Genomic DNA, 72,089 nt, shown 5'->3' on the forward strand with positions numbered 1-72,089 from the left:
AAACTTAAATTTCGATGTTCCGGACTCGTTTGGAGTCGGAAAAATACAAACCATATATGGAATCTGATTGAAAATGATATTTCGGACTCAACAGTGAAGGCGGAATTTCCATTTGGAGGTCGCTTCGATGAAAAGTGGGTCCCACACCCAGTATCGTCTTCCAAGAAGGTTGACCAAAGTCAACTTTTCAAGTTATAAAATCTCCAAAACAGGGAAACGGGCCTAAAACCCAAACGAACGACCAGGCGACCGAACAGTCAGTGCCAGCAAGTCATAAATGACTTGGGGTCGCTACAGGAATGCTCTATACGAGGAAAAGAATTCTTTAATTTAAAAATGACCTGGAGGGTCATTAGACGAAGTTACAATTATATTGTTATAGTTTTCAAATTTGAAGTTAACAATTTACTTTGTAAATATTTCGTTTTGTATTCAGTTTGACTGTATCCTTTAATCTTATTAATTTAACATAATGAACGTTGATATTTCAAAAATATATATTTTGTACTCATGTGAATTTTACCGTCTTTACGAAAATTTCTATTCATTTAATGTTTCTTAAGTTTTGCTTATCACACAGATAGGTGAAAATATATTTGATCTCTTTTTCAAACACCGTTAAGTTGTAAAAAACCAAAAAAAGCCGAAAGAACCAACTAAAATCGAAACCGAAAAAACCGACTTTGCGTGGTTTGATTTGGTATTTAGATTTAATAAACCGACATAATTGGTTTAGGTTTTTTTTTAATGAAAAACCAAACCAAACCGACCTATGTACACCCCTACTTCTAAGTCATCAAGAATCGTGGTTGAGTTCAAAGGTTAGTTTTTTCTTGATTTTATTTTGTTAGCTTTTCGAAGAAAGGAGCAATTTAACTTATGATAATGGACGTTTTTTTTTTCCAAACATGAAGAACAATAATAAAGAAGAAGACAATTAAGTTAATATTTATTTTTTTCAAGTTTATTTTAACACATGGCCAATTTTTATTGGTCAGTGCTGTCTAAAAACTGCACTCACGCGCCTAACATAGGTGAAGTCACGGACTCAGCCACGTAGGCCGAAAAGTGGTAAAAAATTAACTAAAAAATAAGTTCGGGGGGGCAATAGGACCTTAGTAAAGGTTAGGTGTGTCTCAGGGATTTTGGGCATAGGCTGGGGGGTACTTATGCATTTTCCCAATATAATTTAATGATTAATTTCCTTTAGAGCACTACTTAACTTATTTCATGTGTCGGATTCATAAATCCACTTGTAAGGTTTGACACGATGAAAACTTATAAGTTTCTCGAAAAGGCATATCAATCAATCTCTATAACGAGACATGGAATCCATCAACTAACTTATTATTTCACCAATATATATTATTATCATCCAATCTACCAGGCATATTGACCCATCTCAGAATCTCACCTTTTAATAAATCAAAAAGATAATTAATATATACAGATCATAATAGTAATATCAGGATTAAGAATATAAGTACATTTAATAGTTTAGAGAATATGTTTTTGTCAACCAGTCTAAAACAACTATCTCTACTCGGTCTCGTTCAATACATACAAAATGCACTAGCACAAGAAGTTGGAACTATACCCTTCCCATAATCAAGATAAATTACATATAATCTTGTGCTACAATCGTACCGATGGCATGTCCAATTTCCATCCTAGATTGTGAACCAAAAATTTTATACTTATAAGAACCGATGATTTAATCATGTGTATAAGCTAAAATTCTACACACTAAATCATCTATTATATAAGTAAACAGACACCATAAACGAATATATGATCTATTAAAATTGAGCAAATATTTATTCTATAATAAATATTATTTCTTAACATATGGTTAATAGTATATATCCCAACAATTACAAATGTTAAACAATAGTTTAATATTTTGTTATAAGATTAAAAAAATATGTAAACAGATATTAAAACTGAATCTAACATTATCCGAAAGAATAATTTATCAAGTATTATATTTATGCACTTTTTTAAAATAAAGATAAAATTTATATGGTAACTTTATATACAGATATTTGCATAAATCAACCTATAGTAATCTTAAAAGGGACTACTTCAAACAAAGATCACCTAATAAATAAAATAAGAGCAAAATAATTTTACTTCCATTGACTACTTCAAAAAACTTTATATTTACAAAATCTTCAAATGCTTATAAAATGTATGGATTTTGAATTAAAAGTACAAAAATCCAAACTCATCACTAACTAGATCTCCTCAATCATACTTATCCAAAAATTTCAAGAACATATAGAAGAAGAAAATAAAATGGATTTTTGGAAGTTTTTTGGTTTTGTGAGAATTTTAAAAGAATCCATTCAACTTATTCCAAAAAATTGAAAAAATCTTGGGATTAATAACCATTTTTTACCTTCTTTTCACCTCAATATTCTTTTTATTTTTCAAATTCACCTCTGATTCTTTGTTAAGAGACATGTTTATTAAAGAATCCATCATTCCTATTTCTAGTATACATGATTCTTCACTAGGTAATCTACTTTTAGGATTAAACAAAATTTTAAACTTGTTTTAGCCATTGATTTTTCATTCTTTTTTTTCTATTTATTCATCTCAATTTTCTCCACCAACACAATAATTTTAATTTCTTCTATATCATATTATAATAAAACTTTAAATTTCAAAGATTTAGGTAGCAAGATTTTTAGATCATGCAAAAGGCTTGTTTTCACAATGTTTTATACCACAATTATTGTTATTGGATATTTTTACTTTTGTTTATCCATAGCAACTCCTTTTTTAGCTACTTCTAACTTATATAATTTTTCAATGGTTATTATTTTCAAGATTTTCGCGTATATTATTTATCTATATTTATCGATCGTTTGGGTGATGGCCTTAGTGGTTTCAATTGTTGAAGAAGGTAATTATGGTGTTATGGCTCTTAGAAAAGCTGGAAAAATAATTAAGGGAAATGAGATGAAAGGGTTTATTTTAAATATTATGTTCAATTTATTGGCTTTAATTATTTATTTGGGTACTCAAATTATTATTAAGAAATGAACTTTTAACAAGAATAATTCAATGTTGATTTTGGTTAATGGTTCTTGTTTATTGAAGGTGTTTGAGCTAGTAAATTATACGGTTTTATATTTCCATTTCAAGAAAGAAAAAGGGGAAGAAGAGATTATTCAATTGCAAGAAAGTATTGAATATAGCAAGATCTATGATTTACCATTAATAATTGGTGGTACAAATTAGTTGAGATCGATCGTTGCAATCAGTTTGTGTCGATTATGACTATGTACTTTTCAATAAGAGAGTTATCAACTCAACGTCTCTATCGTTTGTAGACAAAAGAAAAGTAAAACAAATGTGAGTCTAGTTCAACATGATTATGTAATTTGTAATAGGTCAATGTTTGGGCCTATTTTATTCTCCTTCCCCCCCCCCCCCCCCTTTATATATTGTACCTCCTAGTGCCTACTTGTGGAAAACTACTCAAAGAAATAATACAAAACAATATTTATTGCAAAAGAGTAAGCTTCGAATTTTGGACCTCAAGAACATGTTGCTTATGATATTTCAAGAAATAAATGTAAACGCAATAGAACGATTATATTACTCCAACCGTGTTCAAATTTGAACAAGTCAACAAATGATTTTAGAAACATAATTAGGTTAGCCAGTATCTCTTAAGTCGTGCTTTGTAACACCTCACAGTTCTACTCTTAGAATCTGAATCTTCTGTTGTAAGTATAAACATCGCACAGGTCTGCATTAGTTGATTGAGTTGACTGGTTAGCTTTGTTGTAACGTTGTTGATAATATTTATTGCATATGTTATCTATTTCACGAAGTTATGTGCTTACATGTTCATACTTCATATATATGGAGTTGGTTGATGATCTCTACAGTGTATTGATATTGCATTTGCTCTTTCTTTGTTAAGTACATGGCATATTTCGACAGCTGCTTCGTGACCTCAATTATGAGTCCAACGTTTCTTGAATCCAAAGGTGAGCTGCTTCTTCCGAGCTGCTATGGGTTCATCTTTTCCCTCTGGTCCTTTTTTCAGACTTAGACTGATTTTATTTTGGGGTTGCATCCCCATATTCTAGAATTTATAGATATTGAGGTACACGACTTTCAGGTTCTTGAGAGAGTGGGGGTTTCTGCGAATGTTTTGATAGTGGTTGATATGAAGACTTGTTTTGCTTATTAAAAATGTTGTTTTAAGTGATTAATTGCTTGTGTATTAGCAAATTATTGGTTCTCCTATCAGAGATTTAATGTGGAGGCCTCTCATGACGGTCGGACGGTCGGTTGGATCGTGACACTTGGAGATGCAATCTGAATATAAGAGAATTTTTCTGGCTCAGCCGCCTCAAAACCCTTGTTGGTGATTGATATATACAACAATAAACAAACAACATTATTCATTCAAAAAGAGAGAGCTAGCAAGTCTTTTCAAGAACTCAAGCATCAAAGAACACACTGCAAGGGATCTGGTCCTGGAAAGACTGCATACATGAAAAAGTCAAAAGACAGTTGTCTAAAAGCTGTCATGCCTGACATGGTTTGTGCACAGCTTTTCAGAGTAGCAGGCTCTCAGCCAATGACCATGTCCCAAGGGGTTTGTGTCCATTTGATATAGTCTCTTCTCACAAGAAACAAACCCAAGATTTGGTAAACAAAGTTTTGAATTTCTGAAATTCATAAGCTCAAAAAGAAAAGGTCATCTTTAAGGAAGAACACTGCTCATACTCAACAAGGGACCTGATGGAATGTTGAAGCGCCTTGTTATATTTGAGTTTTGTATCTTATGTGCTTATGTTGTAAATCTACTCCTAAGTTATAAAGGATAGTACATCGGTTGCTTGTCTAAGTCTTTAGTTTGAGTCGTATTAACTAGAGTTAGTTAGTCGAATCATCTATATTTTAGTCAAGCCTTTTTACATCATTATTTTGATGTTGGTGGCTAGAGTTAGCCTTGGTGGGTTCTTGAAGTCTAGATCTACTAGAACTAGTTGGTTTAGTGGGCAATATAGTTATTGCTTTGTTTTCCTTTGTAGTAGAGTTGCTACAGTAAGGGGGGAGGAATTAAGAGTGTAATTCCTAGGTTGCAAGAGTTTGTAATTTGAAACTTTGCTCCGTTTGGATTGAAATCTTGTGAGTACATGTCGTGGTTTTCGCCGCCCTTGAGCAAGGGGGTTTCCATGTAAAATCCTTGTGCTTTATTTACTCTGAGCTATTTATTTTCCGCACTATTATTCTATCTGGGACCTGGTCCTGTGATCACTAGTGGACGCCTACATTCTAACAATTACAAATATGGTAGTCTTGTGATTTAACTGTCTCGAAAAGCTGTGTTTTTGAAAAAATTGCTCTTTTTTATGTGTTAGAAAGGAAATGGTTCTGGACGGTTGGTTATTGTGGTGAAACCCAAAGAAAAATGTTACCGGGTACTTGCATATGAGGTGGTGCCCAAAGGAAAATGATTCCCAACAGGTATATGGATGGCAACAATCCCCCCTACCTCACAGTAGAGCGGTTGTGGAGGGGGTGTATACCGATAGGATCGTTGGTCATTGCATTGCATTTCATATTGTTACATGTTCATATTGATTCTATTTGTTATATTGATTGAACTAGTTGGACTTTTCTGAGTGCAGGGTTATTAATATTCTTTATTTAACATAGCTACTAGTCTTGTTTGGTCAGCCTATAATGTCTAATGAGTATTCGTGATTTTGTACTCAGCTTGCTGCATCTTTTCTGATGTAGATCCCAGTACTAGCAGCACCCGTTGACTTTAATCATACAGAGAGAGTGCTTGTGACTTGAAGTTTGCATAAGTTGGAAGGAATGCAACTAGAAATTTGGGTCTTAGATACTTCAGATTTGATACAATATTTCCTTCATCAAGCAAGAGAGGACCGGAAAGGCTATTTAATATCAGAGACACGGGAAGAAGTGAGTAGATGTTAAAGAGTACTGCAGGAATAGAACCTGATAATTGATTATCAGTCAAGTACAAAAATGCAACTTTGCTTACATTACCGATATCCTTCGGAGTTTGGCCCTTGATTCTCTTTCCCAGACAAACTGAAGTTCAGCAGCTTTGTGGCATTTCTAACAGAAGGAAGGATTATACCTGTGAGGCTATTGTTACTCAAAGTTCCGGTACATACCATGACTTTTTCCACATTTCACCACAGAGTCTATTGAAAGCCAACGAAAGTACTTGAACTCTCTGATGTTGAAATAGACTTATTGGAATTCTTCCTTGGAGTTGGTTGTTTTGAATATCAATCACTTGCAAGCGAGGAAAGTGGCCAAGGCCATAAGGGATATGCCACTGTAGAAGATGTTGTTGAGCACACTTAGAAAGGACAATTTGACCAAAGACGGGGAAATTGTGCCCTGAAGTTGCAAATTAGGAAGAGCTAAGGCCAAAACTTCTTTGCCCTTTTGAACTACAAGTGACACCAAACCAAGAAGTATTCTCCAATTATTGTCCAAATTATGACTACGTCTTGTAACAAGAAGTAAACGATATAAATAAGAAGCATTTAAACACAGTTGTGGCTACCAAGTACAGACCATTTTGCTCTGAGGTTTCATCTTTATATTTAGCAACAGAGTTATTTGGTGGGATTATGTCTGTTAAATTACTTTCTTATAGACACAGTTTACAGAAAGATTTCGTACGAGTACATGAGCAATAACTACACTATTTCAAATTTATCTATATAATGTAGACTAGGCAATAGTCCGTTCTTATGAAAACTATACCTCATTATGAGGTTAGCAACTCTTCTGAATTCAGAACTAATGTTTTTCTTCTCTTAATTAAACTCCTATTACTATAGGAATTGCAAAATTGTTTACGATACATAGCCTTTGACACCTTCTCAGAATTGTTATCGTTACCTCACAGTGATTGAAGCTGAAAGTTTTCTTGGCTTATGTGATCCTCGCCTTTCTTGACTTTATTTTCTTTTGCTCCCCATTCTGCATGTTTGTCTTCTGTTGATGCTGAAAAAAATGCAAGTGTTTGTACTCGTTGAGATTGTCTGTCGTGAGGCAAGTTCATCATTCACAATGCATTTATATTCTCGATTCATCCTATTTTAGCTTGACCATCTTTGAGTTGAAAATTTTCCTGTCTAGCTAAGTCAGCAGCAGCTTTTGCCTCATTGATAGCCTGCTTTAGGATGTCTCTCAATTTGTAATCTTCTTCCTTTGCTGCTTTACTTCTTTGCTCGGCTTCTTTAAGAGACTCGTTGAGCTTAGTAGCTTCGTGTATAGCAAGATCTCTTTCTTCTTGAACCTCTTTTATACATTCGATGAAGCTCGTTTCTTTCCCATTCCAAGACGAAAGTGACTCATCCGCCTCTAATTTCAATCTCTCTGCTGTGTTCCTATACAATTCTGTTTCCCTTTTCGCTTCATCCAAAAACATTTTATATCTAGCCTTAGTGCTTTCGACAATCTCTTTCAGATTTCTAACCTCCTTTTTCACTAGTCCTAATTCTTGTTGTGTAGCACAAAGCTTCTCTTTCGCCTCAGATGCTTCGTAAGAAACTTCCTTCAACACCAACGCCAAATCATCTAAAGCCTTTCTGCTCTTTTCCTCTGCCTCATTTGCCAATTTCATTTCTCTTTTTAGCAAACTCATCTCATCATTCAAAGCCTTGGCCTTTGATGATGCAATCTTCTGGTTCTCGTTTCTTATTTCCTTTTCAGTTGAATTTTTAGTCTCTCCATTGTAACAAGTGTCGAAAGATTCAATCTTTTCATGAAGAGAAGCTATTTCAAGCATGGATTCTTCAAGTTCAATCTTGATTTCTTCAAACTGTCTTGTCTTAGCTAACCAAGCATCAAATATTTTGGACTCTGATAACTTCTTGTTCTCCAATTCATCTTCTAATTCTTGAACCCTTCTCTTAAAATCGGATAACCAATCCGTTACACGAATCTTGAATGCTTTTACAGGACTAGATACATCTTTTTCTGGTATCTTGAGATCACATTTTATCGCCTTTTCGAGCTCCAACTTCAAACACTTGATATTCTTATCTTTTATCTTTAACTCTTCTTGTTTGTTAGTAAGCAATTCCTTTAAAGTCCTAACTTCTTCATAGAGTTCACTTGATGTTATTCCATCACTTGCCTTGTGGACTACTTGTTTTATCTCACTTAGTTCATTTATTGCTTTCTTCTTTTCTCCTTCAACAAAACATAATTGTTCTCTTGTCTCTCTCAAATCCTCCTCAAGTTTTTCCATTTGTTCTTGCATAACAACACGTCTATCAGTTCGATTCTACACACACAAAAAAACAAATAAATATCTAATTTTTGGACGAATTGATACAAAAATGATTACGCCACAATCCCAAACTAGTTGGAGTCGACTATATCAATTCTAAGTATCCATTTGACATAAAATTTGCATAGTGAGCACCTAGATAGTAAGTAAAGTCACAGCTTTTTATAATACCTTAGATGAATGGTTAAAAGAGGGCTTCATTTCAGGAGAAACAAGGGCATTGGTATCAATTTGTGATCCCAAAGCATCACATCTACAAAGTTTGGATGCAGAAATTGTTTTTGAAATGATTGAAGAATTTCTCCTCTTTCCAGAATCATTATTGGACCCTACTCTGCAAATCCTCCAAAAATATCAAATATTCAATAAACGATACAAAAAAAACGTCAGATCTTTTCATCTGTCTAAGCCTTGATGGTAGATAAAACATGACTAGTAAAATAATTAAGGTGCGTGCAAGTTGTGTTATACCTTGACTTGGAACATAACGTCATGCGTATGTGTCTGGAATCACTATTCATTGATGATTATTCTTGATCTTGGAAAACTCAGAAAATATATCAAAAGTTTTACTTTAATTATGCATACAAAAATTGGTGGTAGAGAAGAGTAAAAGGCCCCTATATACAAAGTTGGAAGTTTGCAGGTTTTACTTGTAACGGCAAAAGTCCATAAATTGCAACATATAAAAAACAGTAAATGTTGAGAGACGATATGTAATTTAATAACATAACTAATTGGGAGGTTTAACAGTTTCAACCTTGTATTTTTAATAATGTGATTTGTTAATTAATAAGTCTAATACATAAATGTGTCATTTAATTTGACTTCATTTCATATTTATGTTCTCCAACTTTGGATGTGCACAAGTAGACACTTAATTAACTTGTTTAAAGTTGAACGAAAAGACATATATATCATACGTGGCATCCTACGTGTCAATTTGTGTCATACATGGTGTTCTATGTGTATTATGTCTACACGTTCAACTTTATACAAGTTCAAGTGACTACTTGTGCATACCCAAAGTTGGAGAGCATAAATATGATATGAGATCAAGTTAAAAAATACATTTATGTATTAGGCCTAATTAATATAATAAAAGTAAATATATGTGATCACACAAATTAAATAATAAGATGCTTCCTGCTTCTTTCAATAAATACTATATTGCTCGTAGTCCATGCCTCCTTTGGCATGAAAGTCAATTAATAGTTTCTTTCCTAGTCCCTAGACTTTTTATTTTTTTCTTTACGAAAATCGACGAATAGAGTCATTTTGAAATGCAAAATTGCAATTGAACGGTACTACAAATAAAAATGATAGAAAATATTTCATCGAAGAGCATGTATAATTGTTGGTAAAATTATCCAAAAGTTATTGAAAATACCTGGGTTTGATTCCACATAGCTAATTTTTCATATATATTTTTGAAAAATTGACAATGTAGCATCTGTCAGTTTAACGTCGATTTTTCTTTTAAAAATCTGATCCTGTCCGTCGATTTTGATCCTTTTTTTAGCAGTGGGCATGTTTAATGCAGCGTCTGAATTCGTCTAGGGATTGGGAAGCATGGTTATTTTTTTTCATTTTTGTTTTGTTTAATCAATGCTATGCCGCTCTAGTTTAATAAACTATAATTCAATGTTATTTTATTCTCTAATAACTACTGCAACAAGTACCTTAATATAGTTTGTTTAGCTCAAGTTACAATTGCCAATTGTCACTAATTAAGTATATCATGTCTCAAATAATAGTTTCAAATACAAGTATGCACATTTTCGGTTTTATCTTCCACTTTAATGTGAGATTCGCTTAAGGTGTGATATGCATTCATGTTTCAAAAGTTTGTTTGCGTAGAATTTTATTAGTCCTTCTACTACTATGGATAAAGGTTTTTTCCACCGAAAATTAGTGAGAATTTGTGCTATAAAACATGATTTTTTTCACTCATTTCTCAACGAATCAACTCACTAGAAAAATACATGACGGGAAATAGATTCTCATTAAAATATTGAGAAACTTTCTAACCATATGAAACAACAACAATAACATACCTAGTATACCCCACAAAGTAGAGTCTTTAGAGGGTAAGTGTACATAGACCTTACCACTACCTTAGAGGTAGAGAGGTTGTTTCCCATAGACCCTTGACTCAAGAGAAAAAATAATTCAAATAAGTATACAAAAAGAAATAGCGAAAAATGAAGACAATCATGACAAAATACCACAGACAACCTCAAAAATCATCATAAACGGTAGTCATAACAAGATACCACATAATCGAAGTGTAAACAAACTACAAATAATAACCAAAGTCAAAGGACAAAGAAAACAACTATTACTACGTCTAATAGTACAGAAGAATAAGCGAGACAACATTCAACTATCTAACTAGCTTCCTACCCTAGTATGTGTCCTACATAACCTCCTATCTAAGGTTATGTCCTCGATAAGCTAAAGTTGTATCATTTAATGTCTAATCACCTACCTCTATACTTATTTGGCCTACTTCTACCCCTCCTCAAGTCATCCATAACTAACCTCTCACACCTCTGCACTAGGGCATCCGTGCATCTCCTTTGTCCATGTCAGAATCATCTTAATCTTGTTTACCACATTTAATTGTCCTCTATCGACGAGGTCACTCCTACCTTGTCTCACCTATTTTCATTTCTAACCTTGTCTCTCCTGGTATGCACACACATCTGTTGGGTTTTAAAAGGTGTGAATGGAAAATGAAGAGTTGCAACTTTTATGAAGAGTTGTGACTTTGATGAAAAGTTGCAACTTTTATGAAGAGTTGTTACTTTTATGAAAAGTTGCGACTTTTATGAAAAGTTGCGACTTTTATGAAAAGTTGTGACTTTTATGAAAGGTGGTGACCTTTCCGAAAGATTGTGACTTTTCCAAAGGTTTGTGACCTTTCCGGTAAGGCACAATAAGAACCTTTTCACACTACCCTTGTTTTCTATAAATTGGAATATGTCCTCTCAGGATAGAATGATCTCAATCACCAGTGTATTGATACCCAAAACGCTGGTGTCAGCGAGCCACTCAACGGCAGTAAAATACACTTAGAATACTAGATTTAGTAGTAGAAGAAGTCTAGAAAAATTCTATTTTTAAAATGAGAGGAAATTCCTCAATTTATAGAAAACAAAGGGTAGTGTGAAAAGGTTCTTATTGTGCCTTACCGGAAAGGTTCCAAACCTTTGAAAAAGTCACAATCTTTTGGAAAGGTCACCACCTTTCATAAAAGTCGCAACTTTTCATAAAAGTCACAACTTTTCATAAAAGTCACAACTTTTCATAAAAGTCGCAACTCTTCATAAAAGTTGCAACTTTTCATCAAAGTCACAACTCTTCATAAAAGTTGCAACTCTTCATTTTCCATTCACACCTTTTAAAACCCAACAATTCAAACACCAGCGTTTTGGGTATCAATACACTGGTGATTGAATTGTTGGGTTTTAAAAGGTGTGAATGGAAAATGAAGAGTTGCAACTTTTATGAAGAGTTGTGACTTTGATGAAAAGTTGCAACTTTTATGAAGAGTTGTTACTTTTATGAAAAGTTGCGACTTTTATGAAAAGTTGCGACTTTTATGAAAGGTGGTGACTTTTCCAAAGGTTTGTGACCTTTCCGGTAAGGCACAATAAGAACCTTTTCACACTACCCTTTGTTTTCTATAAATTGAGGAATTTCCTCTCATTTTAAAAATAGAATTTTTCTAGACTTCTTCTACTACTAAATCTAGTATTCTAAGTGTATTTTACTGCCGTTGAGTGGCTCGCTGACACCAGCGTTTTGGGTATCAATACACTGGTGATTGAGATCATTCTATCCTGAGAGGACTTATTCCAAATCAAACCTCGGATACTAGAGGGGAATAATTTCCTTAAGGGGACACTGTGCATTCAGTGGGCTTGATCTTCTTTCTGTTTTTCCAGATTCTGGTATGTGTTACAGATTTTAAATTTGTGAATTAATTTATGTTCTTCTGTTCTTCACTGGTTCATTAAACTTTGGTAACTTCGTGTTTCTGCAAAGTTTGTTGGAATTAGTAAGATTCTTTAAAGGCATAATACATATATTGACCCCTAAACTTGGCTTCAAATTTTAACTTTGACCTTTAACTTTGTAAGTGCACAAATAGGCACTTTAACTATCCAAAACTTAAACAAAAAAACACTCGGATCCTACCTGGCAAAATGCGTGAAATACACTCAAATTAGACGCGTCAGATGGAAAAATTCAGGGGGTCAACAGTAAAAAAAGCATTGAAAGGACAATTAAACCCTTTTTATATTTTTTTCAACAATTTTCCCCTCTTTTTTGCATTATTTGTTGTTTACTGCAAAATGCAAGTGACATTTAATAAAAAATTTTGTTATTACGAAAAAAAATTATAATGAAGTTTTTTTTTGGCAAGAAGGAAAAAGGAACACGTGTAGTACTAATTTTTTTTTTTGAGATTCAATCAATTTTTTTTGTCTTTGAAATATTTCTAGCTGTTAATTACTGTAATTTATAGTACTTTCTAAGAAATTTTCAAATAATTTATATTATTTCATTTGTCCGAATTTATGCGTCACCGGTAAAATTTGAAGAGTCAATCAGATCTTTTATATATTTTTATATCTTTTAAATATTTAAGTAATTAATTATCGTGATTTATAATATTTTATACAATTATTTAGTATGGTAAAAGAAATTTAAAAGAAACACGTATCCTTCAATAGTAAAATATGGGTCCCCCTTTTTTTTTACAGGTTGACCTCTTGTCTGTATAGTCTTTTTTTGTCCAGAAGGAAAAAGGAACACGTGTCGACCCCAAGGTCCCCTCTATTCCCGCTTATTATATTATATACTAGTGATGAAGAGCCCGTGCTAATAATTAATTTAAAAGTTAATTTTTAATTGACGTTAAATAAATAGTTTTAAATTTTAAATTTGAATAAATTATATATATTTATATGGTAGTAAATGTTCATGTTAACTCTAAAATGAATACATCACTATTAATAAAGCTTGAAGTTTAAAGAAAAATCCTTAAATGACCAAAATAACCCTTAAACTCAATTTTAATCACAAAAAACATACATGTCCACGGTGTGGTGGCTGATTCATCAACTAATTTTTTGTATGTTTTTTCAAAAATATTTTAGTTGCTAATTTGTTATAATTTATAAAAATCATTAACGTCATTTTCGAATAACTTATAGTATTTGTTAACTTTCAATATATATTGTTCCATCTATTCAAATTCATGTGTCACCAATAGAATTTCAAGAGTCAACAAAAAATTTTCTAAAAAAAATATATTTTAATTATGATTTATAGTACTTTTAAATATAATGTATAGTGTGTTTGTAGGCTCTTATTAGATTGAAAAAATATTTTAAATTAGTAATTATTGTAATTAATAGTGTATATTACGTAATTTTCAAATTTGTAATAATTTTTTTAAAATAGTAAGTCTAATAATTTATAGTATCTTAAATGTAATCTTTGAATACACATAAATTAAAAAAAGAAATAAGACAAATAAATTATAAATTGAATAATTGACATTTTCAAATATTAATTTACCACAAAATGAAAGTGAAGGAAGAAGTTGTGAGGCAAAAATAAAGAGAAATTATTTGAAAAGGTGTCAAATAGACAGGAAAACGGGCCCATATGCATTGAATAGTTGGCAGCCATTGAGTGGGTCACTAACACACGTGGCAGCGTGTGCATTTCACGCTTTTGACTCCAAAAATCGCGTGTTTATTTATTTAAAGGTAGGATAGTTAAAGTGCCTATTTGTGCATTATGAAAGTTGGAGGTCAAAGTTAAAATTTGAAGCCAAGTTTAGGGGCCAATATATGTATTATGCCTTCTTTAAACACAGATTGACAACAATTCTTCTTTAAGGAAAAATATTTCGTATATTTTTTCTAATCTGTTTCTGATTCTAGTTTTAATTTTCTAGTTGTGAAAATGTTCTTAAACTTTATTGTGTCTTACCAAGTTCTTCAAAGTTTTGTTCTAAGTATCTTGGAAATACAAGACGAACAACAACATCTCGTTATCCTCATCTTCAAAACTTTCATCTTGTGAATGTGGAAGTTCTTGACTCAGTACACTCACTCTATACATGTAAAGGATAAGAGACTAATAAAATCAACAGTCCTCTTCTTCGTGTATCTTTTCTTCTATAATTTATGTACGTGTTTATTAGTTTACTGATTTCACTAAGAACCTTCAAGTTTATCAAGTAATTAATTAAGAACACAAACGTACGGTAAACTAAATATGTTTGTTGAGAATTTAGATAAAACATACATTCCAGAGTTACAGGTCAATTTATCCAATCTAGTTGCATGTCCACTTTAGTTAGTGTAGATAATAAAATTCGCGTCGAGAAAATAGTAATCAAGAACGGAGAAATATCACAACAATCGTATTTATTATTTTAAAGTGCGAGTGTTACAATCTCTATGATTCCTCTGAATTCGCTTTTTCAAATATAAATTCAAGGGCTCTTGAGCTTAATCTTGAATTTGTCTTGAACTTGATCTTGGATTCAAGGGCTTTAAAGCTTGTTCTTGAATCTTTGATTAACTTGAACTTTATCTTGACTTTTACTTGAATTTAAGGGCTTTGAGCTTGTTCTCATATAGAATTTTATGGCGTTTGTACCACGGACTTTCTCTAGCTTCTTGTTTAGAATTTTCGGTCCATTTTCTGAATTATGAGGACCCCAATTTATAGTTTTAGAGTAGAGGAGTTATGATTGGAACATGATTTCATTCGCCAATCAAATTTAAGTGGCATGACATATGGGCTTCATGGAGCGGACTTGTCATTTTTGACACATGTCATAATTCTATTGGCTTCTTGTTTGACTTGGCATGCCACATCATTTACCACATGGCACCAAAAAATGGGCCTCTAGGATGAGATGAAATTGGGTTTAGCGAATCGGGCTTCATCTATTATAGCCCAAATCAATTAAATTGAATTTTAATTAAATTCATATTTATTGGACTTAAATAATTAGCCAAATTATATTAATCCATAATATTTATTTGAACTAATATATTTATGAATTTAATATAATTCAAATCATTTTATAAATTTATATTTAATAAATTTTAATGATTAACGTTAGCTAACTGAAAAACAAGTTTACTACCCACAATATGATTGTTGATCAAAGAATTAAATAATTTTGTGTAGGATAATATAAGTAAACTAATTAAACAACTCAAAATTAGTGATAACCAGGAAGTCTGAAATCGCACCTTTTTTTTTTTGGTTTCCCACCCGGTGTCCGGAGCCCACATTGGAGCTCCGACTAAATTCGGATCGCGCAGGCTCATTCGGAGGTGGCGCTCCCAACATGATTTTCTCCATACCCAGGGCTCGAACCCAAAACCTCTGGTTAAGGGTGAAGCACTCCCACCAGTGCACCACAACCCATGTTGGTCTGAAATCGCCCTTTAAGAATGTGTTTAAGATGTATTTATAGGGTTAGAATTTGACCTTGGGCCGATTTACGTCTTCTAGTCCAAACCTGGCTTAGACAGACTGAAAAACGCACGTGTGTTGTAACCATGAATGGACCTACATGGAGCTGAGAGGGTTCGTCCGAACCCCTCACTTAAAAAATTATATTGTACATGTATGGGCGTTAAATTTGTAATTTGCGTATATATATCAAAAATACTAAACCCCCTTAACACAACACTAATACACAGTGCACAAAGTTGAGGGTGATTAAGATCTACATCTACCCATAATAACTGAGATTGAATCTCAGTGGATGGATTTTCATTGTTATTTTTGCTTCAGACCTATCTTCTCATTTTTCTTTTTTAAATTAGTTTGTCAACTAATTTTTTTGGGCAAGACTTTATCAACTTTTTCAAATAGCTTTATATTGTAAATTTACGTGTTTCTTTCAATTATTAAATTAAATATATAGTAATATTTGAATCAAAAACTGATTTCCAAGTAAATATTATTATATATTTAATAATAAAAATATTTAGTTTAGATTAAAATTATTGAATTTAAGCTCGTTCATACTTGTTTATATCTAAACCAACCCTACTAATTTATCAACACTATTAACATGCTTACTTTTTCTCGAAGGAAAATTCTAGGTCCATCGCCATCTTACTAAAAAATATTGAATTTTATTCTTTTTTGTAGTGACGTTCTTTAAAACTAACTAGACTTAAACTTGTGAAATATAAGAAATTCTAAGGTTAATAGACATGTTACAATTTAGTCTTTATACCAATATAACGCCCAAACTACCCTTAAGAATCAGGTAGTTCCTATTGCAAATGTTTTTAATCCACTGGTGGAGGAAATAATACAGGAAATGGAAAATGAAAAAAGTAGAATGAATCAAGGCCAAAGTAGCTCGGAGGCTCCAGCAATACCAAAATATCCTATATGAAGTTGGTAACGTGGAACGTAAGAGGTTTGAATAAAGCAAAAGGAGTTGAAGGTGTTCTTAACAGAGACAAATGTAGGTTTGATTGCTATAATTGAATTGAAAATTGAGTCAAAGAGATTTCTTCCTCAAGGATTGTGAAAAAGATTGCATATGGATGGAAATGGTGCAACAACTACCAACAAACACTCTAACGGCCGGAGGAAGAATATGGTTATTATGGGATCCCTGACTTTACTCACACTCATTCCAGTAGCCAATATATCCACGGGATAGTAAAGGTTTATCGAGACAATATGGATTTCCAATTCACTGCTATTTATGGCTTACATAACATAAGAGACAGGGGTCATGTATTATGGGCCGACCTAAAAGGCATAGCTGATCAGATGCTACACCCATGGTTAATTATGGGAGACTGATAACGTTCAAATATACTTCTTGAAAAGAAATATAAACGATCGTATGCAATATATTTACCCAAATATGAGTCGGGATCGATCTCACTGAGAATATGAAAGAATATTGTCAATAGCAAATATTTAACTCGATAGTCGTTATATAAAAATGGGGGGATTTAAATTGAAATAAAATAAAAACAATAAAAAGATAGTTTTGAACTAAGTATTTACTTATATTCAGATTATTAAAAGTAATTAGGAATGTGTTCCCCATAAGCTCATAACGCGGTAATCCTAATAATAGTAATCATTTTCTAGTGTATTACATGCAAAGTGATAAGTTAGGTATCTCTAAATCCTTGGTCCGGCATCTAGAAAATTTCATCCCGCAAAAATTACCAGACAAATAAAAGAAAGCCTATTATCATCTCCTAAATAAAGTAACACTTTTTATTTCGCTTCAATAACATGCAGGGCAAGTTCTAGACTAAGATGCAAAACATGGAATAAACAAAATCTCACCACACATGGCACAAGTATCAATCAAGATGGATCAGTTCCACTTCTAAGAGAGGCAGGATCATAACAAATTACAAAATAAAATAAGTTATATACAATGTCGCAACCATGAACCTTGTTTTATTTAAAAGATATATACAAGGAAAATGACTTAGTTTTTGAAAAATCGATCAAACTTATGGTTTAAGAGAAATCGAATTTCCAAAAGAACAGAGTCGCCACTTAATTTTTTAGTAAAAAATCAAGAAAAATACAAGATTTTTTCAAAAGACTTAAACAGATAAAATCAATTGAAAAAGGGTTCGAGTTCAAATGTACATTCCGAGAAGGTGTTAGGCCCTCGGAATGTCCGCTAACTTGCGGTTGACCGGCGATTTGACTAAAAATGATTTCGACTAATTCTAAAATTTTAACTAAGTAAAAGAACTCATTTGTTTTGACTTGTTTTGAAATTTTAACTAAATAAAAGAACTCATCACGACTTTGACTAATTTTGAAATTTTAACTAGGTAAAATAACTCATTTATATTAACTATTTTTTTTTTTTTGAAATTTTAACTTGGTAAAAGAACTAATCTATCTTAACTTATTTATTTATTACTATTATTATTTTTATCATTTTTGTTTATTTTAAGGGGGAATGAACTAAAGGGGAATTTTCTAAGGGGGACTAACTTAAGTGCCAAGACAAATAAAATTAAAGCTAAGTATAAAACAAAGATACTTTAAAATATATATATATATATATATATATATATATATATATATATATATATATATATATATATATATAATAAATAAATAAATAAAAAATAGCTATCTTGAGGAATTTAATTAAATTAAACCATAGGATAATCAAAGTGTTAGTCAAATACAATATCAAATAAATAGGAAAGGGAAAGGGAAGACATTGAACTTGGGCCTTTTGGCCCAAATCCACAAATCTGCTAAACCTGCAAAAAATAAGTAAATTGGGCTTTTGGCCCCCTTTCCATCCTCCTTACTCACGATATACACCAAGTGTATATTCGATGTATACACCATGTATACCACTAATTCTCGGACTCCCGAACCTGTATTTTGTTTTAAATTCCTTAATTCTGCATTTTTCACTCTGCACCTTCACGTTTTGACCTATATACCATATTTTCTGACTGTATATCATTGTATACAGCAGGTATATTAGTCTATTTTCAGCTTCCCGGAACCTCAAAACCTGATTTACAGCCCTGTATTTCACTTTTGGAACATGTACGTCATTGTGATTGACTCGATAACGGTGTTGGGTTTCAATCCGACTCCAAATGCAAGGGAAGAGTCTTGTGGGCTCAAGGCAAATATCACATACAAAAGGAATACAACAAAGATTAATATTCACGCTTAAAGGGCGATTTTAACAAAATTTGCAACTATATACAATAAGAAAAAAAATAAAAAGAGTTGAGGAAAAGAAAATCACCAGTTGGTCATTCGAAAGAAAATTAAATATGTTAAAATCATGCTTAGACTATAAAACTAAATATGCTACAATCATGCTTGGACTATAACATATAATAGTTGTGCTCAAACTAACCGAAGTTCCGCTTAAAGAATTGAAACTTCACAAGAGAATAAGGCAGCAGATGGAGGCGTATTGACAAAAATGCGAGAACAAAACAGAGACAACCATGAACTCATCCATTTTTTAATAATAACAACACATAGAGGAATATATGAACTAATCGAAATACTACTAACACAAGATATCTAATAAAATGATGAAGTAAAATAAAGAATGTATACTACTATGACATAATGAATATGTGTGTGTATATATATATATATATATATATATATCACGAGAATGCCAAGTGTAAGGAAGATTCATTTTATTTTATTTTACAGTAAGGCAAGTTAGACATGTCAAAAAAATGAGCATTATGAACAATAAATGACAGAATGCATTCTTCCTTTCATGACAAACACAAAGATTTAACTCTAATATCAAACCTAAATAAAAAATGGAAGAGAAAAAAAAATACAAAAATAAAAAAAATCACGAGCTACTAAACTTGCACTTGAACATCAAAACTATTTTAAACAAAACGACTCATGGATTCAGCCAACTTCCTCAAAACAGAATAAAACGAACCAACAGTAAGACAACTCAAACTTTTAACTATCAAACTTTCATCTCCAACAACTAAGGAGAAATATCAACTAAGACATTAAATTGAGAGATTATCGAACTTTAACAGTGAATCAAAATGAAACAGATGCATTCATGAGAGGGAGAGAAAGAACCAACAGAGAGCTACCAACCAACACTCTAACGGCCGGATGAAGAATATGGTTATTATGGGATCCCGCAAAGTGTGACTTTACTCACACGCATTCCAGTAGCCAATATATCCACGGGATAGTAAAGGTTTATCGAGACAATATGGATTTCCAATTCACTGCTATTTATGACTTACATAACATAAGAGACAGGGGTCATGTATTATGGGCCGACCTAAAAGGCATAGCTGATCAGATGCTACACCCATGGTTAATTATGGGAGACTTTAACACAATTTTACATATCGAGGATAGAAGCAACGGGGCTCCTGTCCAGGAAGCCGAAATAAGAGATTTCAACAAGTTCTTAGTAGAAACGGGAATGATGGAAATTGTGAGAAATATATATGAAAAGAATATTATTGAATTGATGTTGTTTACATTATTACATTGAGACCCTAGAATACAATCATTTATCAACCTATTCTTATTCTAATAAGATTGTATAAACCTATTCCTATTCTAACAGAAATGAAAGTCGTGGTAAGGGACTACACATGGACAAATCAACATGTCTACCGTAGAATAGATAGGGCAATAGTGAATGCTCACTGGATAAAGAAATGGGCACATATGGAGGTGAATATCATGGACCCGCGGTGCTCAGACCACTCTCATCTGTGTGTGGCTCTATCTACTGTTGAGAAGAAAAGGAATATACCGTTTAGATTCCTAAATTGCCTAGCAAGTCATCGAGAATTTTTTCACGTAGTGCAATGAGGTTGGAATGAACCAGCTTATGGAGATAGCATGAATAGAATTTGGATGAAACTTAAATATGTGAAAAATGGCTTGAAGAACCTGAATACAAATGAATTCTCGGGGATAGAATCCAAAGTGAAAGATTTTAGAAGACACCTCTCTAATATACAAGCACAAATGAGAAACGTGAATCATCAGACAACCTTATTTGAAGAGGAGAAAGTAATAAAGCAACATCTAGAGAAATGGAGCCATATTGAAGAATCAATCATGAAACAGAAATCAAGGATCCAATGGCTCAAGCTAGGCGATTCTAATAATGGTTTTTTCTTTGCGAGCATGAAAAATAGGGTTGCACACAACCACATCAGAAGTCTGGTGAATGAACAAGGAGCATTGATTCAGGCAATTACTAAAGAAATTTTGAGCTACTATAAGCAGTTGTTCGGAGCTTCCACCAGCCATCTACCTTGCGTGAATGTGGAAGTTATGAGATCAGGAGCAGTTTTGAATAGGCAACAACAACTCAGCCTTATTGAGTCTGTCACGAGAAAGGAAATTTTAGATGCTTTGAAGAAATTGATGATCAGAAAGCACCGGGAATAAATGGTTTCAATTCATTCTTTTTCAAGAAAGTATGGCACATAGTGGGATCCGATATTGAGAGTGCAGTGATGGATTTTTTTTCAGAACCTTAAGGATGTGCAAATCCATTAATTGCACATCAGTGACTTTAATTCCAAAGGTAAAGCACCCATCTTCTGTTACAGACTTTAGACCGATATCTTGTTTCATTGTAGTGTATAAGATTATTTTTAAAATCTCAACTACAAGACTTCAAGTTGTTATGGACTGCCTTGTGGATTCCAGTCAAGCTGCTTTTGTTTCAGGAAGGATTATTTCTGATAATATCATCTTAAGTCATGATCTTGTAAAAGGATACAACAGAAAGAGAATTTCCCCTAGATGCATGCTTAAGTTAGACATGAAAAGAGCATACGACTCAGTTGAATGGGCTTACTTGCAACAACTTCTTTATTGTTTGAACTTTCCCGATCAATTTATATGTTAGATCATGAGTTGCCTAACCACAATTTCATTTTCTATCCTTGTAAATGGGCAACCCATTGTACCCTTTGAGGCAAAAATAGGCTTGAGGCAGGGTGATCCGTTGTCACCTTTTCTTTTTGTTCTTACTATGGAGTACCTCAGTAGACTTCTGAAAGGGTTAAAAGGAAATCCGGGGTTCAAATTCTATCCCAAGTGTGCTAAATTACAAATAATCCAACTTGGATTTGCTGACGATCTACTACTTTTTAGTAGAGGGGAAGTGCAATCTACCCAACTCTTGTTCCATTGTTTCCAACAATTCTCCTCGGCCTTTGGTCTAGTTGCAAACCTACAGAAAAGATCTCTCTATTTCGGAGGAGTCACACAATTACAATATCAGATCATTGAAGCTTTGGGAGTGACTAAAGGTGATCTACCTTTTCGATATCTAGGGGTGCCCTTAAGCACTAAAAGACTTTTGCTAGTCCAATGCCAACCCCTAATAGAGAAAATGATCGGAAGAGTAACTTCTTGGACCTCTAAATTTCTTTCTTATGCTGGGAGAGTACAAATTATAAAAGTGTTCTCTTCTCCATTCAAGTGTATTGGTCTCAAATCTTTTTGCTTCCTAAGAATTTAGTTCAGGCTATTGAAAATTTTTGCAGAACTTTCCTCTGGACAGGGGGAGTGGATGTTTCAAAGAAAGCTTTTCTAGCTTGGGACAAACTTTGTATGCCTAAGACTGCAGGCGGAGTGAACTTTTTCATTATTTCTGCTTGGAGCAAGGCTGCTATTTGCAAACTCTTGTGGAATCTTAGCAATAAAAAGGATAAATTATGGGTTAAATAGGTTCACATGTATTATGTAAAGGGCGGAAGTCTATGGGAGGCCAATACAAACAAGCATCTTGGCTTATCAAGAAAAATTTCAAAGCTACGGAGTACGTGGAAGCTGTTGGTTACATAGAAGATCAATTCCAAAGATTGCAATATTTCTCTGTAAAAAAGATGTACCAATTGGTGCAAGGAGTGTTTCCAAAAGTAAGATGGAAGAAATAAGTTTGCAATACCCCTTCTGCCCCGAAATGATTGTTCATTATGATGTTGGTTGCTCATGGAAGGTTGTACACGAAGGATAGGATGATTCACTAGGGAATGAGTGTCAATCCAGTATGCCCTTTATGTGAATCAGAGAATGAGTCGATCTCACACCTTTTTTTTCAGTGCTCTGTTTCAGCATCAGTGTGGAACAAGCTACTACAATGGCTAGGACAGAGACGACAAGCAAAAGCATGGGAAGAAGAACTTACATTGGCAGTGAATCATCATAATGGGAATAGTGCTACATCAACAATTTATAGAATGGCCTTAACATGCTGCATCTATTATATGTGGCAAGAGAGGAACCAAATTGTTTTTCAAGGCAAAAGAAGAGAAATATCGAACCTTGTGAAGAGAATAATTCAAGACGTATATTTCAGAGGTTGTCTCAAAGTGAAATTAACTAATTACTTGATGATGTTGAACTACTATCCAAGTTAAAGTAGTCGATAGATGGTTAGGAGATGAAAAGTTATTAGTTGGGTTCGATCTAATCGGAATAGTTCTTTTTTTTAAGTTGTAAACTTCTCTTTGGTAATAAAATGCTTACTTACCAAAAAAAAAAATTACTACCGCATAAATACATAAATGTGTTATTTAACTTGGTCTCATTTCATATTTATGTCCTTCAATTTTGGATGTGCACAAGTAGACACTTGGACTTGTATAAATTAAAAAAGTAGACACATGAGTCTTATGTGACATAATTCATATAGGACACTACGTAGGACACAAATTGTCATGTAGGATGCCACGTAGGATGTGTGTGTCAATTTGTTCAACTTTATACAAGTTTAAGTGTTTACTTGTGCACACTCAAAGTTGAAAGGCATAAATGTGAAATAAGACAAAGTTAAAGGGCATATTGAGGTATTATGCCAATTACTACTTACTAGCATGCTAAACTTATTACTGTTAGGTAGGGGTGTTCACGGTTTGGATAAAAACCGATCCAAATCGAAAAACCGAACCAAACCGATTTTATTTAGGGTTTGATTTGGTTTGGTTTTAGATTTTTAAAAACCGATAGTATTTGGTTTGGTTATGGTTTTGTTCGAAAAAAATCGAAGAAATAACCGAACCAAACCGATAAATAATATACATAAATTTTATTATCATACATACATAATATACTATTTTATAAACAATTTTAAAAATCTTATATATGTATTCATCAAAATTTATTTATAATTTACTTATGAAAGTAAAAATGCCCAAGGTAAGAACATTTATCTTATTGGTTTCATGTATATGAGTGTCTATAACAATTCTTTGTGGTACTGAAAATGTCAATGTCTCTTCCTTCTAGGACAAAAGTAGTGAACTTTGAAGCTTTATTCATAGTAAATTCAATGATCGAAAGTTTCATAATGTCAGTCATTCTAACTATTTTCCATTTTGAATGGATTATTGTCACTTTTTTCACGTTTTGAATGAATTATTTCTTTTAATTTTATGTATATGATTAATAACCGAACCAAACCGAACCGAAACCGATAACAACCAAACCGATAAATGTATATTATATTAGGTTTGGTTTGATTTTGATAATTTTAAAACCAATTAAGTTGGTATGATTTTGATTTTGACCAATAACCGACCCAAACCAACCCGTGAACACCCTACTGTTAGGCTTAATTTATGGGGGAAATTGGACCAAATGCACATTTGGCATTCAAAAATTTTACCCAAAATAATATATACACTTTAGTCTTTTGCTTTTTTCTCTTTCTTCCCTCACATCCTCTAATATAATGTAGTTAAAGTTTTTTCAAAGCTCGATTTTAGAATTTGATGCGTTGTAAATGTGAATCGTTTCAATTGAATCATTTATTCAATACATAAACATGATTATATTCTTACCTTGACTTCAACTGGCAAATATGACTTTTAACTATGGGGTGCGTGCATAAGTAGGCGCTTATACTTGTATAAAATTGAACAAATGGATATTCGTATTTTGTAAAAATACAAAAAGAAAACAATTTGATACAATTATAAATCAATTAATTGTAATTTTGGAAGAAAATCAATTGATACAAATACAATTCAATTTGATTTCCATATAATTTTGAAACAAGAAAAATACAAACAGAAAATCAATTGATATAAATATAATGAGTGATTCGTGGAATTTTTTTCTTAATTCGTGAGTTTTTAAAAAAATTGTTAAGTCTATCATTAATTAAATTGAAAGTCTTATTTATATAAATACTTAATAATCAAGCGAAATATATAAATTGTAATCTAAATAGCTACTCAAATCGTAACTACATAATTAGTCAAACATTAAATAAATAGTTTCATTATTTTTGTAGTCTTAACTATTTATTAACTTTCCTCTTATTAACTATTTATTAACTTTGGTTTAATATGTTTACAGGGTGTTCACTTATTGACGGTTTCATTGGTGAACATGGTGGTGGGGCAACCTTTGTAGAAATTTGTGGATGACTTTGAATTCTCATATGTTTCTAGCTAGTTAGAAAAAGACTTAAATATGTTACTGAATTTTGAGAAAAAAATTATTTATGTTATTTGTTAAAAATTTGATTTATTTATGTCAATTTTTTTTAAGAAAAGGCACATTCATGTCATTATTTGTTAACTGAAATAACATAGATGAACCAAACTTTTAACGGAATGACATAGATGAGCCTTTTCTTAAGGTTTAATGACATATTTGAGTCTTTTCTCTTTTAAAAAATAGTTTAATTAATGATGTGACAGAATCATAATTGACCATGTGTACAAAGTAGTTTTGCAAAATCAAAAATATTTTTAGTCTACAAATAATAACATGGATAGCCTTTTCTCAAAAGAAAATAGTATAGATGAGTCAAACTCTTAATAGATAGCATAGATGAATATGAATGAACCTTTTTTCAAAATTCGATGGCATATTTGAATATTTTTTCTTATTTAAATGATCATTCAAAATAATAAAACAACACAATAAAGTAAATTTTGATTTATTTTTTGTGACAAAGAAAACATCCAACTTAACACAAACTTGTAAGTTATTTTAGTTGGAAAATTAACCCTCCCGTGTTCGTAATATTTACTCTATAAATAATTGTTTTACCAATTAAAAGGTACACTGCATGATTTGACGAACAAAAGGGGTAAGAAAATGTTATAGTTAAAAAAAAAAATGTTTATCCCCAAATATTCATTAAAATCATGACGTTTTGTTATAAGAATATCAAGGTAATTACTTGATTTTAGGGTAAGAAAAACCAATAACCTTTATAACGTAGGAGTAGGTGCAAAGCTGTATAGTGCAGAATGGAGAATTTTGTGTGAATGAGTGTGAATGGTAGGGGGTTGATTTCTTCATTTAATGGGAGAAATAGATAGGGACTCTTGAAATTAATTCTTGGCCAAAAATAAAATAAAAAAATTAAGGGCATGATGTGACGAAGACGTAAATTTCATTATCAGTGACGAAGTCAAAAATTTATTAAGGGTGTTCAAAATTTAATATATACGTCTGAAAAATTATTTTTGACTTATATACTTTATACAATTTTCTATATACATAGTAAAAGTTTTCCACAAAGAGTGTTCAGTGGCTGACAATTCTTCACTACATATGGTACACCTCTATTCGTTATGAAAATAAATATCTATGAACTAAATTTGGATTATTTACTTCAAAATCATCAAAAATAAATGTAATATTTGGATCAATCTCCTTGATGTATTTTGAGTCGAACCTGTCACATAAGACATATTTAATGCGGTTTACAAAGAATTTCCCTTCAACCTGTCAAATCAGATTGGAGATTTCCACAAAATTAAAAAAAACAATAAAGACCAAAAAGAGATCAACTGATTCTTTCTACCTATATAAAGTCTTTGAACCTCATTGTAACTTGCCACACCTAATTCTTTCTAATTTCTAAAGTTTTAATTTCTATAATATAATGGAGAAAGTCTTCACATATTTTTACTTAATAGCACTCATGTTGCTTTACTTGGGTGTGACTAGTTTAGCCATGACTCAAACCAACATTACAACTGATCAATCCGCTCTTCTTTCCTTGAAATTCCAAATCATTTCGGATCCCTTTCACTTGTTGGATGAAAGTTGGTCTCCGGCTATTTCTGTTTGTCATTGGGTTGGAGTCACTTGTGGTTCTCGCCACAAAAGAGTGACGTCATTGAATATTTCCAACATGGATCTTATAGGCAAAATTCCTTCTGATTTTGGGAATCTCACATCTCTTGTTTCTCTTGACTTGAGTAGCAATAATTTCTACGGAAAATTGCCTCAAGAAATGGCACATCTTCGTAGGTTAAGGTTTGTTAAACTTAGTTTTAACAACTTTAGCGGAGAGGTTCCTTCCTGGTTCGGGGTCTTACACCAACTTCAAGTTCTGACTCTAAGGAATAACAGTTTCAATGGTCCCATCACCCTCTCTTTATTTTCTAATATTTCCACACTTCAAACTTTGGATTTGGCATACAATTCCTTAGAGGGCCAAATACCAAAAGAAATAGGAAATCTTGAAAACTTGAGATTATCTGGCAACAAGTTTATAGGTTCTATCCCTCCGTCTCTCTCGAACGCCTCAATGTTGATGACATTAGAACTTTCTCTCAATTTCCTTGGAGGAAACATTCCAGAAGAGATTGGAAAACTTCAAAACCTAAAACTTTTGTCAATAGAATCCAATCAACTTACAGGTTCTATACCATTCTCGATCTTCAACATTTCTGGAATTGAGATCATTGCATTTACAAATAATACCTTATCAGGAAATCTTCCTTATGATATGTGTAATTGTCTTCCAATGCTCGAAATGCTCTATCTAAGTGACAACAAGCTATATGGTCATATGCCTGTAAGCTTGCCAAATTGTTCGAACCTTCAAATATTGTCTTTATCTAATAACAAGTTTGACGGACCCATACATAGTGAAATCGGGATTCTTAATAATTTGGTGATTTTAGCACTGGATACTAACCATATTTCTGGTCATATCCCAATCTCCACATTCAATATCTCCTCATTACAGGTTTTGGTACTGAATCACAACAATCTAATTGGATCCTTTCCAAGGGAGGTTGGCAATTTGGCAGAATTGCAAATTCTGGATCTTGCCGATAATAATCTTACAGGTATATATGTATTCAAAAGGGGTATGCAAGTCATTACTAGCAATATAATTTCTTAAATCTTAGTAATTACTAACTATACATCTACATGCATACATTGACAGGTGAAATACCGAAAAAATTTAGCAATCAGATTGAGTTGTTTGATCTTAGTTTCAACAAGTTTACTGGTTCACTACCAATGGAGATTTTCAACATATCGGGTATGAGAGAGATTCAAGTTACTTTCAATAATGTGACAGGAACTCTCCCATTAAACATAGGTTCAACGTTACCCAACATTGAAGTTATTCATCTGGGCAACTTAAATCTTTATGGGACTATACCTCATTCTCTCTCCAATTGTTCCAAACTCACTAGTCTAGACCTTTCTCTCAATAGACTAACCGGTATGATTCCCAAATCTCTCGGAAGTTTGACTCATCTACAGTCCCTAAGCTTGGCAATAAACAATTTAATGGGCGATAGTAGGTTAAGCTTCTTGACTTCCTTGTCAAATTGTAGAGATTTAAAAATTCTTTTCCTCTCTTCGAACCCTCTATATGGTGTGCTTCCAGAATCCATAGGGAACCTTTCCAGTACTTCTCTTCTAAGGTTTAGAGCTATTGATTGCAAAATTAAGGGGGAAATTCCAAAAGGAATTGGGAACTTAAGCAGCTTATTAGAGCTCGATCTTTCTAGAAACGGTTTCACTGGACCAATTCCCACAACAATCAGCAACTTGAGATTCCTTCAGAGCTTGAAGTTGAGTGTCAACAAACTTTCTGGATATATTGGAGATGATCTATGCAAATTACAGAACTTGGGTTATTTAAACTTGACTCTGAATCAACTTTCAGGATCTCTTCCGAATTGTTTGGGAAACTTAACTTCCCTTCGGGAGATGATTCTAGGTTCCAACAAATTGCGTTCAATCATTCCAAAAAGCTTAGGAAACCTCATAAACCTCTTGAAGCTAGACTTATCGTCAAACAACTTGGGTGGCTCTGTACCTTTGGAAATTGGAAATCTAAAGGCTGCGATATATATGGATCTATCAATAAATACACTCTCAAATGGAATTCCTAAAGAAATTGGTAGCTTGCAAAATCTTATATACCTTTCTTTGAGAGACAACAAATTGCAAGGATCAATTCCTGGCTCGATGAGCAGCATTTCAGCTTTGGAATTTCTAGACCTTTCTCATAACAATGTTTCAGGATTGATTCCCAAGTCTTTGGAGAAGCTTCAATATCTCAAGTATTTCAACGTTTCATTCAACAAGTTGGTTGGTGAAATCCCCTCGAGTGGTCCTTTCAAGAACCTCTCCGGTGAGTCTTTCATGTCTAATGAAGCATTGTGTGGATCTCCAAGATTTTGTGTTCCCCCATGCCACAGTAGCACATCAAAGCATAAATCCAAGAGGAAAAAAGTGATTGTTCTTGTTCTACCGGGTGCACTTGTATTAGTCTCCATCGCCTTTGCCCTTTTATGGATAAGGTATACAAGAGGTAAAAGAACTGATCCTCAGCAAGCAGTTGATTCATCCTTTGTCGTCTCAACAAAAGGAAGAATTTCATACTATGAACTACTTCGAGCAACTGATTCACTCAGTGAGATCAATTTAATTGGTTCTGGGAGTTTCGGCTCTGTTTACAAAGGCATCCTCAGAGATGGGACTTTCATTGCAGTTAAAGTGTTCAACCCACAATTGCAAGTGGCATTTAGGAGTTTTGATACAGAATGTCAAGTTTTGCGCAACCTTCGTCATAGGAATCTCACCAAAGTCATCACCAGTTGTTCCAACCTTGAATTTAAGGCTTTAATACTCGAGTACATGCCCAATGGGAGCCTCGATAAGTGGTTGTATTCACACAACTACTTCTTAGACATCAAGCATAGGCTAAGTATTATGATAGATGTGGCATGTGCATTGGAATATCTCCACCATGGCTGCTCATTACCCGTGGTTCATTGTGATTTGAAGCCTAGTAACGTCTTGTTGGATGAGGACATGGTTGCCCACCTAAGTGACTTTGGAATTTCAAAGCTGATTTCTGAAGATGAGAGTTCTTTATACACTAAAACATTAGCAACGTTTGGTTATATTGCACCAGGTACGTGATCTCTTAATCAATTGCTTTTGATTGTTTCTCTTTCCTTTTTTTCCATTAGTAAATGTTGAATTTCAAAATTGATTGATTGCAGAGTATGGACTGGAGGGATTGGTGTCAATAAAATGTGATGTTTATAGTTACGGGATCATGTTGATGGAAACATTTACTAGGAAAAATCCTAATGATGAAATGTTCGATGGAGATTTTAGTTTGAAGCAATGGGTGAGAAATTCACTCCCACAAGCAGCAATGGAAATTATCGATGCCAACTTAATATCGCCACATGATAATCACTTAATGAAAAAGCTAGATTGTGTGGTATCCATCATGAAAGTGGCAATAGATTGTTGTGTTGAATCTCCTAAAGGAAGGATTGACATGAAAGATGTTGTGGGGAGGTTAAAGACGATCAAGATTCAACTTCTTGCATGTTGAGGAAGATCTTATTAGAAACTTTTCTTCCAAATCATCTCATGTGTAACAAACATTTGCAATAATAGTTAGCTTCAAATAAGTTATAGCATTATGTCTTTCATAACATAGAGAATTGATGGGCATGTATACCTCTTGGTCTTGAATTTGTAAAGTGGCTTTGGCCTAATAATACCTCTACTTTTTTCCATCTTTTTAACTTTAACAATGTAAATAGAACTCTCAATATTGAATGACGGAATTTCGATCTATACTAGTACCATAATATAAGATTTGAGAGACTCATTTAGGCAAAGCATAATACATAAATAGTTTAATTTGGTTTCATTTTACATTTATGCCCTTCAACTTTGAGTATGCACAAGTAGATACTTAAACTTGTATAAAAATGAACAAATAAACACACACGTCTTACATGGCATCCTACATGATAATTTGTGTCCTACATGGTGTCCTATGTGTATTATGTCACATAGAACTCATGTATCTACTTATTCAACTTTATACAAGTGTAAGTGTTGGATACCCAAAGTTGGAGGGTATAAATATTAAATGAGGTCAAGTTAAAAGGCACATTTATGTATTTAGGCAATTGTGCAAACACGACAACAAGTTTGCTTGATTGTTTGAAAGCTTTGGGAGTTAGATTATTCCCCCAATTTGGAATTTCAAATCTAAGGCTACAACATAATATTAGTCCCAATCTCATTCATCATCTTTAACGAGTTAGGAATTTCATACCTGATTTTATTCCTTGAAATTCAACCCAACAACTTCCGATTTGAAATTTAGCGTCAATTTTGATTTGGCTCTTTCTTGTATTCAATTTTGTTGAGGTTCACAAGTTAATAATAATAAAATAAATACTTACATTATATTTCAAATTTCATTTTGGACTTTGGAAATTGATTTTTTTTTTTAAATAAGGCCCAAATGTACCTCATTTATACAATTTAGGGCCTTCCGCGTTTTAAATTGTAAAAATGAGTAATTCCAACTTATGAGAATGTTGCTCTCAAATGCACACGCCAGTGTACGTGGATCGTGGTCATATTTAAGTTATATGTACTCAATGCAATTAATTAACATAACATTAATATGAATATTTATATTATCATAAGTAGCTAGGCTACTCTTACACAATACATTCAACTGGTAAAGCTCACATGGTGTGCCTCACTTTTATTCATGTTACATACTTTTACATGCATAAGATAACCACTACTTATTCTTTTCATAGGTTACACCATATCACACATAAGCTTTTAATAATATGGTCGTAATCATGAAGTGTTCATCGATCAGTTGAAGTTACCTTCATCCAAGTGTTCGCCACTATTGTTGACGGTTTCATTGGCGAACATGGTGGTGATACAACCTCTAGCATGACAGTTACTTTGGCAGCCAGATCCGTAGTAGTTACAACTATTGCCACACCACCCAAACTTACTGCAACACGCCTTGTTGGGACACTTACGCTTGCCATTTTGTTGACCACATTGTTGTGCATAAGTTGTAGTTAGCAACAAGGATAAAATCACAAAAACAAGAGCTGAAGAAAATTTCATCCTTTTGGTTCTTACTTTTTTCTCTAGATGGAATATTGGATAATTGCTTATAGATAATATTGGAATGAAAGCAGATTTACTCTTATATATAGGGTGTGATCATGCCCGCTAGTCAAAATTCTACCCAACATTTAAGTTTAAGTAGTGTACTTGTTCACGCTACTATTGGAACATCACGAGTCAGTTTAGTTATTTAGTCGTATTAAGTTTGAGCAGTCCCTATCCCTGTTTATTTAGGATTAAGTTTCAACAGTTATTGTCTAGTTAGGTTTTATTACTTCAATTTGTTTAGGAGTCTTTCCACTGTAATTCTATTTAAGCAACTTTATGTCTTCATTAATAAATTAATCGTCTTTCAACTTATACCCAGTCTTTATATGGTATCAGGGCTCTTCACGCACTAACGAGAACGATCCAAATTTTTTTTCCTTCCTTCCCCTCACACAAATTAGCAACAATGACCCAATTCCAATGGGAGCAACAATGACAATAATCCAACAGTTGTCAATGCTGATAACACAATGGGTAGTAACATAATCATTCAGTTCAATCCTGCTTCCCAACTACCCATTAAACTAAGCAGTGGTCACAACTTCGCCACCTGGAAAGCCCAATTCTCCATGCTTATGTATGGCTACAACCTCTTTGGCCATCTCGAAGGGACCACTCCGGCTCCCAATCGCACGATTGCCCTCGGTACAAACATATCTCCTAATCCTGCCCTCTTACCTTGGTTCCGCCAAGACAAACTCATCCAGAATGCCCTTATGGCTTCTGTCGAACCCACTATTGCATCTATTGGTTCTACCGCTGACTCATCTAAATCAGCTTGGGATGCTTTACATACCACTTACACGAACAAGTCTCAAACTCGGGTCTTCAGTTTGCGTGATTAGTTTTCCTGTGTCACTAAGGACTCTCACTCCATCACTAAAAATATTCACAATATTCGGTCCCTTTCGGATGAGTTAGCCACTGTTGGTGCTCTTGTGTCCAATCCTGAACTCATAGTCAAAATACTAACTGGTCAGGGGCCTGAGTTTTGAGAGATATTTGCTGCCATTCATGCACGTGATACGACTATCTCCTATGAGGAATTGTTTGAAAAACTACTAGACTATGAACTCTTCCTTCGCCACGAGGATGCTAAGAAGTTGTCTATTCCTATCACTGTTGCAGTCGCCACTCCCACCAAAAACAACACCAATAATCGCAATAATCGTAGGCAGACAACCAATTCTCAACAATGGCGTCAGAACTCACGGCCAAATACTCCACCACAATGGTAGTCTAACTCAAATCCAAACGTTAATCGTTGTCAACTATGTAACAGGATAGGCCACACCGCCAATGTTTGCCGCTCAAAGTCTCACAATCACTTTAAAGACAAAGCCAACTATGCAGCTGGGTTTACTACTGCCACCAACCCCTGGATAGTTGACTCGAGACCCACCCATCACATCACCACAGAGCCACACAACCTACAACTGTACCACGGTAATGAGGATGTCTCCATGGGTGATGGTAATAAAATTCCTATTTCTCACACTGGTTCTACTCAATTAAATGCATCAAATAATATTTTTAAACTAACCCACACTCTATGTGCTCCTTCCATTAAACGTAAGCTTCTCTCTGTTTCCAAATTTTGTCAAGACAATCTAAAGTCGATTGAATTTTTTCCTTTTGACTTTGTTATGAAGGATTTAAAAATGCGGAAACCACTGGTGCACGGCCGGACCAAAAATGGACTGTATTAGTGGCCTGTCCCACCTCCCCAAGCTCACATGACCACTACATCCATTCCTCTCACTACTTGGCATCAACGTCTTGGTCATCCTCATTCTAGAGTTCTTAGGTTTATTTTAAATAAGTTCTTGTTACCATTTCATGAGCGAGACAAACCTTTTCATTGTAATTCTTGTTTATCTAATAAAGCCCATCGACATCCTTTTTCCAAACTATCACTGTGTAGCTCTAAACCTCTTCAAATTATTTTTAGTGATTTATGGGGACCATTACCGATTTTATCTCTTGATAAGATGCTATATTATTGTATTTATGTTGACCAATATACTAAATACACTTGGCTCTATACATTAACAAAAAAAAAATTGAAGTTAAAGAGATCTTTCAAATATTCCATCTTTTATGGAAAAATATTTTGACACCAAAATTTCATCACTTTACACTGATGGCGGAGGAGAGTATTTCACTTCACGGCATTGAACACCTTTCCACCCCACCTTAACTTCTCCTTCTCCAGGTAAGTTTTTATCTCCCTCACCTTCTATAATTCCCACTTCCCAGAAACCCTCGTCTCAACCTACTACCGAATGTCTACCACCACCATGTTACCCTACACATTTACTAATGTCTATCTCTATGAACACGCACACCAGTTTACCTCATTTACTTGTCTATCAACGCAAAAATACCAGCCCATCAACATCCCTGGTTGCTCAACCATCATATCCTATCCCCGAGTTGGAGCTCGCTCATTCACCGTCTTACTGTCCATCTCTTTCTACCCGTGCTGTCACTCGATTCCAACACAACATCACCAAACCCAAAAGAATTTTTAATTACCTAGCCAGTTTGAACCATCACACCCGCAACTTTCAAACAAGCACAAAAATATCCCGAGTTGCGTAACTGATGCTTTAATAAAGAACCAGACCTGGGAACTTGTTCCTCCTGACCCAACAAAAATTATTATATCTTGCAAGTGGCTTTTTATGATCAAAAGGAATGCAGATGGGACCATCGACAGATACAAAGCGTGTCTGGTTGCAAAAGGCTTCACCCAAAGGTCGGGCATTGATTTGCATGCCACATTTAACCCAGTCGTCAAGCCAACCACAGTTCGCATCGTCCTTTCTGTTGCACTCCATCATAATTGGCACCTACATCAACTTGATGTCAATAATGTTTTCCTCTAAGGCAACCTCGATGAGGAAGTGTACATGGGACAACCTCCTGGGTTTACCAGCGATGACAAGCCAACACATATATGTCATCTGCACAAAGTGATCTATGGCTTGAAACAGGCTCCTTGGGCGTGGTACAATGCCCTCACGGGTTATCTCTCATCCATAAGATTTGTTACGACAAAGTCAGATGCCTCGCTTCTTGCTAGACATGGTCCATGTGACACGTTATTTGTCATTGTCTATGCCGAGGATATTATTGTCATTGGGAGCAACACCTTCAGTGTCAATCAGGTTGTCATTTCCCTTGCTTCTCAGTTCTCTATTAAAGATTTAGGTAATCTTCACTACTTTCTTGGTGTTGAAATGCTACGTAGCTTTGGTGGTTTAATTCTCACCCAAGCAAACTATGTGAACGAGATTTTAAATGATGAGCTAATGACTGATTGCAAGAGTATCAACACGTCAATATGAGTGCCTCTGAGTTACTCATCTTATCTGATGGTACTCACCTGACTGATGCCACATGTTATCGTCGAGTCTTGGGCAGACTTCAATACCTATATTTCACTAGATCGGACATAGCTTATGCAGTCAACAAGCTTTCTCAATTCATGCAAGCACCATCAGACCTTCACTGGAAAGCTATGAAGCGTATCCTTCGATACCTGCGTGGTACCATTCATCTCGACCTACGGGTTACTCTAATTAATGACTTCAATCTACATGTGTACTCTGATGCAGATTGGAGTGGAGACATCACTGACAGAGTTTCTACATCTGGTTATAATATATGTTGACACCCAATTTTGACCCTCCCCGATGGGAATTAATTTTCGAGCTTCCTAAAATTCAAACGGTTTGAAATAATTAGTTTTATAAAACTCAAAATATCTTTCAAGTTACTTTTAATTAACTTTGTCATTTTTATAATTTTTTAAGTAATAAATATGTTTTATATAATTTTGTATATAATTAGTATATTTTATAAACATCTCGAAAATCATTTCAAAAAGATTTTAATTTTAGTAAGTATTTTATTAAATTAGTTTAGTTTAAATTATGGTTATAATTCTGAATCATTAATTTACAATTGATTTAATTATTTTATTTCGTTAAGATTAAGAAGCTCGTTAATTAATTAATATTAATTTGTCTTATTTAGTTTTTAGCCGAATTCACGAGTATTCATCCAATTTTGGCTAAATTCTTAATTAGTTTGGCCGAATTTGCAATCTGTAAAGCTATTTCCTAATTCCAATCTAACTTACCTTACTTTAAACCCATTTTGGGCCATTTCTTAATGCCAAAAACCGGCCCACAAAGACCCATCAACATTTGTCAATTCCTTCAACCAACAATAACGTACAGCAGCCCACTAACAATATTAATCCCTACCAAATCCATAAACATACAATACCAACAATATATCCAAACAATATAACAACACAAATATCAAACCCATGTGCCCAACCCCACCCCTGTACCAGTGCCTTCTTCTTCGCAAAGACCAGAAACCCAGAACGTAGCACTATTCCAGCAGCAGCAAATCACGCGTTTTCGTCCTTTTCGGCTGAGAGATCGCTCCACGTAGCACAAGAGGGATGTTGGAATCGATCCAAGTCGTCCATTCTTCATTTCCTCTTCCGGAATGGAGCAAAATCTTCAGAAAAAGGTGTTTGTCCAAATCGGTGAAAGAATTCAAATTTTGAATTCGGGATTGACCCCAAATTTCTACCCGAATTCCCCCCCAAAACCTACCCTAATTTTCCCCTATATAACGTCTTTTATGTTCATCTGCATAGGGAGATTTTTTTTTTTGGGAATTGAAAGATTTTGGGTTAGAGACAATCGTTGAAAGAAAATTTGAAAAAGAAAAAAATATACAAAGGAATCGACTGATTTTTAAGATAGAAACACACACTGAAATTTCTAGTTACATTACTGTTTAGGACTTCTTGAAATCAAGATTTTTGCTTAGTCCTCGCTCTTGTTGTTTTTTTGTGGCTCATCGGAATTTTGGGAGTCACATCTCGGTGGTGAAAGACTGCTTCTGTCCAGCTCGTTCTTGTCCCAATTCGCTGCCCGGAAAGAGGTAAAAATCCTTCTCACGTTCTGTTTCGTTTGATCTTTAGTTGTTGAGATTTCTGTTTATGCTTTCTCAATTATGTCTTGGTGTTTTCTTTAGGATTGGAATTGAGTGGAATTTATAATGGCTTAGCTGAATTTCTTTTAGTTGATTTTTTTTACTGTTTGGTTGTTCTATGAAGTATGAATGTTTAATATTTCGCTCCTTCTTTGGTCACGGTTAACCTTCCATGGTTTTATAAATGTCGAACTTTTCCGTCTATTCAGTTCATCTTCTTGTTGTTCATCAGATTGTGCTCTTAAAGTTGGCTAAGCCTTGGCTTGATATGGCTTTGCTTTGTTTTTCCATTACTCTGACTCGATTTTTCTTTTGTTCAACATAAGTTCGTGGATTGTTGTTTAATATTATATTGTTTTGCAACCACTTGCTAATGTTCAATTTTGAATCAATTAGCTTAATTTTCTCTAGGTATGGTTTATGTCTTCCTTGTCTAGACTTTAAAGCTTATATACATGTGTTTCACCTGTTAGTGTCAATCCATGAGTTGCTTAGTAATCAAGCGATTCTCTAATGAGAATTTGTTCCTGTATAGATCTATATTCCAGCATATGATTAGTTCAAGTTTAAATTTGTTGGTTTGTAACTAATTTCCTCCTTTGTTTGTATAAGTTTAATTTTTGCATGATTTATTAAAATTCCTTCCCTTTTATGCTTAAATTGCTTTGGACAATGTGTTAACCACTCAAAAATAATTTTGGTTACTGCCTATATGTTTAAGTTAATTGGATTCAGAAGTCTAAAGTTGAATATGCTCTTCACTTTGCTAATCTAATTCATTTTGTTCCGTTGCAAATGTCCTCCCGAGTCCAATGGACTCTCATCCCATTGCATTTCTGATTTTGGGGCCGAGGTGGCCTAACAATCGTTTTTATCGAGTCTGCCTCGAAATGGATCAAGAAGCGGAATTGAACGGGAAGCTGAAACACAATCTCGGAAAGTCCAAAAGCAGCTTATATGCGCTAAATATACAATGATATACAAGTCGAATGCGGAAATACTAGGCATAAATTCAAAATACAGGTACTGAAAGTTGAAGTGGGTTGTGTACATTCAGTATACAGCTCGAGATACAGAAAACGGGGCCGATATACGAGTTGTATGCACCGATATACAACTTCTGTATACAAAAACGGGAATGAATTTCAAAGTCCAAAAATCAGCACCTTTGGCCCAACGTTTCTGGGCTGTAATAGGCCCAAATTTGAATATTTCCCTTCCCTCTCTTACTTATTTTATTGTATTTGACTAACACTTTGATTATCTTATGGTTTAATTTAATTAAATTCCCAAGGATGGCCATTTCATTTTATTTTTTCGAATTGAAGTATATATATTTTATTACTTAGTTCTTATTTTAATATTAGTCTTGTCAATACTTAAACTATCCCCCTTTAGAAAATTTCCCCTTTAGTTCATTTCCCCTTTAAAATAACTAACTAAAAAATAATTAAAAATAATTTATATATATATATATAATAAAAAGAGTTTTTCTTACCCAGTAAATACTTTTCTTAAAAAATTATTAGTCAAAATCATTTTTGGTCAAATCGCCGGTCAACCGCGAGTTAGCGGGCATTCCGAGGGCCTAACACCTTCTCGGAATGTACATTGAACTTCGGACCCTTTTTATTTTCAATTGATTTTATCTGTTTGAGTCGATTGAAAACCCTTTAAGTTTTTTTCTTGATTTTTACTAAAAATTAAGTGGCGACTCTGTTCTTTTGAAAATTCGATTTTGCTTAAACAATAAGTTTAATCGATTTTTTTTGAAAACTCAGTCATTTTCCTTTTACATATATTTTTAAGTAAAACAATATATTCCTTGGTCACAATCTGATTAGCTGGTCTTAATTAAATAAGCAAAATACCGTCTCACGCTCTTCCACCGAGTCTGAGTATAGGGCAGTAGCTAATGCTCTTTATGAAACCTTGTGGGTCACAAACCTCCTAAATGAGCGGCGATTCCCAGTCCATCAGTTGCCCACAATATATTGTGACAATCTTGGAGCCACATTCCTAAGCAAGAATCATGTCCTCCATAGTCGTGTGAAGCATGTTGCTTTGGACTTTCACTTTGTTCACCATCATGTTGACGCCAAACAGGTTCATGTTATTCATGTTCATGGTGCCGACCAAATAGCCGACACTCTCACCAAGGCACTGCCTAAACCTGCATTTGAGAATAATCTTTCCAAGTTAGGCTTAGTGACTCATCGCCTAACTTGAGGGGGTGTATTAGAACATCATGAGTCAGTTTAGTTATTTAGTCGTATTTAGGTTGACCAGTCCCTATCCCTATTTATTTAGGATTAAGTTTCAACAGTTATTGTCCAGTTAGGTTTTATTACTTCAGTTCGTTTAAGAGTCTTTCCACTGTAATTCTATTTAAGCAACTTTCTGTCTTCATTAATAAATTAATCGTCTTTCAACTTATACCCAGTCTTTATTATAAGAAAAGATTAAATTATATTTTCAAATAATTAATATCACTACTTGATAAATATTATAAAAAATAATGTAATAAAAAGGAGAAACAAAAATTATGTTTCAATTTTGATATTACCTACTCAGAGAAATTGCTAAAAAATGCTAATACTGCAATTTCATTTTAACACAAGAGAGGATGTGGCCTCCTGAAGATAACTCACGGATCCGCTCAAACACTGTAGGGACACTCGAAATGGCTTAACGAGACAACTCATGTAAACGAGCCTCATACTCAGAAACTAATAAGGAGCCCTGCTCTAACCTATCGAACTCATCTCTGTGTTGATCTGAAGGCTATAGGGAACAACCCTCTCAAGGAACATCTCAGTAAACTGCTCCCAACCCATACCAGGAGAACCAACGGGCCTACAAGCAAGAACTGATCTCCATCATTCCAATTTCCTTAAAAACACCATTTTCACTAAAAATTCCTCAAAGTTTGACTTCAAAAATAAGGATTTAATGTCAAATTAATGAAATAATAAATGGGTAATGAAGGATTAGATTCAAAATCACTTACCCAAAAGTTTAATCGCGAAAAATCTCTTTGAAGTTGCCTACACCGGGCTCTTAAGATTCAACAATGGATAAATAGGGAAGAATTCACGATTTTGGAATAAAAGTTCGAGGTCAAAATACTTTATGCAATCGTGACACCTTTCATGCGATCACGAAAGAAAATAGTCAACTAATTAATTGACTAACGTGATCTGACATAGCATACATGACGATTGTGATACCTAAGGACTTAGACCTATGCAATTGCGACAGGTATCATGTGATCGCGATGCACAACACCACTACGCGATCGCGATGCACCTTGCATTCAGGCACTAGAAACCAACAACATACTAAGGCACAATATTTTGCAAATGGACTCTCAGGATTTGTTCGAAATTCCGTGCACACAAACCAGATATGCAACCCAACTAAGTTTGATGTTCTGGACTCAATAGAATCATCGAAACATAAATTTGAGGTCTTCTTAACCCGGTAATCATCAAAGTCATGATATACTAACTTTTACCCAAAAAGACCAAATTACCCTCAGAGCCTACATAAATTGAACCATGACCTTACCTAGGCTTAAAAATCACCTCCTGAATCCAACGGAATCATCAAAAATTCAATTCAAACTCTAAAAGTTGACTAAAGTCAACTCTTGACCTAAATTCACGTAAACTTCCAACTCAATGGCTCCAATCCATATGAGGACATTGAAACTAAAAATGACAACACTTTTTCATCAAATTTTGTATTCCAGAGCTAATGGAATTGATAGAATATCATTCCTAGACTCGTAGCTCCATATGTTGACTAAAGTCACTTATATCAACTTAAGAGTCTCCAAAACTCTAAAACTTCCAAAAATCATAACTTTTCGATCACGTTACAAAACTAGTCTCATAAATTGATCGAACATGACTCAAGGCAATTATATATCAGAAGGAGTGAAATGGTATTTTTCATAAATTTCCAAAAATGACCTTTAGGGTCATTACAGATGCTAGGAGTGTTGAAATCTACCTCATGAGATGTTACCTGATGTTCAATTGGCATGATAACATTGTTGTTGATGCATTTTTTTTTTCAAAAGATAGGTAATTTCTATCTTAGTTTTCAATGGTGAGTTTCCTAGTCTTTAGGCATGTACCTTTTAGTAAACTTAGTTCCTAGTTATTAGGAATTTTGTGTTTTGAGTTACTACATTTATTTACTATAAATCTATTAGGATTTCCTAGTATTTTAAGCATCTCTTCTTTCTGCTTAATAAAATAACACTCTTTTTCTTCTTTCGCCATATGTTTTTTATCTGTTAACACCAATAATCACCTTACATTGTTGATCTAGGACAAAAGTCAAAACCACACTTAAAATCTAGATTTCACAACATCAACCCATGCAATCAAACTGTTGTGGCGTGAGGCTTGGAGCACAGCACCGCACGGCGCGCGTGCAATTACTTAAAAAAACACACGCATTAACATGAATACATAACATCAAAACTAAACAGTGTTATTGCTAAAGATAAAGGAAACTGAAGACATAGAACATGTTGAACAATTTGGTCCAATCAACATGTACGATGGAGTTAGAGTCACTCTAGATTTAGGTCACTTATATCAACTAGGTTGCTACTTCTTGTACTAGCTAAAGTCAACTAGGATTAGATTATTTATAATTGCATTATTATTATAGTAGTACTAGGTATTGTAGTAGGACTTTAAGTATAGTTAACTTATGACTCTACAATTCTCTCCCTATATAAGAAGCATGTACTCAACAATATTTTAATCATCAATATAATTCTTGATTTCTCTAATCCTAGATGTGAGAAATCTACATGGTATCAGATCTTAAAAGCTCTTCCTCTCTATGAGTATTGATTAAAAAAAAGAAGAAAAAAACATGTTCAACTGCAATGGCCCCCTCTATCAACACTATGTCGACCTCCTCACTTCACCAACTCATTGTCGCTTGTTCTGTTAAACTTAAGCAAGCAAACTACCTCATATGGATGATACAAATATCTCAATTGATTCAGGTGATGAAACTAACTTATCTCATCACAAAGAATGAACTAACTAGAAGTAATTGTTCCACTGGACAGGCTGCTGGGAAAGTTGTAGCGGTTGAGAAGGATGCAAAAGATAGTGATAGCATTGATGACAAGAAGAGAAAGACATGTTGCTGAGAAGTTGGATCTCAGGCAGCTTGACAGAAGAAAACATGTACCTAATTGTGGGCTACTCAACTGCCAAGGAGATATGGGAATGCTTGGAAGAAGCTTATTGATATACCGTGAGTTTACGGTATTTCTAATACATTTCACTTACAAGTTGTGTGTGTCTAGGGCCTTTTTATATTGGTTTTTATGTATTCTATCATGTTTTGCAGGAAAGGTGTTCAGGCGCGGAAGTTTAGAGACAGCTGAAGGAAATGCAGAAAAAGGCATCCACGGAGGTCATCTACGGACCGTAGTTCCATTCACGGTCCGTAGGTGATGACCGTAGACTAGCAGGAATGTGTTGAGGACAAATCAGGGAAATCTGACCAAGTGTGGAACCACGGTGCCCATTTACGGTCCGTAGATGGATATACGGACCGTACTGCTGATCCGTAGGATGAGACTGTGAGGGTTCCAGTACCTGATTTTTAAAGATTCTAAGTATGGAGCTACGGAAGGGATTGACGGACCGTAGATCGATCTACGGTCCGTGCTGCTGGTCCGTCGTTTGCTTCAGAGAAGCTGATTTTTGGATGCCGAAATATTTTCTAAGTCCCGAGTGACGGAAGGGACTTACGGACCGTAGATCAATCGACGGTCCGTAAGTCAGTCTCGTGGATCGAAGACGCGTACCTGAACAAAACTTTCCTTAATTTGTTTCCTTTTTTATTTAGGATTTGTTTTCTATAAATAGGACATGTAAACCTCGTTTTTGAGGGTTAGACACTATTATTCTATTTTTTACTTTGGAACTTTGGAGATTAATTTGCAACCCTAGCAATTATTGATTTCCCAAATTCGTTTTGAAGATTTTGGCTTTGCAATTCAAGTTAATTTTCTGGGTTTACTATTCTCTTTACGTAAGTTCATGATTTCTCCATCTACAATTATGAATTGTGTTCTTGCTAATATGAGTAACTAAATCCACAACTAGGGTTGTGGGAACCATGATCAATTAACAAAGTATGAATAGTAAATAAGCAGTTCTTGACTAGTATTTTGCATGCATTGATAATTCTTTCGTTTAGAAGTCTTTTTAACGGTGGTCAACGTTAGAACTCACCTTGTTACTACTTGCCGGACCAAGGAGGTAATTAACAGGAAAAGAATTATCAACATAGATTTAGTGTGATACTATCTAATAGGCTAGTGTCGATTGGTGCGAAGTAATAACTAAGCCAAACATCGATTATGATGTCTAATATGAGGTAAAGGTAAGGGTTAGTAAATTATACACACGTAGCCGGACCAAGGTGCGGGGTGAAATTCTCTAGATGTCGGACCAAGGATTTAGAGATACCTAACTTATCACTTTGCATGTAATACACTAGAAGAGGATTGCTATTACTAGAATTACTGCGTTATGAGATTATGGGGAACACGTATACCCTAGTTATTTCTCTTATCTTGATAACAACCAAAGTTGAGTTTAATTACTGATTACAATATTTCGTATTACTATTTGTTTTACACAAGCACAACCCCCCTTTTTATTACTTGTTTCTGGAAATAATTTGACTAATCGAATATAATTGTCGGTTAAAAGTAAAGTCTAAACCATTTTCCTCGTGGGATCGATCCCAACCTACAAGTTGGGTTCTTTACTTGATAACGATCGCTTATGCTTCTGAAAAGAGGTGTAATTTGAGCGTATCACTTATCTTCAAGCAACAAAAGATAAAGAGTTTCAGCTTAAACAACAACTACAAAATGTTTGGCAAGGAACCAAAAAGATTGATGAATTTTTCAAGGAATTCAAAGGCATATGTGATGGCCTTACAGCCATTCATAAATATGTGGATGAAGATAGAAAAGTAATCAATTTTTCTAGAGCTTTAGGTCTCAAATATAAGACCTTTGGAACTGTCATGTTAGGTAAGACACCATACCCTTAATCAATTTGTTAATGCTCTCACGAATTTTGATATAAGGGAAGATGAAAAAAAGGTGCCACAACAAAACCATAACATGATATTCTTTGCCCAAAGAGGCAGGGGAAGAGGAAACAACAACTTCAACTCCAGAGAAAGATGTTTCAAGCTTGCTGGACAGGGACCAGGTTCTCCGAACAATCAAAGTTTTCCAAGTGAAAATAAGAAGACGAACAGTACTGAGTCAAGTCAAATCTATGGTAGAAATAATCATACTGCTCTTAAGTGTTTTTACTTGTGGGACTACTCGTATCAATATGCAAATGTACTACCACAAGCAATGACTTGACATCACATTCATACCGAAGCATTGACAAAACAAGTTTTTGTTGGGTTTTCAAAGCAAGTTAGGAGTAATTGTTCCTCCACTCTCTAGCTTGAGGGGAAGTGTTGAAAATGAAGGAAACGTAAGACATGGAATGGGTTGAACAACCCGGTCCATTCAACATGTACGACGGAGTTAGAGTCACTCTAGGTTTAGATCACTTATATCGACTAGGCTGCTACTTCTTGTAATAGTTGAAGTCGACTTGGATTAGATTATTTGTAATTGCATTATTATTATTATAGTAGTAATAGGTATTGTAGTAGGACTCTAAGTATAGTTAACCTAGGATTCTACAATTCTCTCCTATATAAGGAGCATGTACTCAACAATTATAATCATCAATACAATCCTTGATTTCTCTAAACTGTACGTGAGATTTGTACAGTTATATCTACTCCATGCAATTATTTAACATAACATTAATATTAATATTATCATCAGTAGCTAGGCTACTCTTACACAATACATTCAACCGGTAAAGCTCACATGGTGTGCTTCACTTTTATTCATGTTACATACTTTTACATGCATAAGATAACCACTACTTTATTCTTTCATAGGTTACACCATATCACACGTAAGCCTAGGACACAACATCTAGTGTGTCATACTATAAGGTTTTAATAATATGGTCGTAATCTGGAAGTGTTTATCGATCAGTTTAAGTTATCATTATCCAAATGTTGGCCATTATTATTGACGGTTTCATTGGCGAACATGGTGGTGGTGGCACAACCTCTATGACAGTTGCTCTGGCAGCCAGATCCACAATAGTCACAACTAGTGCCACACCAACCAAACTTGCTGCAACATAGCTTGTTGGGACACTTACGTATACCGCTTTGTCGACCACATTGTTGTGCATAAGTTGTTGTTAGCAACAAGCCTAAAATCACAAACACAAGAATTGAAGAAAATTTCATTCTTTTGGTTACTTTTTTCTCTATAAGGAACATTGTGTAATTGCTTATAAATTAATGATATTTGAATGGAAACAAAGTTACTCTTATATATAGGGTGTTATTATGCCCACTAGTCAAAAAATTATTTGAGATTTTCTACCTGAAGGATTCATCAGCTTGACTTTAAAATAACACAATAAAGTAATTTTTGTGACAATAAAAACAGTTAGTTATATATTATTTACTCAATAGTTAGTTTTTTTTACCAATAACACAATTAGTTATATTTACTCAATAAATAGTTTTTTTACGTCCAATTAAAAGGTACACTTTTATTTGAGGAACAAAGGGGGTGAAAAAAAATGATATAGTTAAAACAAGTTACTCGTTAAATATTTATTAAAATTATGATGTTGTTACAAGAATATGAAGTTAATTAATTGATTTTAATTAGTGTAAGAAATACCAATATAATATTCCATTTAATCGATAATGGGAGTAGGTGTAACGATGTAGTAGAGAATGGAGAATTGTGGCTAAATGGCTTTGTTATCAGCTAGAAATTATGTTTTAAGAAATGATAAAAGGGTGACTTCTTCATTTAATGGATAAGTTGAGATAATTTTTCGTTCTTGGCAGGCGATTATATGTACCTGTTAACAAAAGTGAGATTTTTTCAAAATAAGTGTTGAAAATTACTCCAAATCGCACTGAATTTTACTAGGAAATCAAGTCAAATTAAATCATCACAAATTATATATTCAACTTTTGTGTGTTTATGATAATGTTACGCACTTGAGATAAAGAAATTCATTATCCTTCAAGGAAAAAAGCATTTATTTAAGAAATTAAAGTTCTTGTGTTTTACCTAGCCTAGTAATCTGAATTACCTCTTTGAATAGGTGTAATTTTTAGTTATAGTTGCATTAAGCAACTAATTTAGTCTTGCTTTAAGCAAATCTTTTTTTAATTATATTGGTATATAATTGAACTGGTGGCTAATACCCCTCTTAATATTTTATTATTATAAATTTTTATGTATAAAGTTGAAATGTAAAATGACACGAATGAATTCAGAAATGATTTTTATTTTTATTTTCAAGTGAGTAAAAGGTATATATAATTTCTTATAAGTACATTATTTTAAAGTGAATGTAAAAGGTATATAATTTTTCTCCTATATGTCGTATCGCTTTAATTTTTCCAAAAATTTTCAATATGTTTTTAATGATTGAGGAGAACATAAATTTCTGTAAAAAAAAAAAACACATTATTGAAGGTTTTTGAGAAAAGATTAAAGGTGTTAAAAAGATTTGTAACATAAATTTGACGAACTAATGTGACTGGGCATAAGTCTCACTCTTTAGAAACATTCAGTATCTGACCATACTGAGAGACACAAAAGCGCAGATAATACCAATTGGCAAAGTTTGAATTGAAAAACAAAAATTCAAAACGAACTTTTTCGAAAAGAAAATGGTGTAAAGAAATAGTGGAAAGAAGGAGAAAGAGACGACTGAAGAGAGTGAAACCAAAAAAAAAAGATTTTTTTTAAAAAAAATAGAGATAAGTGAAGAGGAAAAAAATATATAATTAAAAAATATATTTTGCAAGTAAAAAATAAATATATTCATGTATTGATTAGAGTATATCAGTTTGAATAATAAAAGATTTTCCTAAAACTAATACTTCTCTTTCTTAAAATTCATGTTTAACTTAAAGACAAATTAATAAGTCTTAATTTTTAGGCAAGAGTTAAAAAGAAATTGATAATAATTTCCAGAAATAGAGTTGGTTAAATTTCAGAGTTCATTTTAGACTATGGAAATTGTTTAGGCCTGTTTCATTTTTTTGAAATAAGGCCCAAATGTATCTTATTTATACAATTTAGGGACTTTCATACTTATAAATGGTAAAATGGGTAATTTCAACTTATGAAAATGTTGCTCTCAAATGCACATGTTGCACGTGATCATACAAGTAATATAAGATTGAGTCCAGATATCGTATATACAGAGACTTATTCAAGCTAAGATCGGTTGAGGTGGGTAAGGTTGTAGAATCGGCTGTCTAATTTAAATTTGTGTATTCAATTAAGCTAGGGTAAAGGGTATGTCTCTATCCTCATTAGGGAAACTCTACTTATTCTTGTTACACTCGCAATTTCCTCACTTGAGTTCTATTAATGAGCCACAAATAGTAGTATTTGATGGTTGTCCAGACGATCAAATAATTAAAACCAAGAACTAATAAATAACTCAGTATTATATGATCAATAGTTATAAACGATCTTCAAACATCAACTTTCATGTCAGTCCTAAACCCCTAAAATATTAAAGTGTAGCTACTGATGATATATATAAGGGAAAAGGGTATGAAAAATACTTTAATTTTGGTTGAAATTAATGTTACGATACCAAACTTTATGGAGGACCTTTTACCCCTGCACTATTTAATAGTGTATTTTAAAGGTATATATGTGCCCACGTGGACACACTACTATTTATAATGATGCAATATTTATGATGTCCACGTGGGTACATATATACCTTTAAAATATACTATTAAATAGTGCAGGGGGTAAAAGGTCATCCATAAAGTTTGGTATTGTAACAGTAATTTGGACCAAAGTTGGAGTATTTTTCAGACTTTTTTCCCTATATATAACATCAAAACTAATAAACAATGGTATATGAGTTATTTCTTGTATTCAGGATAGTAAAACAGAAACAGAAAAGATGAAATCGAAAGAACAGAAAATAAAGCAATCTGCGTCCACAGAACTCATTGTGTATCCTTAAGAAATTCAATCCACAGAACCCACTGTGTATCCTTGAGAAATTTAATCCCCTCAAGTACCTGACGTTGTAGATTAATCTCTCCCAAGATAAAACGGATTAATCATCAAAGAAGCGATTCAATAATTTCAACGAACTAAAAAATCAGCAGCGAGATCACCCACACAGACTCAGTGGATCGACAATTTTATTTGTAGGAAAATGTATGCAGAAGAAGAGAAAATTTTCAGTATCAAAGAATGAGAGAAATCCTCTCTATTTATAGACAACTATAGGTGTGAACATACTTGTTCAAAACAGTCGTGTCTGTTCTGAACGGTGGTGTCTTTTAGGAAAATAAGTGTCTGTTCAGAAGGAACAAGGCCCTTCTGAGCGACTTTCAAATTGTACCATAACACGAATTTTCAAAACAATTCCGAATTAATATTGAGAAAAAATGAAATTAATTAATGAGATTGATTAGATAAATTTTGCAGATAACGACGGCGCGAGGGGCACCCTTTACTTGATTCTTTAAGAGCTAAAAGAATTGTTTCCTAATATAAGGAAAAACATTTTCCTTTCTTCTACCAATATGAGATAAATGACTTTCATTTTAAATGACTTTTCATTTTCCCTTCAAATTGGCGTTCCCCCACATTTGACAATTTCTCATTCATTCTTATTTTTCATTCACACCTAGCTTAAATTATGTACTCCATGCAATTATTTAACATAACATTTATATTAATATTATCATGAGTAGCTAGGCTACTCTTACACAATACATTCAAGTGGTGAAGTTCACATAGTGTGCCTCATCACTTTTATTCATGCTACACACTTTTACATGCATTAGTTTATTTTTTCATAAGTTACACCATATCACACATAAGCCCAGGACACAACGTCTAGTGTGTCTTACAATAAGCTTTTAACAATATGGAAGTGTTCATCGGTCAGTTGAAGTTACCATTGTCCAAGTGTTCGCCACTATTGTTGACGGTTTCATTGGCGAACATGGCGGTGGCACAACCTTTGTGACAATTGCTCTGGCAGCCAGATCCACAATAGTCACAACTAGTGCCACACCAACCAAACTTGCTGCAACACAGCTTGTTGGGACACTTACGTTTACCACTTTGACGACCACATTGTTCTGCATAAGTTGTAGTTAGCAACAAGGCTAAAATCACAAAGACAACAGTTGAAGAGAGCTTCATCCTTTTGGTTCTTACTTTTTTTTTTATTATGTGGAATATTTGGGTAATTGCTTATAGAGATGATATTGGAATGGAAACAAAGTTACTCTTATATAGGGTGTGATCATGCCCACTAGTCAAAATTTCATTTAAGATTTTCTACTTAAATGATTCATTAGCTTGACTATAAGTTTGATAATATAATCAACAATTGTGGGGGGGGGGGGGGGGGGGTGACGACTTGTCTTAATGGATTCATTAACTTGGCTAATTGGCATCAGTGCATTGTATTAGTTAAACACCATATTAATTTTATCAATGGATATTTTATCTCCTTACCAGGGTGGTTCAAAGTAATTGGAGGCCTAAAGCGAAATTTCAATTAGAGGCTTTTAACTAATTAGGCAATTATATATTATATGAATTGTATACATTATTCTATAAGTAATAAGTTGACAAAACTGTTTATAAGTTTTTTTTACTTAAAAAGCACCTAAAATAAGTGAATTCAAAGTTTCAAATAGGCTTGTAATTCACTTTGTTCGACGCATTTTGACTATTGATTCATATTTTTGATAGAGTATTACTCTAACTTAGAGCATGTTTGGCATTGTTGTTGGGAGGCCACAAGTGTTTTTTTTTTAGAAAAAGACACTTATTTTGAGAAATTAAGTGTTTTGCAAATTTTTAAAACTGCTTTTAAATGGAAGCAGAAGCAATTTTTCTTTTGTTGTGAAGAAGCTAAAAATTTATGTTTAAAAAAAAGAAAAGCAAAAGCAGAAATAGATTACTAATTTTTTTTAAAACTAAAATATCTCTTACCTATATACATATTTATCAATATATCTCATATTAATTAATTAGCATATCTCATAAGGTTGGTTGATTTTTATTCAAGAATGTATTGTTTATTTTTTATATAATAATATTTTATATTTATTTATGTTTTATATTATTATTTATATATTATATTGTATGTATTATTTTACAGAATTAGAAAAAAAAAAAGTAACAACGATATTTATGTAGGATTAAAAAAAAAAAGAGAAAAAGTAACCATTAAAGATTTAGACCATCCCAAAAAAAGTAACAAATAACAAAATTTTATTTTCTTAATTTATGTATTATTTTATTTTAATTTTAATTTTTTAAAACTTTAGAGTATTATAACAAAAAAAGGGTTAATAGCTAAGATTGAATACAAAAAAAAAAAAATAGGCAACAAATAATAGAAAGATTTTTCTTTTCAATATTTTTCAACAATATTTATCTATGTACAATAGTGATTGAAAATCTGAATATGTACATTTTAAATAATTAAATTACAAATGTAATTAAAGTTTCTGTATTAGATGTTTAAAATAGTTTCCCTCTATAAAATAGTCTTAATATTAAAAGCACATTGATACTTGTCATTTTTCGTAATTTGACTCCCAAAAGCACTTTATAAAGAAAATTACCCAAACACAAATAGCTTATTAAAGCACTTTTCAAATGAATTTGCCAAATACAAATTGTTTTTTAAAAAAAAACACTTTTCTGAAAAAACTATTTTAAAAAGTGTTTCTAAAAATAAGTAATTTTTAGCAGGAATGTCAAACAGGCTCTTACTCTAACTTATCATACAGTATAAATGGAGTTAAAAAAATGTGACTATGTGAGTGTTAGAGAAGATAATGTATGAAGACAAAATAACGTTTTCTTGATTTCTTCTATTTGAATGAGGTTAAGGAAAAAAAATTAAAAAATTCTTTAAAAAAAATTACTTTTATCATAAATAATTAAGTTTTTTTATGAAATAAATAAACACATAATTTATTATTGGTAAAAATTTGAGGCCCTTAAAATTGGGGGCCTAAGGAATATATATGCCTTATTTTTAGGGAAAAAGGTTCAAAATATATTCTTGCTTTGACCGAAACTGTTGTAACAATCCCAAACTTTGGGCAAGACCTATTACTCATGCACTATTTAATAATGTATTTTAAAGATATATAAGTATCTAGATGGACAAGTTATTATCTATAATCATGCAATACTTATGTTGTCCACGTGGGCACTTATATATATTTAAAAAAACACTTTTAAATAGTGCAAGGGTAATAGGCCCTGCCCAAAGTTTGGGATTGTTACATCAATTTTGGTCAAAGTTGTCGGATACATTTCGAACATTTTTCCCTTATTTTTACAAACAGTGAGACAACACTTACTAATTACCAAACGTGATATTACTTAAGCATAACTCGCCTTTAAACCAACTAGAGAATGACCCCTTTTAAGTGTTAGGTTAACTTAAATAATCGAACAAGAACTCAAAAATTATTTACAAACAGTATTAATGTTATCAATAATCAATGAATCGCTTAACTTTAATTACTTATGGGTAGCTGCCGCATGCCAAGAACGGAAAATTATCATATGACTTATCCCTTGAATAAAAAAGTCATTATTTCTTAAAACAAAAATTCAAGCAAATAACATAATATTAATTTAACCAAAATTTTCCATACTTCCCTACATTTATCTCTACTGGAACATGATAATCTATATATTTAGCTTTACAACTACTCCCATTATCGTTTGAAAACAATATTATAATACTCTTTATGGTCTATAGAAAAGATTATCTATTGATGACTAAATATTAGTGATGAGGAAAAGCAACAACAAGAACATACTATGAAGACTTTTAATCAGGGCGGCTCTATGTATTCAAAAATAAAACAAGTACTTTTTACAAAAAAATTATATCGTTTATTTTAATTCTTATTAAACTTTAAATTTTGTGTCAAATCATAATCATACAAACAAATTTAAATAGGAGAGTACTATTTATAGAAAAAGTAAACTTTTTCATATTAAAAGAATAAATTTTCATCTCAATTGAGTATAAATAAAAATATTTATTATTATATTAGGGATAAGGCACAATCAGTACTCTAAATTACAGCTGAAATTTTAGCTATAATATACTTAATACTATATTGGACACATATTTTTTTTTAATTGGACATTTTAGAATTAATCATCACACGTAATTATTAACATTAAAACTTATATATATTTAATTATTTTCATTTCTTTCTTTGTAAAATATTTATTTCCCTCTTCACTTTAAACTTTTTTTTTCATTAATTTCTTTTCTCACTTTTAATTCTTTTTTAAAATTTGTGTATATATATTTTTTTTAAAAACATCCTTTAATTTTAACTTTTAAAATTTTTTAATACTTTATTTGACTTCTTTTACTTATCTTGATATCCGTACGAAATTAACTTGTTTTAAAAGAAAGCACATTTAGAATAAAATTTAATATCAAATCACAAGAAAATACAAAGAAAATAAAAATAATAAATAAAACCAATAGAGAAAAGGAGAAAAAACAATGAATGAGGTTGAAATTTTTTTAAAAAGAATTATATTGTGTTTGAGAAGATTTTGAATACAAGATATATATAGGTGGAAAAAAAAATTATGTGTACTAACTTATTTTAAATACAAGGCAAAAAAAAAATAAAAAAAATATTTATATACATGGTGGTACATGTATATCACAACAGCTAATTGAACTGGATATTGACTTCACATCAACATAAAAGGAGCATGAAAATATAGAATAAAATGAGTTCGAGGGAAGGTTGATAATAAAACCATAGTTAAATTTATGTATGTCGCTGAAATTTCGAATACAATGCAAAATGGTACTTATACTTTATTCCTTGTTATTATTTATTACAAAAATTTATGACTTGCTACTTATTTTGACTCCAAGTCACCAAAGTATTTGGACCGCCCTGATATTAACCCCTTAAGAGAAGTTAAGAATAGGAAAAAGAAGTAATAGCAGAGATTCGAGGTTGTCACCCACCCCCATCTATTATCTTGAGCTAGTAATAGAAAAGCTAACATAAAACTTGTGATAATGTTTACATAATACACACTCATATGCCGAAAAGACTTAAAAGGTGAAATTCTTCTAATTGAGTTAAAAGACTTTATAGATGTATAGATTCATCAATTTTGAATAGTGACGTCTAGGGAACCATAACTCTAGTTCTTCTTGAAGTATTTTAAAAACATAATCATAATCATAGATTATAAATATTCTCAACAAACCCCTCATTTGAATAGTGATCATAAGATTGAATTTGCATAAATTATAATTCCTCGTCTGTGGAATTCGATCACAACCTTGTTCGTAGCAACCGTTTCATACCAACTTAAAAGTGTAATTTGAGCCACATCAGCTAAACAAGGATGAGAGAATTGGGAGTCCAATGACTATGTATGAAATTAAGGGAATTCAACAAGTATATTGCAAAATGTGGCCTACAAGAACCCAAATTCTCAGGTTCATTTTTCAAATGGAACAATAAACATGAGAAGAGTACCAGGGTGTATAGCAGAACTGACAAAGTGCTGGCGAATGGAGATTGGGTGAGAGCATCGAACACTGGGTGGAAAACCAAAAATAAATAAATGTTGAAATAAACACCGACTTGGCAACAATATATACCAACACTGACTTGGCAACAACAAATAAACAGACTGTCAAATAAAACTACAAAGGGAATATAGAATTGATCTCTTAGGAAATAACATATACAAGGGAATGTAGGAAATGCAAAGAGGCCAGGACAAGATCCAATGGCTTGCACAAGGAGATTACCTTTTCCACAGCATGCTAAAAGTTAGAAGGAATGCAAATAGGATCTTTACCATTGAAGATTCAACACGTAGTGATATGACAGCATCACTACTGCTTTCGTAAGATTTTATACTAATGTATTGGTAACATCTACAGCTAACAGAGATCATATATGCAGTGATGTAGTACAGTAGAGGACATTAGTGTTTGAAGAGCAAAGAATCATGCTGGAGGCTGGTTTTCACTGAGACAGAGGTGAAAGATGCCTAGGCTATTTCAGGTGACAAAGCCCCAAAACCGGATGTGTATGTTAGTGTTGAAACAAACTAAAAATATGGAACAAGACAGTGATTACTCTGGTTCCTAATACTGATCATGCTGAGGAAGTGGGAAATTACAGACCAATTGTCTATAAGGCAATCTCTACAGTATTATGCAATAGGCTCAAGCAAATACTATCAAACATCATCTTAGAAAGTCGAAGTGCTTTTGTTATATAACAGCAAGCAGTCTACAAAGAATTGGCTAATTAAGCTTAGACTTGAGGAACACATATCATCCAGTTGAATGGGAATTTGTGATGGGAATGTTACATGCTCTGAATTTTTCACCACAGTTCATAAAATGGACTATGAACTGTATCACAACAGTATACACTGGCAAATAATGAAGGCTTGTATTGGGACAACAAAGAGAAAAGGATTGAGGAAGAGAGACTCAGTCTCCCCCTTATTGCTTGTCATATGTATGGAGTACTTATGCTCAGGGGCCTCAAAAGCTTTTCTAATGCTTCAGGACTAACAACAAATGTATCCAAATAGAACATGTTCTGTGCAAATATGGTGTATAGAGGATATCTATGAGCTGGCAGGGTACAAAAGAGTTACACTACCATTCAGGTATCTGGAGATATCTCTCTCCAAAAAAAAGTTGTCCAAGATGGACTGTGAAGTGTTGTTTGATAAACTAACAGCGAGAATTAGAAGCTAGGATTCAATGAACCTATCCTACGTAGGCAGGTTGCTACTGATAAATTCAGTGTTGCTGCACATTCATAGTTACTGGTCTTCCATGTTTCTATTGCACTAGACATGTGCTCACAGCAATATGTAGGAACTCCTTGTGGAGCAGTAAGGTTGTCACACTAGGTCCCCTCTAGTGGCATGGGATTTAATCTGTAGACCCAAAAGGGAAGCAGGGTTAGATCTCACTGGATGCATCAAGTGAAATGAAATTTCTATAGCAAAATATGTTTGACATGTGCTATGCTTCATTTATTCAATCTGGATGGAATGTAATCAGAGAGTTTCTCAACCAAAACAAAGAATCAGTGAAGTTGTCCTGAGATAAATTGTTCAAAACAATGCATACAGGGCAAGCTTGCATCCCAGATTAGCTAAACAAGTTTAGTTTATACATTGATCAACAGTTAACACTAATTAATCATTAACTCATACAATAATGGGACAGAAAAAATGATCTATTACTGCAAATTCTATTAATTTAACAGAATACATGGGCAAAATCATTTATAGATCCAATCACATCCCAGAAGGAATCCTTTATAAAGTTATAATCATCAAAATTTTATGACAAAGAATAACAGAATCAAGACCTAGTTTATGTACAGAGGCAGTCAAGTCAAACTGCTTGAAATTTTAAAAATGGTACTTAAATTAACTATTAATACAACAATCAATTTGTGATTCCCAAGATTAGGAAATTAGCTTAACCATCTTCGGCAACTCACCGAGGAGGAAGGTTACAGCCAAAAATAAATGAAAAATAGAACCAAAAACTTCTAGCTCTTCTGTCTAGGGTAGGGTATTTTCTTCTTATATCTTGTCCCCTTCTCTGTTCATACATCTTTCAAATACGAAAGTACAGGAAGAACTACCTCAGAAAGGGAGCAACTTCGCCTAGTACAAGTCAGCTACACGAGGGCCAGAACAATGAAAGTAAAACTTAATCGCCAGACACATACTTCCTTTCCGCATAGTATTTTTTCTCGCTTGCTGCTTTCTTGGTATTTCTTTTCTGCATAAGTCAACAAGCCATCATTCATGAAAGTTGCTAAAAGAGCTTAGAGATGCTAAATTAAGAAGGGATTGGGTATCTAACATGATCAGTCATTCTTTTGTACAAGTTGGATCAATCGATCAATCAATTTTGATTTAATAGTTGAAGGAACTGAAAACAATTATAGCCATCTTGGTCCAATCAACCATTGCTAGCTTCTTTGTGAATAAGTTTCTCCCAAAACATATGGGAGAAACTTATGAAATTTATGGTAAGCTCCTTGAACTAATAGTATTGCTGATCTCCAATATTACATACCATCATAGTTGATCAACATTCAGGACTACATGAACCAGTAACTAAGAAGGGGACTTAAATGCATAGCTTTATCCATGGACGTATCTACTTCATGTATAAAAAATTACGCTTTTGGCCATGTAGCCAAAAGTGAGATGCTTCCAGAGGTAATGGTATATCGGTAAGATTTCAAACGCCTCGCCTCAAAGAGGAAGGACTAAAAGCATAGCTCATAAAACAATTCCTGTAAACCTATGTTATTACGATGGCAATACATCTTCGTTTGGGGGTACACACAAGCTTAGAGACCCAAAATCCAAATTATGTCACTTTAAATGAGAAAGCTTAACCGCTGAAGAGAAATCTCGTCAGAGATAAGAACTTATAGAGTCATTTATCTGTCAATCAATGTGTTAGGGGTCGTTTGGTAGAGTATATAAAAATAATGCTCAATAGAGTGTATTAGTATGTGTATTAGTTATGCTTGCATTAGTTATGCATAGATTATTTCTAATGCATTGTTTGATTTGGTGTATCAAAAATAGTATGTATTATAAAGATATCCTTCACAATTATGATGTAAAAGATGTAAAAAGGCTTTTGAGGGGTAATTGGGTCTTTAATCATGCTAGTGCATGTATTAAATCCCTTTGAATTGCTAATACCTAGAAATCCATGGTCATTAGTTATACATAGCATGAAAAAGTACACCAAACAAGGTACTAGTTATACATAGAGCGAATGCATGCATTATTTTTGCTAATACACTCTATCAAACAACCCCTTAGTGTATGTATGAGAATGCGAACAGCAGCACCAAAGTCTCAAAATCCAAAATTGTAAGTAGCTGATCAGAAAACTAAACAACCTTAGAGAAATCCAAGAAAAACTAGGTAGCTAGAGAATGCTTAATGCAACATACCACATAAATCTCATGGTTAGCGATGATTCTTTGAGCAACTGAAGAAGTTGTAATATCTTTTGGGCTCTCAATTACTTGGAAGATTCCCATGCTTTTAGGAACTGCATATGGGTCCTGTCCCCCCTGTATCAGAGAATATATTTCATTTATAACATGTTTCTCCATTTTATATTGCCCATCAGTTTGGAAAACATCAAGCCATCTCTTTTTCTAGTGGTCAATTAAAAACATAAAGTTGTAGCATGGAACAACCAAATAGTATATAGACTTACTTCCGTGGAAGAGTTGCTCTCAGAAACTGTTCCATGTACAACCAACGAAATGTTGAAAGTTGTTATCTAACCCATGCCAAACAAAAGGAGAGAAAATCAGCAACAAGAAAGACATACAATTTTCTTTTTCTATTACCATCTAGTTGAAACATAGGAATCTAGGGACAACACCAAAGTAACTAGTTAAAAACAGAACCCTGTGCACAAAGTGACAAACGCATTAACATCTGCTTTTAGTTTATCTTTTTGCATCATGCAGCATCTTTCAGGAGTATTGTGTACAGCACTATTTATAAGCTCAAATGACAGCATCACACTTCCAATCATAGAAAAATGGATAAGTGTCATGCCATTGTACCATGTTAGCCGTGGTATGGTCCTAGAGCAAGCATCAAATCAGTTCAAGATCATGGTGAAGCCGTGAAGGATTAACAGTATAATCATCAGTTAAAGGGCAAGAATAAGTCTGAACTCATTATGTGGTCGAGCGATTTGATATGACATTAGATACAAAAAAAAAAGCACACAACAAATAGGGATTTATCAGACACTAGCATGGATCCAATTGATCCATTTTTTAGACACCGGCCTTTTCTTTTCCTAACAATTGGGATAAAGCCCCAATAATATTACAGTTCATACGCTTCTGGGGAAAGCTTCTATTTTCCAAATATCCAAATAAAAACAAATGCTTCTTTTTTTCCTTTCTCATATTAACAAATGAACACACCTGGAACACCTCTAAAAAAAGATGTGGTGCTCTTTTCTGATTAGTAGTCCTATATTTATGAGACTATTAAGAGCAAAACTAAGGGAGACATGCAGATGTAGCTGTAAGTAAGCATACCATATCCTGAGTTACTTCCCAAGGGGCACCAATGATAACCTCATCAACATAACGGCATGCAAGTACACCAAGACTGCGCTCATACAGATTCATCAGTGGATACTGATGTCCACGAAGTTCACTACAAGAAATTAGAAGTAATTTTCATTAAATAGAGCTCACTGTATAAAATACGGAAATTTGGAAAACAAAAATACGATTATATTAGAAAGCAGGCTCAATTAATGTGTGGTCTAAGAACATAGATCAAAACAGTAATACCATGTACCTGACAGTCTGGTCGGGATAAATACCAACTAAAAGAAAATCTCCATGCTGCCTTGCACTTCTAAGAATCTAAGAAAGGGAAAAAGTAACTTATGGGTAAAGTTATTTTGATGCAGGATAACCTGAAACTAGTGCCATGAAATAACAACATAAATAAACCTTTACAAAAAGTCCTTACCTCAACATGTCCAGCATGGAAAAGGTCAAAGGCACCATCAATATACACCACTCGAGAATTAGGCGCAGGCCCCTACGAATTGAAATAGTACACAAATATTTATGTTTGCCTCTCCAGGAAAAGAGAAGGTTACACTGAAATTATCATAATAAAGGTGAACAAGATTTAGTCTGCTTCGACAACCATCATGATCATGGTTCTGTATGAAGTAAAAATTCTATCATCTTCCATCATTGTTTCAACTTCAGAAAGATACATTTACTTTAACAAAAGCGACTTTCAACCCATAAGAAATTGCATTCTCCCAAAAAAATATGAATCAGGTTTATAATAGAGTATCATAGTTCATATTAAGTTAACCAGTGTAGCTCGATATTCTTTAGTCATCAATAATCTCCTTATAGCCACACTTACACCTAACTTGATTCTACTAGATAACCACGTATACACTTGTGTGCTTGTAAACTTTGAATTTCATAAAAAGTGAAAAAAATAATAGTTGGGATTGGGAATAAGAAAAGATTATATTGATGGTGAAATGGGTCAAAGCAGAGCGAAATGAATTCTAAGGATTCATATAACTGACCGCAACTAGCTTTTGTTTGAGGCATAGCTCTTGTTGCTAATGGGATGTTAAAAAATACTTTAAGGAGATTTAGCATAAGACACACTCATTGAAGACTCTTCCTTAATAATTTATATTTACCTTCTTGTCAGGAGGTTGCACAGGTAATATGGGAAGTAATTGTGAGAGATTTCAAGTAGTGTTTCTCAAAACCATCTAGCTTGCTTTAATTATTAGAAGGAATTATCAGACTCGACCAGCCCAAAAGCAAGGTTTATATTTAAGTCAAATTCATCACTATAATATTCTCCATTTGAAGCGTCATCTGGAGAAGATACTTTGAAAAAGTTCCAACCGTGGCAAAAGAAAGGGCAATGGTCTCTTCAGTTTAACCTACTTTAATTGCCATAAAGTATTCATTCAGAAATAAATTCTCCAAAGAAATTTTGTTATACAGTTGAATTATCCTTCAAAGTAATACTCAAAAGTTCACACTTGAACTCAACAAGAAAAAAACGAACATACTCAAGTCTAACATGAAGCTTCACAAAGAGTACAATTTATGGTACCTTGCCATTTGAAAATTGCACGATTCGTCTTGAAGTGGGCAAAAAATGAGATATCTGACCACCCTTAGCTTGTTTTTCAGCACCAAATTTATTTTTTATATCATCAGCTTCGCCAACGGGAGTTGAATTGGAGCAATCTTGAGGAGAATCTCCACTTTTAGAAGCAGAAAGAATCCTCCCTACAAAAATGTGATTCAAAACAAGCATCACCAAAACCAAATATTAATCTCATCGCTCTTAGCCAGTATGTGATTCATGGAAACAATGCTTCTTTTAGTTTTGGAAGACTTCAAAAAAGGTATGTTTGATCTATTTTCATCCACTAGTTTTTGGCAAATCAATTTGGGAGCAATTGATACTTTTAGGAAAATAAATAGTGCTACTGTGAACCATAAGAGGAGACTCGGGCAGAAAAAATAGATGTTCAAATGCCATCCAGGAGCATGCTTTGCTGACAACCAAAATATTGAAGGCAGAAGAAGAGCAGAAAAATTGGGAGATCAATTGCCTCTGTAAGTTTCTACCACATACATACTTTATATACACATGTAGATACATATATACATATAGCACTTGTGGGAAAAGCAATTTAGGGAAAATTTCTGTTCTTTTGTACAACTCATTTGGTGAAGATGCTTTGCAACAGATCAAAACTTTCAGAACTCATGGAGAAAAGGAGAGATGCAGTACCTACAATGTCTGTGCTGGAGACACCCTCAGTTCGTTTAATTTGCTTGTACCGACCAGCTTTTTTGGCTAGGGCATAAGCATCAGTTCCATCTGGAAGTAGACAGGGATCATCACCGTGTATAATGTAGTCAATCTTATACTCATTGAATAGACGGTTCATGAAGTCTTCAGTAATTGCATAAGGAGCACTGGAAATCACTTCATCCACCCACTTCAAGCCACTAACAAGAGCAAGTCTGTAGAGGACCTCAAATTAGTGACATACAAAACTTCCAGTTAACTGAAAGAGTTAAAACGCACGAAAGTGTTTCCCCATAAGAAAATGAATGAAATAAATGGAACTACATACTTGATCATGTGCTTGAAGTTAATCTTTTATAATACAAGTACGTAAGTTTAATCTATTACACACAGCACGATCTCACACCAGATAAACTAACGTAAGGAAAATAATAACAGATAAATCAGCAAACAGGTAAACAGAAGCAAATACTGCAGGGAAAGATACATAAATTTAAATAACTCTCTACAATAGTCCCCTTTATGTCTCAAATAATCTTAACACCATTTTATTAGGCTCGTCATACTACAAAATCAAAAAGCAATTTCAAGAAATCATAGATAGACTTGTTCCTGCTAACAGACTGCCCTATTAGGATTTTCCAGTTACAACCCTCAAGCTCAGAGATGGAACTGGAAGAACACGATAACTCTAGTCAATACATATGTCAATGATTCCTAGCAACATCCTTCACAAATAACTCTGGATTTAAGAAAGTCCATATGTTAGGAACTGGAACCTTCATGAACCATATATAGGATAATATAAACACATTCCTACAGTAAGACTGAAAAGTAGAGCTCAGAGCATATCAATACTCTTTCCCTTTATCCTTGAGCAAGATATTTCACAGATGGGAAGTAAAAGTTAAAACATTTACAGGAGTTGAAACAAATGGCAATCTACTCATACCTTTCTTCCATGCACAAAACTGGAGGACCCTTAGTAGCTATGATTTCCTCATCACTGACAACCCCAACAACCAGTTCATCTCCCAAGGCTTTTGCTTGTCTCAAAGCATTTGCATGGCCATAGTGCATCAGGTCAAAACAACCATCCATATAAACACGAATACGCTTCTTCTCATGCTTCTTTTTATAAAAGATACTTAGATAAGGAAAAGGATAAAGTAGAGTAGGAACACTGATCCCACCAAAATAGCTCGTGGATAACCCGAGCAACGCTGCAGTCAGCATGATTCCACCAAAAAGGCGGGGATAGTAATACATCCCTTCCCAAACCCAATTGTTGCTTTCGAAATCCATTGATGATTGACCTCCTCCCTTCCTCCTACCCTCTCACACTCCTTGAGGGCCTCTTTATACTACAAAAGAGGAAGAGAGGCCCTGCAATTAAAAGCAACAAACAAAGAAGCCAAAAGGAAGTTAAGTGAATTATGGAGATCAATCTTTTCCCCAAACAAGATTCAACAATCCCCTTTTAACTCATACATAATGAATCAAATCTAATCATTTAAGCAATACAAAACCCCAATCATCCCCTTTAACCAGAAAAAACCAAAATCAAGCATAATTCAAGAATACGCACAGCCAAAAAGTGAATCACATGAACTGGGTATCCTCAAAACAATATTCTACAATCTTTTCAGTTTGATTTGAGCTGAAAAAAGGCATAATCTTAAACCCATCACCTATGCAAACCAAATTAGACGAAAATTTTCAATAATTCCCACAAATTAGGCAACAAAATGACCAAAGATGCAAACTTTATTGTTACTACAAACTTAAAAATCAAGCAAAAAAATCAGAAAATAAGATCTGAATATGACATGAACATTCATTCATCAAAACTCCAATTCCAAACACAATGCAATATATTAAACTAAAAAAAAAATTAAAAAAATCCACAATAACAAGAACACCCCTTTAATCTAAAAAATGGGTAATGCAAAAAAAAAAAATTAAAAAAAATGAATGAACCTGAAGGAGGACGATGAAGTTGAGAATTTCGAGTAATAGTGAAACAATGAGAAGTGTGTATGATTTGTTACAGTATTTTACATTGAAATTAACGCCACATCCGAATCAGAATCCCAAAAAAACGAATTTAAAAATCAAAAAGAGAGAGAGAGAGTGTTTTTGGCAGATTGAATCTTAACCTTTCTTCCTCCTTTTTACCCTTTTCTTGTTTCTTCTTCCTTAGTTGTTAAGGAGATTCACAAATATCATAATAGTAGTAATATGTTTGTTTTTTCTTTTTTGCATTTATATATACTTACTTCTTCTAATAATAATAATAACAATGGGAACATTTATTTAAGTTCAGAAAAATAGATAATTATATACTATTTCAAAATTGAATTTCTTACTAATATAGACGAAGTAGTGTGGGGACTTGAAATTATTTGTTACTGTCCTATATTGAGTTTAGGGGTGGACTTTTTTGGTGTTCGGTTCGGATTTTTCAAGTTTTGAATTTGGTAATTGATAATTAAAAGTAGATAGCAAATATCATTTTTTTAGAATTTGGTGCCGTATTGAAGTCATAGCAGATTGTATTACAAAGTTAATACTACTTCTCTAATTATTTTATTTTTTATGTGGAGGCACGATATTATAGAAGATCAACAAGTAAAGAGATATTAAGAAAAATAAATTGATACAACTAAAAGATGTATAGCTATTTGGATTGCTTATGCTTATTCTTTAACTTTCTCTTTGAACTTGTACAATTAGTAATGAATTTGTTGATATATATTCATTAATTAAATAATTTGGTATTCGAAAAATATCGAACACCAAATGGTACTCATGTCTCATATCAAACTCAAACTCAAATACCATAATACTAAAATATACTTCAAAATACCATATCAAATACCGAATTATCGAATACCAAATTTCCAAAAAATTTAATTTAATCTGGTAATTCGATTTTTGATATTTTATGTTCAACCCTATTGAGTTTGACATAATTTTTAAGAAAGTCATCATAGATGTGGTGTATTGGAGGGTATATCTTTATTTTAACTAAAAAATTTGAGTTTGACATACTTTTTAAGAAAATTATCGTAGATGCGGTGTATTGGAGGGTATATCTTTATTTTAACTAAAAATTTTGGGTTTAAATTTGAGTATATATTATAATAATAATAATTAGAGGATTTGGATTGAATTTTGAGTATGAAAAAATTTTAATAAGAAATATCTTTATCAAATAGGAACCTATACAAAATAAATTCGGATGAATAAACTTCAATATAAATATCAAACAACAAATGGAAAATATAAAATAAACTCTTAAAGAAAGATTCTATTAAGGAATACTATTTTATTAAATTAACATTATCCATGATACCTTGAAATTTCAAACTTAATTATTATTTTATATAATTATTTAATACTAAAAAAAAGTATGAAGAGAAAGCAATAAAACTCACTTGAGTCGCTAAAGAAAAATCTATTTTAATTTAAGGATCAAGATAAATAAAATAAAATATTATTTAACAGAGTTTATTGCAATTTGTTTTGTTTTCTTAAAAATAGTAGAAGCTGTTTGCTATTAGAAAAAGGATAATAACTTTTATATATTATTATTTTCATCCGTTCGTTTTTATTTAATTATCTGTATTATAAAAAAAAAAAAAAAATCACAGACAGAGGGAGTAGATTCCACGCTAGTTTGAAATTTTTAATCTAGATATAAGTATTGTTGAGGTTATTTGTACAATAAGTTTAGTGTGTGTATAATTTCTAAATCTAATATAAAAGGATTAAGGTTAAAATTAAAAGAATTTTTTTATTTAAGTGTATTTATGGTTGAATTATACATGTATTTTATGTTATACACTGAATACTTATTTAAATCCAATGAATCAAATATTTATTGGAAAGGATATCTATTACGAAAATAATTTTGCTATTACTCAATAATCTCTCAATATTATAATCTACTGAGTTTGATGCGTTTGATTTTTAAAATAATATATTTTATCTAGTTAATTTCATTAACTAATAGACGAATAAGAATATATATAAATAAAAAATTAAAATTAAAAGTATTTAATTATAATATGAAAAATGAAATACTTAATTAAAAATGATTTAGTCAGATGTGTTTTTTTGATAAATTTAAGAAATTGGTATGATGAAACTCAATAATGAGTTCGTCATCTCTTGTCATGTAATACATAATAATTGATTTTCTTACAATTACACAAACTTAAGGTAGCGTGGGGTTGGGGGTGGGGGTGAGATAAACATTAAAAGAATCACATTGTTATATACTCCTAAATAAGATTGTACCAATTTTTTTCAGTTTATACTATGAATATTATATTATATATTATACATATTAGAATAAAACATTTGGAATGACTAGATTGAAAAGAAAGTCTATTCCGACAACTATCTTCATCATTGTATTTTTTTTTAATAACAGATTTTTTGTGTGTGGTAGCAGTTTAATTCGAATTTGATTTTTATTTTATTTTATATTAATAATAAATAAAATAAACAAGAGTTAAAAATGACTAACATATTAATTTAGAGCCGTCAAAACGGGTTTAGTCCATGGGACCGGCCCAACCCAACCCGTATGGGGTAGGGTTGAATATGATTTTTCTAACTCATTTAAAACTAGGGAAAAAGGACAAATATGTCCCCGAACTATTGTAAATGGTATGTCAATACCTTTCGTTATACTTTAAGGTTGTATATACCCTTACCGTTAATATTTTGGGTTGTGTATACCCTTGCGACTAACGGCTGAACACGTGGCTTTATCTCAACGGCTGACCCGATTTTTTATTTATTTTTTACCCAAAATTAAAAAACCCCGCCCCATTTCTATTTTAAACCCACTCGAAACCTTTTTTGAAATAGTTCAAATAACCGCCGTCTCCGGCCCTAGTCCACCGCGAGGGAACATTTGTGTTATAATACAGTTAGAGAGAGAAAAGATGGAGCACTAGGACAATGAATACGATGATGAACATGAGCACGAGGTTTGCACTACTTACATGTCTGGAAACTCCAATCCTAACTTAAATTAAGAAATACCCCTTGATCCTTACAGTGCCAAGCCTGATACACTCTCATTACACGATATTTTACTTTTTTTCTTTTGTTTTAGAAAAAGGATTAAATGAATATGTCACTGATGAGTGGATCAAAAAAGAAGAAAAAGAAAGACATAGTTCGAATATATTTGAACAAAGCTACGAAATCAAATTCAAAACATTTCCAACAATAACAAATTCAGGTGGTTTAATTCATGAAATCTCGTTTAGCGGAGATGATGGAGCATCATCAGATCTACTCCCTCACAAAAATTCAACTCATTCTCCCTTGCAATGTAACAAAGAAAACGATGGAAAAGCTTTGAGAATTTCCGGCGATGCACCGTCGCAAGGCATTTCGGCCAATTTCTTGACAAGTTTGTGAAGTTTTGATCTTTGGGGTTTATTCCCCACCCTTTTATCTTCTACATCAAGAAATTTTGGTTCATTCAAACGGCTTGAACTCAGGTAGACCACTATTGGTCGTCGATGATGGTTTTCCGGTGGTCTTAACGGAGAGAGGTCAATGCCAAGCTGGGCGCCTCTCCAAGGCGGACACAACCCACAAAAATCATTGCATTTCATCAAGAGAAACTCCACAAATCTCATTTCTAATGATTCAAATGTTTGTGTGAATTTCGGAGAAGAAGGCGACGACACGACGGTGGCCAATCACAAAATTAACTTGATGGTTTTGTGCGCAATCATCCATGAACTCTAAAACACAAAGTCAATGGCTAATGTTAGTGAATTTTTTTATTTGTGCTACAATTTTTTGAGAATTAAAGAAGAGAAGAAGATGGAGAATTAGCACTGTTTGAAGGGAATTATTATGGAAGATGGGTTTTAATTCAGGTTATGAATGGGTTAGGGAAGATGGGTGGTATTTTTTTTTAATTTCGGATTAAAAAAAATAAATATTAGGTAAATTATTGAGATGTAGCCACGTGTTCAGCCGTTAGTCTCAAGGGTATACACAACCTAAAATATTGACAGTACGGGTAAATACAACCTTAAAGTATAACGGAGGGTATTGACATACCATTTACGATAATTCGGGGGTATATTTGTCCTTTTTCCCTTAAAACTATGGCTTATACGCCTGACCCATATAAGTCCTTGACCCTTGAGGCTTGATCGAGGCCGGATCAGGGTCGGTCCATGGGCCAAATTTTTTTATTTATGAGTGACTTACAATAATCTCACTAGTATATAATCTAATTATTTAAATACACGTTATGTTGTAATATTATATATGAATCTTACAAGATTTTGATACGTCCAAATACAAGTATCTCGGAATATATGAACTCAAAATTAGGTTAATTTGTTTTAGATACACTTCACATGTATTTAGGATACATGGGTAAACATCGCGCCCTCGCCTCCATTCCATCTTGCTTGTCACTCTCTTATCTCGCTCGCATATATGGTATGTGAAATACATGCTAATTACACTAATTTTTTTATTTTTGGGCATATATTTAATCACTATTAGTTATCACTGGATTCACGTAGTATTTCCTCAATTTAATATTATTTGGCACATGTTAACTTGATTAATTCTTAGGAAACTTTTTATTAGAGATGTATTTTACTAAATTAACCTTATTAATGATACTATACAATTTTAAATTTGACTACTACTACTTTATTTAGTTATTTAATACGAAAAGTAAAAAGAAAAAAAAATATAACAAAACTCTTTTGATGTTTTAAATTGAACAAGAAAATAACATACCTATTTTTAAAATAGGAGTGAGAGTAATAAATTTACCAAATATATCAGACTCTTCATATAAATGCTAACTTGACCACAGCTATACATAAGTCAAATGTATAATTAACCAGCATAGTGTGAACAAAAATTCAAAGTTCTTATAGTATCAATTTTTGTTTTTGCTTTTAATTTATTTTTTCTATTGATGGTGGAATGGCTTTTGTTACTCTAGATTTTGCCTATGTTTTGAGATATACTTTTTCTTTTTTGAAATTAGAAATGAAAGTAAGTGGACTTAGTTCTGATATAGTAGCGATGATGGAGTAAGTGGACTTAGTTCTGAATGACTTTTCTTAGTTTTTTTTTTTGCCTATGAAGATGAAGATTTAGAGGATGATTATGTGCCTCCTAACAAATGGAGTGATAGGAGGGATGATAGTGACGATGACAATTACAACTATGAAGAGGAGGATCTTCCACCTGCTAAGAAGAAAAAATAATTATGTACTTTGTCATTTTTTGTTTCTCTGTCATGGTTGGTAGGAAATTTGAGCCCATTTGAATTGACTTAAAAAATAATAATTTTTAAGTCAAAAATAAAAAGTACTCCCTTCGTTTCACAAAAAATGACCTCCTTTCCTTTTTAGTCAGTTTCAAAAAGAATGACCTCTTTCCTTTTTTGGTAACATTTTACTTTTTGCTTTCCACGTGGCATGTTTAAGACCACAAGATTAAGGGCAATTTTGTACATTTGACATAACTTTAATTTAGGACCACAAGATTCAAAAGTCTTCTTTATTTACTTAAACTCCGTGTCAAGTCAAATCAGGTCATTCTTTATGAAACGGAGGGAGTAATATTTAATTGACTTTTAAGTCAAAAAGTAAAAAATAGAGGGAGATCTACTTTTCATTTTTAAGTTATTTTTAACCTTGCCAGACTTCCTAACTTATTTAAGTTATTTTTATATTTGTCAAATACTTTCACAAGTAAAAAACTAACTTAAAAGTATATTTGACCAGGTTTTAATCAACAAATGGAGTGATAGGGATGATAGTGACGATGACAATTACAACTATGAAGAGGAGGATCTTCCACCTGCTAAGAAGAAAAAATAATTATGTACTTTGTCATTTTTTGTTTCTCTGTCATGGTTGGTAGGAAATTTGAGCCCGTTTGAATTGACTTAAAAAATAATAATTTTTAAGTCAAAAATAAAAAGTACTCCCTCCGTTTCACAAAGAATGATCTCCTTTTCTTTTTAAGTCAGTTTCAAAAAGAATGATCTCTTTCCTTTTTTGGTAACATTTTACTTTTTGCTTTCCACGTGGCATGTTTAAGACCACAAGATTAAGGGCAATTTTGTACATTTGACATAACTTTAATTTAGGACCACAAGATTCAAAAGTCTTCTTTATTTACTTAAACTCCGTGCCAAGTCAAACCAGGTCATTCTTTATGAAACGGAGGGAGTAATATTTAATTGACTTTTAAGTCAAAAAGTAAAAAGTAGAGGGAGATCTACTTTTCATTTTTAAGTTATTTTTAACTTGCCAGACTTCCTAACTTATTTAAGTTATTTTTATATTTGTCAAATACTTTCACAAGTAAAAAACTAACTTAAAAGTATATTTGACCAGGTTTTAATCAACTCATTTTCAAAATAAATGTAATATTTTTATTATATGATGGTTGTTATTACTTATATTTAATTGGATGAGTGTTATATTACATGCATAATTATTAAGTTATCTCTTATTAGTAACATTAAAAGGGGGAAAATGCTTATACCAATTTGTGAAGTTTGAGTTAAGTTTACTATTGTTTCACAGGTACTTGGCAACCATATACACATTCATACTTGATTTTTTCCCAGTTATATGAGGCAAGTTTTATGATATAAGATTCAAACCAAGTAATTTCAAAATATAAATGTTTGATAATGAATCTCAAGTATCATTTTTGAAATAAAATTTTTACATATAATTAGAAATTAAATGCAAATTGCTATGAATTAAAAATAATTAAATAAAAACATGATTTAAAAAAAAAATATTCTTGATTCTTCAAGTAGTAACGATATCACATAAAGTTGAAACAAAATGGTTATCCCAATATCAAGTAAAATATTTAAACTTAAAAGTTGAGAATTTCAGGATTTACATTCTCTTCATATCTGTTTTCTCCTTTCAAATATTAATCTTAAAGACTACGCTACATGTTAAAACTATACTTTCTTGAAAAGGAAATTGTTATATATACAAAATAAATATTATAATTATCAATTTTTGTCATGAATTTTTCGTTTACCAAATGTAGCTGCCGTTTTAAAGGACGCATATTATACCATGCTTTGACTTTCACTAAAGATTTCATGTATGAATGGTATATATTTTTTTTATGAAATATGTATATAACTGTATAAATTTTGTTTATGAGAAAATGCATGTAGATTTTTGTGGATAAAATATGTATATGAATTGTATGTATATTGTAATTCTAATAAAATACATATAAATTGTATAAAAATGTATGAAGTATGCATAAATTCTAATAAATATGTATATAATCTCTATAAAATTATATTAAAATTGGTAGGGGGTTGCCCGCAAAGGGAAGAGGATGCACCAATAGAGTCTCTTTTTCCACAAATATGCTACAAATTGTAATATACATCCTCTGTTTGATAAATAAGGAAAATATCTATAATTTTAGTAATATAAAATCTTATTTAGCTATGAAGGAAAAAAATCTTAATTTCTTTTTTTTATAATGAAAAATGGTGATTTCCGGTATGTGTTTCTTTAGACACTCTTTATTTTTTCGTCTTAATTTAGTGGATTAATTTTGCTAAAAAATAGTTGGAATGAACAATGAAGTTCTTTTTTTTTATGAAAAAATTTGAATCATTGAGATAATGCGGGTTAACTTGAAATGTAACTTCATAAAAAAGTACTAATTTTATTGATCTGAATTATTGTGCATTAACAAATTTTAGTAGAAGAAAAGCTAATTAATGTGTGTTAGCTACTGTAATTAACTTGTACACAAAAGAATATTTTTACTTAGGAAAGAAAAATAAGATCACGCCAAATAAAATCATGTAGTATGTATATTTAGACGTCTTTTGGTGAAAGTGAAAGGAAAGAGTAAGGTGCCCGGTAAGGGAAAAATATATTTTAGAAGTTAAGAAATCCTGATTATACATTATGGGAGTTCTAATGTTTTTCTTTCATCAACATAATAATAAAATATGTGGATAATTCTGAATTAATGATGCAAATGTGAAGTTGTATGTTGACGGCTTGATCCTTTGTGTTATTGTTAATTTGTTATTAGTAGTTGTATTATATTATTATGGTCATAAATAATGTAGTGAACTTTTCCTTTTTCTTTTGTTTATAAATACTAGGGAAATTGTTTGTTGTGCGGCTATGAGAAATATTTATTGGACAATAATATATAATATTTATCTTCATGTTAGTATCAGATATATAAATAATATTGATATTTTCTTCATATGCGATATGATACATTTTTTTCATCTTTTTAAAATATATAAAATTGAATTATTTTACATCTTTTAAGTGCAAACTATTCATATGTATATAGTAGAATAAATTATTTACCATGGTGAAGTAAATGAAATAGAGATCATATTTTGAAATAACAATATATTGTATACATATTTTTTACGATCCTCTATACAAATTCTGATTTCGTAAAAAATACTTTTGAAGTTCTTCATTGTGTCTTTATTATTAATTTTCTAAACATAATAAGAATATTAAAAAAAATTATGGAAAAAAACATGAAAAAATTATAACAATATTTAAGAGTAGAAGTTACAAGTAAAATGATGAGACATGAGTTATGAATTTCATTAGACATTAATTGCATTAGTAATCATGTATTAATTTTATTTGTAAAATAAATAAATAATAAATAAATGTGCAATTAAGGGATAAAAATACAATAATGAACAAAAAAAAATGATTGGTGACTGCATAAATAATATAAATACATTTCAAACAAAAAAGAATAGTGACGAAAAAAGATTGTTACATACAAAAAAAATAGACGTCATAGGATTTAATATTTTATTTTTAATTATTTTCTTGCAAGCATGATAAAAATGAAGCTCATTATCATCATAATTTTTTTTAAAAATGAGATAGTTATATTAATTGTGCTTCATAACAAAAAAAATAGAATAGTAAAGAACCAAATGAGTAGCATTGCCAATACATGTAGTTAACTTACTTATACAAACTAAAGTTTAAAAAATTCTAGCAAAAGTAGCTACCTTACCAATACAAGTCAAAGCAAAAAAATAATTCTAGCAAAAAATAATTCCTAATTATGCTTCAAAAATTGCTTTTCTTCGACTATCTTCCTTTGTAAGTAGATCCGCCATCATATTATGTACTTCATATGTCAACCTCTTCATTATATGCTACCAATTGAATAAAAAAAATATAATTATGA

The 72,089-nt window shown here is 32.7% G+C and overlaps 3 protein-coding genes and 1 pseudogene across 3 annotated transcripts; 2 read left to right on the top strand and 2 right to left on the bottom strand.

The window, feature by feature from the left end:
- The first annotated feature begins 2,298 nt into the window (after positions 1 to 2,298).
- LOC125830570 (uncharacterized) lies at positions 2,299 to 3,249 on the top strand (annotated as a pseudogene).
- A 3,865-nt stretch (positions 3,250 to 7,114) lies between these two features.
- Positions 7,115 to 8,817, bottom strand: LOC125830575 (putative WEB family protein At1g65010, chloroplastic). The gene is made up of 3 exons (XM_049509754.1): positions 8,795 to 8,817; positions 8,495 to 8,657; positions 7,115 to 8,317 (listed from the first exon to the last, which is right to left on the bottom strand). Exons 1-3 carry the CDS (start codon positions 8,815 to 8,817, stop codon positions 7,115 to 7,117), a joined length of 1,389 nt encoding a protein of 462 aa, XP_049365711.1.
- An 18,056-nt stretch (positions 8,818 to 26,873) lies between these two features.
- LOC125830576 (receptor kinase-like protein Xa21) lies at positions 26,874 to 30,527 on the top strand. Its single transcript, XM_049509755.1, has 4 exons — positions 26,874 to 27,722; positions 27,897 to 27,999; positions 28,101 to 30,092; positions 30,184 to 30,527. The coding sequence occupies exons 1-4, from the start codon at positions 26,874 to 26,876 to the stop codon at positions 30,525 to 30,527; spliced, it is 3,288 nt and encodes a 1,095-aa protein (XP_049365712.1).
- A 25,161-nt stretch (positions 30,528 to 55,688) lies between these two features.
- Positions 55,689 to 63,087, bottom strand: LOC125830550 (ethanolamine-phosphate cytidylyltransferase-like). Its single transcript, XM_049509734.1, has 10 exons — positions 62,981 to 63,087; positions 61,774 to 62,207; positions 60,801 to 61,036; positions 60,111 to 60,289; positions 58,977 to 59,048; positions 58,800 to 58,867; positions 58,532 to 58,652; positions 57,685 to 57,750; positions 57,413 to 57,535; positions 55,689 to 56,211 (listed from the first exon to the last, which is right to left on the bottom strand). Exons 2-10 carry the CDS (start codon positions 62,124 to 62,126, stop codon positions 56,140 to 56,142), a joined length of 1,290 nt encoding a protein of 429 aa, XP_049365691.1. The 5' UTR covers positions 62,127 to 62,207; positions 62,981 to 63,087; the 3' UTR covers positions 55,689 to 56,139.
- Positions 63,088 to 72,089: the final 9,002 nt, after the last annotated feature.

Source organism: Solanum verrucosum, unplaced genomic scaffold (genome assembly GCF_900185275.1).
Source record: "Solanum verrucosum unplaced genomic scaffold, falcon-dt-bn FXZP01000004.1, whole genome shotgun sequence".
Lineage (NCBI taxonomy): Eukaryota > Viridiplantae > Streptophyta > Magnoliopsida > Solanales > Solanaceae > Solanum > Solanum verrucosum.

Bases quoted from the DNA above. Each gene is read 5' to 3' on its own strand.
- LOC125830575 (XM_049509754.1), bottom strand. From the start codon at position 8,817: ATGACGTTATGTTCCAAGTCAAG. The intron at 8,658-8,794 runs GTATAACACAAC...GAGGATTTGCAG, and splicing joins ACGTTATGTTCCAAGTCAAG to AGTAGGGTCCAATAATGATT. The intron at 8,318-8,494 runs GTATTATAAAAA...TTGTGTGTGTAG, and splicing joins CTTTTAACCATTCATCTAAG to AATCGAACTGATAGACGTGT.
- LOC125830550 (XM_049509734.1), bottom strand. From the start codon at position 62,126: ATGGATTTCGAAAGCAACAATTGGGTTTGGGAAGGGATGTATTACTAT. The intron at 57,751-58,531 runs GTATGCTTACTT...GGCATGGGTTAG, and splicing joins GGGAAGTAACTCAGGATATG to ATAACAACTTTCAACATTTC. The intron at 57,536-57,684 runs GTAAGTCTATAT...TCTCTGATACAG, and splicing joins AGAGCAACTCTTCCACGGAA to GGGGGACAGGACCCATATGC.
- LOC125830576 (XM_049509755.1), top strand. From the start codon at position 26,874: ATGACTCAAACCAACATTACAACTGATCAATCCGCTCTTCTTTCCTTG. The intron at 28,000-28,100 runs GTATATATGTAT...ATACATTGACAG, and splicing joins TGCCGATAATAATCTTACAG to GTGAAATACCGAAAAAATTT. The intron at 30,093-30,183 runs GTACGTGATCTC...GATTGATTGCAG, and splicing joins GTTTGGTTATATTGCACCAG to AGTATGGACTGGAGGGATTG.